This window comes from Cyclopterus lumpus, chromosome 6 (genome assembly GCF_009769545.1).
Source record: "Cyclopterus lumpus isolate fCycLum1 chromosome 6, fCycLum1.pri, whole genome shotgun sequence".
Lineage (NCBI taxonomy): Eukaryota > Metazoa > Chordata > Actinopteri > Perciformes > Cyclopteridae > Cyclopterus > Cyclopterus lumpus.
In genome coordinates this window covers 16,682,634-16,741,199 of record NC_046971.1, presented here as the reverse complement: position 1 = coordinate 16,741,199, position 58,566 = coordinate 16,682,634, and the positions used below count along the sequence as shown (strand labels likewise).

At 43.2% G+C, this 58,566-nt stretch overlaps 1 protein-coding gene across 2 annotated transcripts; it reads right to left on the bottom strand.

Annotated features, from left to right (window-relative positions):
- Positions 1 to 5,649: 5,649 nt before the first annotated feature.
- Positions 5,650 to 47,444, bottom strand: trim44 (tripartite motif containing 44). 2 transcript variants are annotated; one of them, XM_034535330.1, is made up of 6 exons: positions 46,648 to 47,444; positions 44,923 to 45,575; positions 42,351 to 42,428; positions 34,204 to 34,488; positions 28,589 to 28,611; positions 5,650 to 8,498 (listed from the first exon to the last, which is right to left on the bottom strand). In XM_034535330.1, the coding sequence occupies exons 2-6, from the start codon at positions 45,556 to 45,558 to the stop codon at positions 8,414 to 8,416; spliced, it is 1,107 nt and encodes a 368-aa protein (XP_034391221.1). In that variant the 5' UTR covers positions 45,559 to 45,575; positions 46,648 to 47,444; the 3' UTR covers positions 5,650 to 8,413. The 2 variants fall into 2 exon arrangements, with proteins under 2 accessions (XP_034391221.1, XP_034391220.1); XM_034535329.1 differs by having other exon boundaries at positions 44,923 to 45,597; positions 46,648 to 47,441.
- Positions 47,445 to 58,566: the final 11,122 nt, after the last annotated feature.

Here is a 58,566-nt window from a genome sequence, read left to right as displayed (position 1 = left end):
CGGCAGTGGAAGGTTCCAAATCCAGAATGTAGACAGAAGGGGGCGTGTCGGTGCATGTTGTGTGTGCAACAGCTTAACTAGAACACACTTGAAATGATTATTTATGAGCTTGAAGTATTTGTGATGATGTATTTTGTTTTGGAAGTGGAGAGCGATCCACCCCATAACATTTGAGGGGGCGACTAACTGCCTTCTATTGCTAAAGCGCCTTCAGGCCCCAGCATGCTCTGTGAAGGTCAGGTGGGAGCAGAACGAGCTGGCCTCCGTCTTTGTCTCCCTGTGGATACTTTAATTGAGAAAGTCTCATTGAGTACCATTGTTGGTGGCGCCTGGGCTCAGACACATGCTGAGCCTGACCTTTCATCATGAGAACAATTAACATTAACGCCGGATGCTTATTCAATCAGACGTTTCTTCGTTATTATCTTAATGGCCACCTGGGTATCGTGGTCAAATTCAAACTGGGTTCACGCACGTTGTGGCCTTCGGTGTGGTGAGGTGGACACGGGGGTTAAATGAGCATCCTGATTCACAGGCTTTAACACGTCTCCTCAAAAGGAACCACAGATAGAAAGATGTTGAATACGAGCGAGGGAAGAACGTTTTATTACTCCCCTCAGTCACACACAAAGCTTCCATGAGGATTCAGTGGCACTATGACTCAAGCGCGGCGCGGCTCTCAGAGACAAACACGCTGGTTATTTATTTTCCTCTGAGTTATCAAGGAGGGCTCAGTGCCACTGGTGCCATCTTTCTGCCCATTACCTGCCACGCAGACATGTTCATGGAGATGGAGTGGTCACGTTTCAAGTGATTACATACATTTTGTCAGAGGCTGACCTTTGGAGGTGCAGTGTTCTCAAGTGATATAGTGTGTGCGCACAAGAGAGAGGAAGCGCTGCGGGTGCTAAGATGTATGTGAAATGGTAGCAGCACATTCATAAGTTTATGTGTTTGGTATTCCGCCCACAGAGATCACAAGGCCCCTCTGAAACAGTCCCAGCTACCTTGGGACAGCTCCAGCTCTTACTTCACAGTCCCCCGGTACGCTGCGAGACCCTGCAGGGCACTCAGAAGGGTGGTTAAAATTGGAACACATTCATCTCAATCCCCTGCCTGCCAGCACTAATGGATGTTGGCCTGTTTTGGAGAGACAATGAAATCGAAGAGAGAGACAGGGTTGCAGGCTCCTGTGGCGTATATGTGGTGGACATGGGTGAAAAATGCAAACACATTTAATCCCTTTGTGCTACCGTGTGTATTATTCATGATACGATTTCAACAGCAGCCTTCTCTTAGCCTTGAAAGCAAAGCTCACTTCCCACCGTTGTTTCTCAGTAGCCCTGATGTGTCAGTTTACTGCAGAACAGAATTACTTTTCATTCCGCTCCATCTCCTCATTGTCTGCCCTTTATTATAAACCCCATGTAGGATTTCCTCTACAAATAAAAGATGCATCAATAATGCTAAAGGATGATTGAATACGGACTCCTCGGCTACAGAAACGTGGCTGCCTAGCTGGAAATTGAATAAAAGTGATTAAAAAAGCTCCTTGAATGCAATAACACCTGCATTTATGCTATAGGAGCTCTAGCTACACATCATACAACATGTTCTATCTGCAATAGAATCGTGAACCAGGTGAAGAACCTGACTTGTTTACAGTTTTTTTTTATTTGTGTACGTGTGTATGCTTTCCAAACCGCACCCCCGTTCACACTCTGCTTGTGATGCTTCTCTCCGCCTACTGTCTTTTTCTGCAGAAGAATATCACCTCTCGAGACCACATGTTTATTCTCCGCCATAAAAAAAAGAAGGTAAATCAAACACAATAACCGACTGAAACATCTGCCGTTCCAGTTTCGGATAAATCCATAAAAAATCGCAAGCCCCAAACAAAACAACCTTTAAAATGTATCTTTTTTTTTTTTTCTTCTCGTGTCTTATACTTTTAACAAGGAAGCACTGTCGCCTCGCAGCAAGAGGGGCTGGGGGTTCGGATCCCGGTCTGGGCGGTCCTTCTGTGTGGAGTTTGCATGTTCTACCAGTGTCAGCGTGGGTTCCCTCCGGGTTCTCCGGCTTCCTCTCACAGTCCAAAGACATGCAGCTTAGGTTAATTGGACTCTAAATTGCCCGTAGGTGTGAATGGTTTTCTGTCTCTATATGTGTCTTTTGATGGACTGGCGACCTGTCCAGGGCGAACTCCGCCTTCGCCCAATGTCAGCTGGGATAGGCTCCAGCGCCGTGCGACCGTAAATAGGAGCAGGTCGGATAATGGAATGTCAATAGGGAGTTTGTTGGCTACGGTACATCCAGACATACTATCTGACACTGTGGGGTATTGATTGTAATCAGTATCAGGAGCAAACTCTAGGTTTCTATGCAGAGGAAGAAGTACATTCAGTGTTTCCCCTTGAACAGAGGGCATCAGCACATCTGCTATAGATGCAACTGTTGGTTCTATATGTGTCTGAGAGTACAAGTGCAGCAGCACCAAAGAGGTCACTGAACAGGAAACGGAGAGGAGGACCAACAGTTTGACAGAAATGACTGAAAATCTTGTTCTTGAATCAGTTCAAAACAACATCTACAACAACTCTTATTGAGGGAGAGAATATTTGGGAAATACTAGACGTTCAGTTCACTGCATCCCATCAGGATCTGATGGTTTTCAAATGCGTGTCATCATGATTAAGCAGTCACCGCGGGGAGTCTGCTGAAGAAACACTTTGTGGAGGCGGGGAAGAACTAAATGGATAAAATCATGTTCACTGTACAAACTCTTAAGGATATTGACATTCCTGCATCAATATCTTCTTACGTTTTTTTTTTTTCTTCTCCATTTCCCTGTCTAAACTGTGAATCAGTCCCCTGTTTGTGCTGTATCTGTTTTGATCATAACAATCAAAGTGGCAGGACGACTTTGTGAGAGGGATTCACGTACACACGTGATCGTTTGTTGGGTTTAGATGTTATGCTTGTAATTGCATCGTAGCTGTTGTTAGTATATAATAGTATTGACTTGATCAGTATCGTTAAAAGTAAATAACCTGCGTCATAATTTAAGGAGCAGTTTTCTGTGATTATTTTGCGGATGTGTATTGTGACAATAGCTGTATATTGTGACCTGAATTCAAAAACACACATTTTGAGACTTCATTTATAGTTTAGTTCATTATTATTAATATATGTTAATTTGGTTTTCATACTTGCAAACATAAACAAACACAAGTAAATGTACATTTGAATGTGCTGTTTAACCAGAGAGGCAAAAGTGTACTGTACAATGTCTTTCTGTTCTGAGAATGGTTTGAATAGGGAAAGATACTCCAACACAATCGTCCTACATAACTTTCCAAAGTTTATTGCTATGACATCCTTTGGGCCCACCAAAAAAAAAACTCTACTTCTGGCAGCAACTTGTGCAACCTTGAAATAGAAAACTCGAGCAACACCTGCCATGTTATACTTCATTAGTCACTGCATTTGACCCATTTAGCAACAGTGTACAGCCTCAAGGAACCAAGTCAAGGTCTCAGGCCAGGTTGTTAGTCAAGTGAACATATGCTTTCATCAGATGAAGCCAAAACACCAACGCCTGACACACACACACACACACACACACACACACACACACACACACACACAGGTACATTTCACCAAGGTGTGTCACGCATTCCTTTTTATGACTCAAGTCTGCATCATTTTGAGCGTCTTAAGTATAAATGGTCAACTGATTTCCCTGGTTTCCTTCCAAATGCCGCCTTTGATTTATTTCGGATCATTTCATGCTAAACTCTCCCGTCTCCATCTAGAACAGCTTGATGAATGGGGGCCACCGACACTAAGCTTCTAACTGAAAGAAAGACATTTGTATAACAGCAGGCGTTTAAGCCGTCCACTCTGGTGTATGCGAGTCTACACATTATGCAAAGCGATGGCATTTGAGCTCCCTGTATTAGAGGGGAGGGATCACAATATTGTATAAACAGTTTTCCAACTACTTGTGAGCTATACAGCAAAGTATATATATATATATATTTTTAAAAGCATGTATACTGAATTTACTGTATAATCTGGCAAACCCAATGAGCGCAGTACACGTTTGATGTTCGACAATGTCCCTGATAAAACTGCTTATGCCATCCATCTCATCAAACATGGAAGTGTGTATCTAATCTCGTAGCCTCGGGGTGGACCTGGAGGCCAGACGGCTGCACCCTTCCTCACCTCGGACCAGGCCAGAGCAATTACTACTACTGCTTCATACACAGATCGGTGTCACCAACGCAATTAACAAGCTCCGGAGGAGCCCGGGCAGCGAGGAAGGGACAGACTGTGTACACAGCATGAATGATGAGAGGCATGAGCAAGGATGGGGAGCGGGGGGGAAGCAATGGAGGGGGAACCATGAGTGGAGCAAGCCAAGCTGACAGGTTTCTGTGAACAGTTAGTGGAGGCGGACGGCAAACTCAATCTCCGGGATTTTAATACAACATATCGTTTTTTAGATGTCGTACGCATGCAGACATATTTGTGTCAACAGAGAAATGTGATATGCCCTTTTGATATTACAATGTAGACATATTGTTTTCTATTCCACGTACCTTTGGGCAGAGATTTTATTTTTTTTTTAAGAGCGAGCATGCAAAGGCTATATTTTGCCTCCCGCTCCTTTATATTCCACATTCATCCTTTTTTTGTGAGGATGATTCATCACAGCTGTGACAGAGAGTATAATGTGTTACAGCTCCCAGGAGGAACAGCCGTAGGTGTTATCTAGGCGGGATGTTCCTTTTATTCAGAGGCGCGTTCAATTATCAGCTGGAGGAAACCGAGCGCCCCGCTTCCTTCCCACTGCATCCACGCCATCATGATTGTTATCACCTTGCATGTGACCAGCTGCATGTCTCCCCATTGCACGCTTAAGTCTAAACTCTAATCGTTATTCGAAAACCTGGTACGAGCGTGCTCATCTGCGGCTCTTTTCATCACAGTATGCCCTCAGTCTTCGTTTTCCCCTTCCTTCTCCTACGATTCTTTTACTTGTCGGAGTAGGATGCTCAGACAGGAGGCGATTGCACAGAAATTAGAGACAGGAGCCCGAAGGTGTCTTTGCTGACTCGGGGATGTGAGAGTGATGGGAGCTGTCTGGTGGAAAGATGGATTCCTTGGCCATCTCGTCTCCACCCAGTCATTGTTCATAAGTCTGGGCTGCCAGACAGCTGTCTGTACCTGTCGAGTCTGACAGATGCCTGCTGTCAGTCACTCTGAAATGGTCCACAATCTGTGGCACCTTCTCGCTGGCTGGATCTTACGTGAGCCAAAACTCGACGACTGGGAAAAGATTGATTTATTTCCCATTAGCCTCAGGAGGTGCTACAGCCAATTGTGGAACACAATAACTAAAATGGAGACAAGCTTGAGCTGTAAGGGAGAGTTGGGATTCAAAATGCAAACAAAAACACAAAGAGAACTTCCATACGAGTGAAGTCCTTTTTTTTGTAGTTATGTGGTCCCAAAATGCAATAGAAACCCACAAAAGGAAGCACAATGTAAAACTCAAAAAGATATGACATGAGTGATAATAGTAATAGTCATCCCCGTTTGGGTGGATGGTTGAACTCAAAGCAAAAAGTGGAACATGAAAAAAGCCGGGCGAGCATCTCTTGACTGATGCCCATTTATTTTGCTTTTGTATGTGCGTGAGTAAAGAGGCCGAGGGGAAAGATGAATAAGAAAGTGCATTTACTGCTAGACAAGCAATGCATAATCTTGAGTGGTACAAGAGGTGTGGGCCTATGCAAATAAACTGTCTTTTTTTTTTACAGGCTAAAGCACAGCTGCTCCATTACTGTGAAACCAGACACCAACTGTCTTTTAGATGATGGCAGCAAGAAACAGGCTCCATTAAAAAGGCGGGCAATCAAAGATGCATCACCACTAGCAAGCATGTCACGTAGCTAATTCAATCTCACAACCCATGAAGCAATTAATTCATGTCAATACAAATACACAAATAGTTTTCTTTTTTTGCCCGCCAGAAAATTGCAGGCCTTACAACTGTGCTTTGTGTTCATTGTGCCTCTGAGTGAACATGCTCAGTGAAGTGGACCTGGAAGAACAGGTGTAATTGGGTGTGGAAAAAAGGGAACCTTGTGGTCTCCCCAGCTAAATTAGATCAGACAATCTTCTTCTATCCATTTCCTCCCCAGACAACAGGCACATTGTCCCCCATCGGGTTTGTTATTATCTCTATGATCATGCCAGAGTACAGGTCGATGACGGCATAATAATAATAATAATAATAATAATTATTATTATTATTATTATAATAAGAAGAAGAAGAAGAAGGATTATTCTCCGAAACCAGCCTGGGGGACACACACCAAAATATACACATGAAAAAAGAATCTCTCAAAGGGTTTGAGTGCTCTGGTTCCTGGTCAGTCAGCAGTGGCTTAGCGAATGCTGGGGATCAATGCCTCATGCGCTACATCATTAAGCCCCATTATTTCTGTACAGGGAAACTCACCAGGGAATGCCAACCCAGATAGCAGCCAGATAGCAATGACCACCGGCTAAATGACTTTCTCAGAGTCAATATCTCAACGTGGAGAGCTCAGACGTGCTGAAGAAGCATGAAGCGGCTCTGGTAGAACGCGGGAGTGAAGATGGAGTGAGCCACATAGTTCTGCTTTGAGAGAAGTAAAGTGAGAAAGAATAATTAGCAGAGTAAAGACAAAGGCTTTCTGATTGAGGCCGCAAGTTGATGAAAGTGGGTTGTGGTTTTTCTGGCTCCGGAGGAATAAAAGCAGTCTGCATTTAAAAAGACCCAAAGAGCTCTCCTGCTCCATCAACCCCTCTTTGTTTCCAAAGCTACTCTTCCCAGTCCTATCGGGACGGGTTCCTGATTTGCATTTTGATGAAGGAGAACTAGAAGTCCTCCCCTTCCCCAATCCCGTCTTTACAGCACTTCATCTCTCTTCCTGTCTCCATCCATCCTTGCATGCCTGCGAGGTTTTTTGATATTAGTGTCTTGGGTGACTGATGATATTCAGGTGCTTGCAATATATAATAATGCAGGAATTGAAAATATGAATGTCATGTTCAACATCCAATCTAAGAAACTGCCTTTTATTTTTAGATTGAAGACAAAAAGAGACAAATAAAAACAAGAAGAAATATTAGACAGTCAGGAGTCTGTTACACGAGAATAAAGACTGAGCCTTTTGGAGTCATTTCAATCGGCTGTTGACACAGACATTTCCCTTGGGTGCGTGTACAACTCTCAGTGCTTTTTAGTACAACGCTACAGCACAGTGGAGTCATGTTGTTGTCGAACATGTCCCACATATGATGAGTGACACCACTTTCAATTTGGAATTAAAGGCAACACAATCAATCCCGTTAAAAACAAAGTGCTGACACAGACGGACTTGCGGCGGCACATCGTGAATGAAAGCCACGGCCGAGTGGGTCAAGGTAGAAAGTGCGCACACACTCGTCTGGATCGCAATCTGTCATAACCCGCAGATTGGCCCGGAGTAATGAGCCTTTACATTACAGTGCGTAGGAAGCTGATACTGCTGGAGTGATATTTTGCACAGTCAAATTATAGTTTGATTTTCACCTAACAAAGACTCAGCAACATTCGCCAATCAATAGGTGTCAAAATGTCCCCCCACGACCGATAATGGATCCGACAAGCACAAGGAAGTCCACTCAAATATCCACGCATAAAGAATCAGTGGGTAGGGCAGAGGGTGAAGGGAAAGGAGGGGTGAAGGCAACAGGATGATGGAAAGTACACCATTATAAAACATAAGCACACTTAGGTTTCCTCTTTTTTCTTTTTTTTTTCAACAATCAGAACATAACAACGAGTACAACTTTGTAATAATTTCTCGATGACGTAAGGCATTGTGGCATCTGACAAAAGTTTACTTTTTCATGTCCCAGGAAGGTCTGAATGTTTCTTAAAAAAAACGACAGAAACAAAATGACATTGTGCACACAAAGTGTGAAGAGAACCGCGATACATAATTCCCCATTTCTGACATCTGTCGGGCTTAACAGATGCTCACCAGTAAGCCAAGGAGCGGACTGATTGAGCCTGATGGTAATTCATAGCACAAACGTGTGTGCTTCAATCAAAGAAAGTTAGTAGCTAGTGAGAAAAAAAAAAGAAAAAAAGTACAAAAGTTGGGAGCACAGAAAGGACGTGGCCATCCATATTTGTCACATCAACTCCCTTGAAGGTCAGCTCACTGCCAGCAGGCACCGCGAGGGGAGGGGAAAGGAGACGGCTGACAGAAGGAGAGGGCCAGTCTGACAGCTCAACGGGGCCGACGGCTGGCCGAAGTAGACGTTGAAGGACAGGGGAATGTAGGCGGAGTCTGGTCTGCTGGTATCAGGGGGCGTGGCCCATCGAAGGTCCCGAATCATTGTCGTCAAAGTCCCGGGGGTCCATGGGGTCTGCCCTCGGCTCTGGTAGCCTGAAGAGAAAAAAGGAGCAAAAAAAGAACAAAGACAAATTATACCCAGAGTAAGTGTGTGTATGTGGTTTTGGTACGCGTGGGACAACCCTCAAAGTCTTCAGTCTACCTTTCAAACTCTCAAATTAGAGTGGGTGATTGTTGAGGAAAGACTACCGAAGAAGGTTTTAATGAGTTTGACCTTGTTTCTGTCAAGTTGAAAGTGTGTTTTTCAAAGCCCAGAGAGGTAACGTCACTGATGTCTAACAGGAGTCGGATGGCTTTGAGTAGAGTATATTAACTGTATGTTTAGTATGTTAAGAAATTAGATTATGTGTAACACGTGTCCACCTGGGTGTCATGTTTCCATCAATCCCAGCTGCAGAAGATAAATACCTGCTAATACCAACTGCTGTAGAGTAATTTGTCCTGGGAATGAATGTCGACTGTAACCTTTCCCACTAAAGATAAAATCCAGATGTTCATGGGTGTTAGTGTGTTTTTTTGGGGTCCAGTGGGAAAGGAGCTTTGGATGACTTTCCAACTCTTCTCTCTTTCACAAACACACACATATTGTGGAAATATAATACTAAACCTTTGTGAAATGTAATCAGTTTCAATCAAGCTACGCCTTAAGTAGAAATCATCCATTATGTCGGTTTTATATGAGCAGCTCTGCGGTGACAGAGACTAAATTGCAGGGACCTGTAGCAATCAGAGCCTGGCTGATAGATTCAATTTCACTGGAGACAGTCTGCGCTAATCATATGCTCTAATTGGACAATGTCGTAAGGGTGATGGAGCTCTCCTCCTCCCTGAGATGTACCTCTCCTCTCCTTCTCATCCCACCCTCCCTCTATCCTTCTTACTACAATTCTTCCCCATAACTCTATGGTACCTCCCTTTTCAAAACACTACGCGTCAGCGCGTTTTGCTAAACACACACTTACCGTGCAGGGATGCTGTTTAAGTCAATGGAATTCAATTCACTTTAGAGCTATGTCGTCTAATTTCACCTTTAAATGTTTCTTCTAAAACAATCACTTCCTATGACCTTAGACAGCTTGTTTGCATTTATATTTGTGAATTTACTGTCATCCATCGCAGCAAGAATCAACAAACATTACTCCATTCAAATCTGGGATGTCATACTGATGCAGAGTTTTAAAATGGGCACAAACTGTAGTAGAAGTTAAAGTGAATCGCTGTGGCAGCTTGATATAAAACATTTGTGTTTCGAATCCTTTACATAAGGAAGCGGTTCATTGATAGACTCCATACTAACTTGATTGACTGTAATATTATATCACTCCCTGAAGCACACGTATCTGTCCATCTCCACTGCTCTAACTCACTTGCTCATCACTGTGCTGCTTCTTGCTGCACAATATCAGAAAGAATATTCCTGTGGGTTTAACAGGCTGCGATATCTCTCAGAGTGCTGCTCCTCGAGTATTCCTGTCTGACACACTTCTGTTGGCAAAAACAAAGAGCTGCTTCCGTTCCCTTCCTGCATCCCCTTGAGGAGCACACCATCACAGCACAAGCTCGCAACAAGACATCTCATCAAAGAGCAGCCACTAATAAGTGCACGCTTGCACACGTAAGCAGTCGTAAAACATTTTGTTGGCCCGCTCAATACCAGATGGATGGATTCCAAAGTGCCTGGTGGTGAAGTTATAGACAACTCTTTCAGGTTCTAACAAAGCGGGCGGGCGGACACACACACACACACGCACACGCACACGCACACGCACACGCACACGCACACAAAAGTGCTGTTCCCAACTATTTTTAGCACAGTTACCACTTGTACTTTCTGTAACACACACACACACTTTATTGCGAGCACAAGGCATGAACGTGTGCATTGAGCTAAGCCCCGCCTGTCGGACATGGTGTTTAGGGCAAAACATTATATTCGAGTAAGGCAATTTCATCTTGCCTCTCCAGTCAACCAAAACAGTCAACCCCTGCTCTTCGTAAAAAATAATTACAAATATATTTTATATGTCACAAACCAAGGCCTCCACTATGGAGGCAAATGAACTATGTATATTCAAACAGTCCTTGCTAAGCCTTAGGACAAATGGATATAACAACTTGTTTATTCCGCCTGCAAAAAAAAAAAAGGCCATTGAGAGAGAGAGAAGAGAAAGAGACAGAGAAAGAGAAAGAGAGAAAGGCAGCGATTGGGGTTGTTGGGGGCGAAAGACAGAGTGGAGCTTCAACATGCAACAAAATGTCAGTGGGTGGGTGATAAATTCCCTACAAGTTAGAGCCCTTGCTTTGTTCTCTTTTTCTGTCTGTTCATCTTCTCTGGCCTAAGTAGAAGATCACTTTGCTCTGTGTGTGTGTATGTGTGTGTGTGTGTGTGTGACTGGGTTCTTTCCGCCCATGACTTATTCATACGCTTAAATGCAGTCGATGTATTATTGATTATGGCCGATCGTTGCCTCCTACCCTTGCTGTGACCATGTCCTGCGGACAGGGGGGAGCTGAGGGGCCGGGATGCCTGGTCCAGAGCTCACTGTCTGGGCTTCAGTAGCACATCCTGGCTGCCCCTTCGTGTTGATGGATGGATAACAGCCCTGGAAATTTGGAAGACTGCATATGTGTGCGTGTGTGTGTGCACGCTTGTGTGTGTGTGTGTGAGAGAGATAAGATTGTAGATGGGACTGATAGACTAGAACAAAGCTAATCTTACTAATGTCCCCTTTCAGAGTGAAAGAGAAACGTTTCTCGATTCGCCCTATGATGAACCCATCAATCATGGGAGAAAACCTCTGGCTCACTATGAGGAAAACAGAGCGCGGGAGCGTGCAGCATGCTGCCGAGACTTTGACTTTTGTCTCTCTCACTCTATTCCTGTTTTGGCCTCAACCTGTGCAGCCCTCTGGGAGATAGGAGGAGGGAAGGGGTCCTTGCCCTCAATACGTTTGAATTCCCTGCTCTTGGCAGAGAAGCTGCAAGACTCCTAAGTCATCATCCGGAAACACTCCCATTGCGCCGTGGCAGCCTTGCCAGTTTGATCCAGCCTCATTGCCATATGAATAATCATGCTGCGGTAGCTCGGATATGCTGAATGAGTTTGAGGTGTGTGTTTGAAAAAAAAAATGGAGAGAGGCGAAAAGCGAAGAGCAAACTGGGGGTTTCTGCAAAGAGAGTGAGATTCTTCTTACTTAAGCAAATAAGTTGCATTTACAAACAGAGGTGATGTCATCGAAGCATAATCCATCACATAAGGCGGCAGGGCACACTGTAAGCCCTGGAGACCTATGAGGTTTGGTCTAATGAGAGAGGATACTTGATACTGATGGAGCCCACGAGGACAGACTCTTCAGAGAAGCAGTGCACTCTGCCACTACTTTACTTGCAGGATGATTTAACACTATAAACAGTTTGCGACAAGAGATGACTGTGATATAGAAAAAATTATGAAATTAAAAAAAGAGTAAAAGAGAGAGTAAAATGACCGTAGAGCAAGAATGACGTGAGAGAGTGAAAGTGAAGATTACAACAAAAAAAAACTACCAGGGTCGGCAATCTAATGTAAAAAAAAAAAAAGGAGAAAAAAGAAGAAAATACATACTGCTATTATGGAGTACTTTACCGTTGCTGCGCTAATGCTCTGCTGAATCTAACCGGCCATTGTCCTGGAAAGGTTTACGTCTGCCAACTCCCCCCCACCCTCTCTCTATGGATTTATGCCCTTTCATCTGACAGCCCTCTCTAGGGGTGTGTAATTTAGAAATAGCCCATGTACACACACCTTTCATTAGGAGCCGCCCTGTGATCTTCCTAACACTTTGCACTGCGATGATCCTGTCAGCTAGGATTTGAGATACGGATGTATCCTAATAAGAGGAAATGTGATGGGAAAACCGAAGAGGGCAAAGGAGTGGCATGGAGACGTGGGGTAAGACTTTAGGAAGGAAAAGGACATTTATGAGAGCTTCCAGGAAGGTAAAGATCAGAGAACAAAGGGAAGGGGAGCCAACGTGTTCACAGGAAATGGCAAAGAAAAAAAAAGACTGATGTGCAAGTGTGGGACCCATGACTAATGCATTTGTCAGGACTTTCTATTAAAGCTCCATTGTCCCAGATTACCCGGGCCATGATCATTATGAGGTGCTCTAATACAAAGAGCATGATGAGAGCGCTGCAGGGACGCAATCAACAGTCTTGTTAATATGCGGCTCCAAGTGCAAGAACTTTCAACTCCTGAAATGAGTTGTTGCTACTTCACAAAGGAGACAATGTTGGGCTGTCACCAGCTACTGCAACTCGGAATTACAATGTATAACAAAAACGCATCAATTTACAAACCAATTTCCTTTGTGAATATATTTGCACAAAAAGCCAATCAAAAAAGCTATTGTTCATTATTGATAATTGAATCCTCTATAAAAAAAAAAAACATTTTACTTCAAGTCAAATAAAAGCATTTTACAGTTAATCACTTTTATACAAACAAATTGGCTATTTTAGACATTTCAATTGGGTTTAATAAGTATGCGTGCTGCTGAAACTCTGCCTCAAATAATAAAAATGTGGTTAATTTAGCAACTGATACAATAAAAATGAAATTCCTCCAGGGACTATCACCAAGTCTGAGAAAGAGCGTTAGCTTGAAGCCTCACATGTGGATGTGCTAATATATTACACTTAGTCTTTATTTCTATTTTCATTGAAGTCTTTTTTTGGTCCAGCACCTGCCAACAATGGCTTTAAGATGTGTGCGACCACTCGACACTGGTTGTAATTCAAACATTTGCTGGGTCTGTGTCTCCACTGGTTTTAATCTCGTCTTAAAGACAGCACTTACTCAGAGATGCCTCCTGCGGTACCCCGGAGGTTTGTGCTAGATCCATTCCCCAGTTTTCACAGTTATACACACACATGCAGTTTATAGATAACACATGACCTGAATATGATGCCTTCTATCATTTTCATTTACCCTAAAAATGCATCTCAAAATGTTTCACAGCTAAATGACAATAATTCAAGACATTCTAATTGTAGCTTTTTTTCACAGTATGGCTTTTCAAAGCAGCACTGATCGCTGCTCCTTACCTCATAATTCACGTTTGTCTGAGCTCCGTACCACTACAAAGCGTCCTTGGCTAACAACACATTGCGAGTGTAATTCACACCGGCATCTTCTCTTGATTAGACGGCTGTAGCTCTTTATTCTCTCCTGGAGAACCATTATCAAGCGTCACTGCAGCACATTCAAAATGCAGCTGCTCAGGTTTTCACTGCAGAAAAATAAATGAAAAAAAAGCATCTTGCCCTGAATTTTCTGTTGCTTACTGTACCTGCTATTTTTAGAATTGGCCATTTCAAAATGTATGTGATTACTTTAAAAGCATGACTGGGGCACAGACCTGCAGACTACATCTGAGATGCACACGCTCAGAGTTTTACAAAGTAAACTGCAGACTAAAAGTGACCATGATCTGCAATCAAGGCTTTGATACTTTAGAATAACATGCCTGAAGAAATCAGGCTCGAGAGTTGAGTAAAATGTTTCAAGTCACTTCTATAATATGCATATTTATTATGTAAATTGTTAGTAAGGACTATTTTTTTTCCATTTCTTTGTCTTTAATAATTCATCTTACGTGCAGCTCTGGTTTATTCATATTTTAAAACTTCTTTATAATACACCATCTTCTTCCTCTGGTAACGGAAGGCAGAAAAAGAAAACCTCAGCGAGTGTGACAGCGTATCGAGGAGCGAGGACTCTAGGTGGTCCCAGCTCTGCAGGTGTTGGAGGAGGATGGCAGAAGCATGGTTCACAGCTTGGATTCTATGACTCACAAGAGGATGAACTGCTGCACAGGAATATATACCGAGAGGCGTAAATATGCCTTTCAAATGGATTATGTGACAGTCGGGGTCACAAATAGGTGACATGCGGAACTGATTTTGGATTAACTTTTTTGTTTGCCATAAAAAACAATAACAGTTTTGGTTTGCCCAGACTTATCAACTAGAAAGCTGTTTGGAAACTTTCCTCCTTAAGCAAAAATTGTAGCCGTGTCTAATGTTCTCAGATGCAGAAATACACCCCCCCATATACTGCGCAAACCAGACACACACACACACACACACACACACACACACAGGATTCAGAATGTTAGCAAATTGCCTTGAGACAAAGAAAACAACCACCATGAGATGGGCCTAGAATCTACACGGGTGTCGAAACTCCCGGGAAATTTTAATGATGAATCCGTAAAAAATGTCTTTATAGCTCGCATCTCTATAACAACCCCCATTGAGCCACGGTCGCAGCAGTATTGTCTTTGTTTACATGATTATATTTCCTGAGGAGAAGAATCTCCTCAGCCCAATAAATTACCATCTCCACACTGACCCCAGCCAACTGCATACACTGAAGAAGAAATAGTGTCATAATTGAATCTCTAAAAAGCCAAAGCTCACCTGACCAAACCGGGGAAAGTGTTTAATCTCGTCAGTTTTGAAGCAAGTCTTTTTGTTACTTCATTTCCATTTGGGATGGAACTGTTCAAATCCACACAAATGTAGAATTTACACCTGCATTTACATGAATGTAATTATTGACTTCATCTGAAGGCCTGAAGGTGTACGGTAGAGAGCGAACCAGACTGCCGGACCAAACCGAGAGCCTCCCATCATATGAGGCACGTTCTGAGCCGACTGAATAAACCCTACAAACAGTGAATGTCTGCCTCTTTCAGAGTCACTGGTCTATTCATACTGTTCAGTGGAATCGTCTTTACACTGAAAAACAATGCAACACCCTGTGGTGTTTCCATGCTGTTCCACAGAGTTAATCAGTTCACGGAGGAAGTGAAGAGACAAGGCACAGCAACAGACAATGCATCACGGTACAGGGGACAGAGAGCTACAGGGGCTTTAATGTGAGTGCAAAGCAGCTTATTCATCAGTGCAAAATTGGAAAAGCAACGATAAATCCATTTTATCGTCCACCATGATGCATCGCCTCAAATAGACCCCATTCAAACTCATGTTCATGCATGCCATTATTCTGAAATGTGCATCAGAAAGTGCGGCGCATACCACTCCAACCGAGGATTGCGTGCAGTCAACTCACTAGATGGTGCCTGTATTATGCCAAGAATGCCTTCTCCTGCATACAGACGGCGGACAGTGAGGCGGAAAGGTCGCTGGAGCAGAATAAAATACTGTGGCTGGTGTTCAGCCAATCAGAATGATCACACAGGTTCATCTGCGCTGCAGCAGGTGAGAGGAGTTGAATGAATACTGTATCCCTCCATGAACTAATTTCCCACTCCCTTTGACACAGGTACCTGCCGTTAATCATACAGAGTAATTAATGCACAGCCATTCGAACGAGAGCATTAAACCACTGTAAAGACTCAATCTTACATCGGCTCATTTAGAGATTTTTATATATTTGTGGCCAAGAGGCCGATAGAGGAATTAATTGAGAAGAATTACAGCAATCCCATCCACGTAGCCCACAGAAATAGAAGTGCTCATTAGAATGTGAAATTATAATTGACCATGTATGGACCATACCTCCTTTAAATCCCCCTCTCGCTGAGATGCAGCTGGACAATAAACAATTATCCTGATATCCCATGTGTGTAGGCGCAGCACAGTCCCTTCCATTTCCAGGGCCATTATACTCTTGGTCACAAATTAAACGCCAATGAATGACGTTAGGAACATTCCTTAGAGGAGAGCCAGGAGGAGATAATAAAATCACCTTAATGGTTCCCCCCTGTATAACAAAGAGAGATGGGTGAGAGGACCGACATGTCGCATGTAGTCTGCTAACAAGAGGTTTAATTTTCCTGAGAATATACGGTTTCATTATCTGGTATTATTCATTCGACTAACAAATATGCGGCTATTCATTTTTAAAACAGTCAAAGCCAGATCCATAAAGAAACCCAAGGGGTTTGAGGATGAATGGCTCACTGTGGTCTACGTCTATTGCGACGCTGGTGATACAAAGTAAATGTTCCCCCTTGATGTCAAACTGAGCACCGTTTAAAGACTGCAGATGAAATAGGATGCAGTGTGTTAAAAGCTCGGACAAAAGACTGGTTGCTACAACACTGCTAAAAGCTTAACTGATGGTTTAATAACTTAAATGGAGCTAAACAAAAAAACTGGAACCATTTTGCAAAAAAAGAAATACAAATCTAAAAAAAATTAAATAAAAATGAATAAAATCAGTGAAGCATTATTAAACACTGAATCGCAAGCTGCACATCTGGCCAGATGCCAATCACTGATAAGAGAAGCTACTGCTGTACACTTAGCCATGGTAACCTACGTCCCACATGTCAATGGAGTCACTATTTTGGCTTCAGGCCAAAAACTATGTGAAATACCACCATACATAAACTCTTGCGAAGCATATTCATGTTCGCCAGGAGATAAACCCTTTGCATAGTTAGCAATGAGGCCTTTCTTTTAGCGCCACTCTCAGGCCAAAATTCTTGTCATTTTCGTGGTAAAAATCTAATAATAGCGATAGATGTCTCTGCACGTTGCCTCCAAGCAACACATTTGTTTTCTGGACTGTAAAGAGCATTCCAGCCTCACAAGGCGGTTTAAGTCTTGGTTATAATGTCCATTAAACATAAAAGCACAACTTTTAATAATGCAGCTCCTATTGCCCAATTAAAAATGTTTTGTTGCAACGACCATTTCTCCATGCAGAGTAATCTTATCTCCAATTAAATGCCAGTCTTTATCTCTTCCTCTTGCATGCGATAAGGGATTTCATTCCCACATCTTAAATGTGTAAATGACCATTGCTGGATAAGAAAATCCTCTGAGATGAATGCTGATAACCTGCTTTGTCACACCAGTTATCTAAGACTACTAATATTAGGCCTACTGAACCTCCATATCTCAGACACAGCTAGGATGGGTCTGAGGATATTTTATACTTGCCAAGCAGAGCAAAACTTCTTTTTCCTGCACGTTTTGAAAACATGCCAACTTTAAATGCAGACTATGTCTTTGGCTTAAATTGAAATTTTCTAGTTTGTAATACCCCTTTGAAGTTTGAATCTCAAGCCCACAAGAGTGAGAAAAACACATTTGAGAGATAAACTTGTATCTGTCCTTCGGAAAGCACACAGCATCAGCTTATAGGTAAAGAATAGTGAGCATCTATGCTGTCCCTAGTCTCCCTTTTACTTAAGATTTGCTTTCCCATATTCCTCTTTTGTGACTAACTTAGTTTCACGGTCTGTCCTTTATTATGCCCCGTTTCTACTTTTTCTTCCCTTCATTTGCCCACACCAATAAGGCCGTGCCCCCCTCTGCCCTTTGTTGCCTCCTTAGTCTCCATTGATTCAGGGTTACCGAGTGACGTTCTTCTGATCCCCACAGTCTGTCATGTGACCACTGAGCTGGCTACGTCCAACGACCAGACAGCCATTATGAAGACTGACTGGCCACAGCAGCGCCCACACACTTGGCAGGCTGGCAAAGCTGCCCCCTGTTGCCTCTTTCAAACTACCCCCTCCTCTAACAGCAGAATGCCGGCGCCACCTTAATCAGGGAACTGCCCAGGTGCCCAGACCGCCCGTCCCAGAATCCGGATCGCTCTGGAGAGATTTTAAAATTAAAAGCTTGTTTATGCCACACTTGAGGCAATGAAACTGACTCCTCCTCTGTCTGTACTCTCTTCTATTAGAGATGGAGAAATGCGAGACACACATATGGCCAGAGCAGAGGAGGAGAGAGAAAATGAGAGTGCGTGTATGAGAGTTGGAGAACAGACTGGCTATTAGGCCAAGCCTTCTGTCACATGAAAAGTACCCGACCCTGCATCCAAGCCCTCAGTGTGAAGGACATCCTGACAGGCGGCCCAGAAAACCTGTCACAACTTTCATCTCGGCTGATAAAAGTCTCACATGCCTCACCCACCACCCCTGCCTTCTTTTTCCTCTGCAGAATGTTAAACTCACTGTGGAATAAAGGACTTCCTTTTCGGGTGCAGCACAAACATCTTCCTCTTGCAACAAACACAAAAATGAACGGTTATGATATCTACCACTAAATCTGCTTTACAGAAAAGCTTCAAAATGCAAATGTTATGCTTCAATGCAAATATATAAGCATTGCACTTTACAGTACTGCACAAACTGAAATGGGTTTGGGCATTATTAGCCAGTGAAATGTGTTGTTTCTGTAGATGCAGCTCAGCATTGTGAAATAGTCAGTCAGGGCTTTGACAGCTCCCCAGTGCTGCCTAATACACTTTTTATGTGCACTAATGCATTCTGTAAAGCATCAGACATAAAAGGCTGCCTTCTCCTGAAGGTGGCATACCCCTATTGGATTTCATTTCTTCATTAATGCCCAACCTTGGGAATTGGATTTTCATCTGTTATCATAGGTGAATACGAGACATCATTTATATTTAAAACATGCACATGTCTATCCATATGTGGACACAATTCACAAAACTCAAAAGCAATGCTCTTTAATGATAAAAAGCAACAACCAGTGAGCAATTGTCTGGTCCAAAAGAGAAACTCAGACGTGCAGAAAAAAGCAATTAATTTTCCGTTCACATCCCTCCCGTCACAGAACAACGCTGGATTAAGGTGATTTTGTAAAGTGCATGCTAAATCTCCCATTAGAATCCTGGGGTAGTTAAACCATCCCAACCATCTCCTCATTCCTCTCTCTCGCCAATATAAATCTACATGGTGACGGGGCTCGTCGTCAAGCTGCTGAATTAAACATGCCAGCCTTTGCTCACTCCCCCTTCCCCTCTCTGGGAGAATAACTGAGCAGAGGGACAGACTGTGGACGGGGAGAGAGGAGAGTGCCCTGGCAACCGCTCCCCTGAGCCACGAGACACGTGCTGGGACGTTGCTGCTGTGTCCAACTGCAGAAAGGTGATGTTTGCCAATGGTGTGTGTGTGTGTGTGTTTTCTAAATTGACAGTTCACACCTAGGGCCAGAGGTTTGATAAAGGCACTGATTCATTGGCCCTTGGTTTAGCCTGCCACTATCATTCTCCTACATCTCCTCCAAGATGAAATCAAACCGGTAATTCCAGCCGAAGGCTAACACACTGTGCGTGTCTGTTTTTGTGGTTAAAGGGGACATAGTAGGTGAGCCAGTGTGAGGAAGGGGTCTGTGTATAAAAGCGTCCTGTCTATGTGGAGAGACGGTTCCCTTCTTCTTTCCATCTTTCCACTAATTACCCTAATCATGCAAGCGTGTGTTTGTTTACACACAGTGGGACATCTTCAGAGTGCTTTTACTTGTGTGTGTGTGTGTGTGTGAGCATTTCATGCATGATAGGGTGGAAGGTAAAGTTTCTACATATCAAGTATGACAATCTGCCTAGTGGATAAAACACAGAGCCTGTGGGTGCGAGGGAGCAAGCGATTTCATGAATTGTACCTTGTTCTTGTTCTTTGTAATCTCATTATGATTTGATGCTTTGGCCTTATTGTTCTTTTAACATTCAAACCAATAAAGCATATTGAGATTGAGAGAGAGAGAGAGAGAGAGAGAGAGAGAGAGCGGCAATGGGAGAGTTTAAAAAAAGAACCTATTTTCCCCGTTTAAAAATGGGTATAATTTCCTGACAAGATAGAGGGGGGCCTAATTGCAAACTATCCTTCTTGTACAGTATGTCATCAGCCAAATAAAGTTATTTTAAAATGCAAAAAAACTAAATCGCACAAGCACCCGCACATAGCCTACAGCGCACAACATGACCATCATCCCAATGAGTAAGAGGCTGATGGTCCGTTTCCAGAGGCGGTTATTCTGATTGACAACATTAACATGTGCTGATCATTACAGTCCAGCTGTTAAATGCTCAGATGGTATCATCTTTTCCAAGCTACCCAATGAAATGCTGGCCTGAGACTGCATACATTTGTTGAAATGAGAACGAGGCAGTCCCAAAACACCAACAACACCGCTGGTCCCGCTATTTTTAGTCATGCTAGACGTGTGGCTCCAGAGATGTTGGTCTGACCGTCACGCCGTTCGGTCCAGACTGAACTACTGGAGGATTTGTTGTGTACGGACATTCGTGGTCTCAAGCCGATGAATCCTGACTTTGCTGATCCTCGGACTTTTCCACTCGTGCCACCATGTTGGGGGGTTTGAAGTGTTAACGTTCAGAACACCTATTGCCGAGAGTCTAATGAGATACAGACATTTATGAACCACCTATGATGCCATATTAAATGTCATGACTTCTCTCAAGCAATTATCAGTCAAGATTGACATTTTTCAATATTTACCTGCTAATATTAGAACAAGTATCGTCATTGAGAGCATGTTAACATTATGATTTTAGCATTTAGCTCAGTGCAGCCTCACAGAGCCGCCAGCATGTCTACAGACTGAGTGTTGTTGTCAAAAGAACTTTTAATTAATATCTAATCAAAATTCAAGCATTGAACATGTCTTTTATTTTACAATTGTGTGTTACTGCGGTTACACATGATATATCAAGCAAATAGTCCTTCAGCATAGTTTGTGACTGTGGCTATAAAAATACTGCTCATGAATCACATCATTGAAACTAGAAGGTCATTTCAGTACCGCGACAGCACAGCTGTATCTCGCCAGATGTGCTTTGACATGTGATTGAGATAATTAAAAAAAGAAAATCGCAACATCTGCACCTTCGATAGAGCGATCCAATATCTGCCATCTGCCAACTCTCTTCATCACTGCACTTCCTCGATCACTTTCTTTTTTTCTTTGACGCTTTCTTTTTTTAGAATAATTGGAGCAACCGACACCCACACACACACAAACACCCACGCGCTCACACCAGAAGTATTACATTTGGATATATTTATATTTCTGCTACTGAATCTTCACTGCTTGCTTTTAACAGAACACACAACGCGATTATTGGATGGGACAGCTCGAGAAGTCTGAGCAGGTGCAGGAGGAAAATATAATAATGAAAAGGGGTGCAGCACATAGAAACTGTTATGTATTCATGAATAATGAAGTAGATAAGAACACAAACACATTTTACGATGAGACACAAGTCTGACATGTTCCTTCCTGAATTTACAATCAAACGGACTGTAAATTAATGCAAGACATGGGAAGAGAAAACCAAAAGCGTGGTTTCTCCTCAGTCTTAGCGACTCAGTCGGGTGTTCAACACTGGGCTACATATTAGATAGCGCAAGGTTATCAGGTAGGGTATTTGTTGAAGACGATATATCAAAACATAGACAGCTGGAGGATTTAGAACGCGCATACCAGGAAGCCTTGTGAGGTTTACCATCAGAGACTAACCTATTGTTGCACTGGAGCTTTCTGAAATATTATTTGGCACACCCTTTAATTTTCCCCTTCTGTATTACCAACCTACCCAGAAAGCTCACTGTAGTTTTGCTGTTTTCACCTCTGCCTTTTTTCCCTTATTTCATCACCTCGTATGTCAGCCTGCTTACACCATACCTGCAATCAATTTCAGTTCATTGTTTTAACTGGATCCTCAATTTAAAATGTCATGTACACATCTAGCATGTGCTTCTTGCATGTCTTTAAAAACGAGCATAAAATGATTTCAACATACAAATGTATTCTATTTAACTTGCGCAAAGTCACTCTGGATAAGAGCATCAGCCTGATATGTAAACTATGGACCACAAAAGGTACTCAACTCATTACCTTGTGTTAAACTCCACCTTTTTTCCCACCCCCTATACTTTAAAAAGGCAAAGTTCATCAAATATGAATATTTAAAGTCCCATGGTGCTCCTTGTTAAATTGTTATATCCTTCCGTCTTATCAGATTTACAATGACAGCAGAGTAAAACAAGACGGTCATTCCTTTTCTCAAGGTAAAGGGTCGCTACGCTGACACTGAAGCACAACTTTGCACACATACAACTACAACGACAGCAGTGGGAAGGCAAGGAAAGGTGGGTGAGAAATGTATTTTACACACACACATGGATTAACAATCCATTCATCCTAGGCACAAGAGACTCAAAGCATCAACACGAACACAGCAGTAATCCGATTCTGTCTCTCTATAGCCTCGGATGCATCACAGAAACCTGCCTCCGACTATTTGCTCTCTGGGATTACACACAGGACATACAGCACCTGCCAGAGTTCTCATATCTATCGACACAGAAGATCAATAATGTGAAGCCCTCCTAAAGCTCTGTCCACCGTGTCCCTGGCTCTCTCAGACGATACTGGAGGAAATCAACAACAACAACAAAAAAAGCCAGCAGTGCCACGAGTGAAATTCTGGTCTTTAAAATCCTGAAGCACATACAACTTATGAGGTGTCAGTGAAATAAAAAATCAAAAGAAGCCATTTGTGTTTGAAAATACATTCATACCTTTCATAAAAAAAATTAAAAAAACTGTCTGATGTCGGTTGCATTTTGACATGTGGTTCAACAGTCATGTGACATACGTGCACCTTTAACATGATATCTTCCATTCCCCAACTTGCTCTTGGAACTGGAAGGTTTGGATGGAAACCTTTGGCTCACATGCAAAACTGAGAAAGAGGGGTGTTACTACTGTGTGAACTACCTCATTTGTATTTCAGAACTGTTGCAGCAGAAACAAATAACTGCCATTAGTCATCACAAGTGACACAAACACCAACACACCAATTTCTCTTATTTATTCCCATCAACACCTCTGCACACACGCCTCTGTTTCCAAGTACTTTGATGTGTCATGCTAGTGCCGGCAGTATCCATGAAACACATGAGAGCACCCACACAAAAGCATTATACAAACACAAAGTAAAGACTGGAGGAAATTGTGCATGTGGCATGAATTATGTATGCTTATAGTCCTTTTATCATCTAAATGCATGTCTGTATTTGGTTTGCGTGTGCTTTGCATTCATTTGGGAGCTCAGATCCACTCCTGTAGAATGGTGATGGCCGGGGGGGTGAGGAGAGAGAGAATGTATAAATGAAGCTGTTTTAGTACAGCCATATTTATCACACACACACACACACACACTTTTAAATTATTAAATGAGTGCATGTTGAGACACAAACATACACAAATAGAATGGGATAAAGGCAGCGGGTCTGTCGTAGCTCCTTTTGTAGAAGGCGATGTACATTTTTCATTAGAAGAAATGCAGCTCTCCCCCTCCATTCCCTTATCTCTGAGCTCTGTCCCGTGTCCTCTAGCCATGCTCCCCTGACACCTCCCAGCTTCACTCAACCCATCTATTTGACCCGCCGAAGGGCAGGCAGCTCAGACTGACAGTTAAGATGTGTCCCAAAGTGCCCGGCTCGACTCCCCGTCAGACCCTTTTCCTATTGCGCGCGCGTGTGTGTGTGTGTGTGTGTGTGTTCATGTGAACGCACACCATGATTGAGGGTGGTATACAGCCTTCACTCAGGGAGAGCGAAAGAGCAATTTACCCCATTGCTCTCCTCCGTCGGCGAGCATTCGATGACGGAAGATTACAACGAGGGATTGGAGAAAACTTCTCAACGGAGATCATAGAGAGCAAGTAAAAATGTATAGAATTACGACAGAGAGGGTGAAGAAAGTGGAGAGCACATTAGTCATGTGTGGATGTAAATGAATGTAGGCCATATGGAGTGTATGTGAGTGCATGTTGGAGATAATCTGTGAATTCAAAAGACAAGAGTCTGCCCACTTTGCACCTGTGTGTGCCCATCTGTGCGATAAAGTGAGTGAAGCGCGGGGGGGGGGGGGGGGACGACAGGATCCTGAGATACAGCGTGTCGTGAGTAATTGATTAGAGCAATGGATGGGGGGGGGCCTCGCATTGTAATTAGAAGTGCTAGGCTTCCCTGCAGGCTTTACCATTTTAGTGTGATTACACGATGTGCTAAAAAGACCTCCATCACTCTTGCTAAGCAAACTTTCCACGAAGCTTTACCTTTTCTTAATTCAGATGGTTCTTCTCGCAGATTTACTGATCTTGAGACAAATTTAAACTCAGAAACAAACCGCGTTATCAGCGGAAGCCATTGAGTTTCATGCAGCTTCTTTGTTTTGTTTCGCTTCGGAGTTCAGATACAGTGACTGTTAAACAAAGCTCTCACATCCCTTGCATCCCGGTTATTTATGCCGGTTTGTTCCCCTTCATTTGATATGTGTGTATTTTGATGATTTTTAATGATTCTCCCCTAGTCCTTGTATCATTTTCTCTTTCTTCTTTCGGGGTGGCATGTTTTTATACAGTAAGCTCTGGGGGTTTCACAGACATGTAGCTCTTGTTTCTTCCGTTTGAATACGTTCCCTCTGCAAATAAAATGAGCCTGACGCAGATAAAAAGGCAGATTTGGGAAACAAAATCAACAGGGAACCGGGTGCAAAATACACTCAAACAGATGTGCCCCTTACATTCCACATTCGCTCCACTCTCATCATTTAATTCCCGTGCATTAATACAGTACTTTCACCTGCACTGACTACAAGTACATTTTAAAAAAAAAAATGTAATGCAATACCTTTTTTGTTAAATGTCTTTTTTGGAAGAGACGGACGGGGTACTAATGGGTGCAAGAAGAGCTTGTGGCATAGATGGACGAAGTCACATCAAGTAAAGATTTATCTGGCACAACCAGGGTCAGGTTTGAAGGTTTTGACTGTTCCTGTGGTGCTGAACTAGCATTCAGAGCTATAGCTCTGCCCCAATTTAGCTCCACCAGGCTAATATTCCAACATTTGTGTTGGAGCAAGCATTCAGTTGTGCGTTTTACATGATGCACAACAACCAAACTATGGATCATTTCATGTGCTATTTGAAAGGGTCATGACAATGAACAATTTCATATTCATGCTGATCAGTCACCTTCTGTCTGGCGAGCGCATCATTGTTCGTTCTGTGTTGATATTATATTGTTAAAAAATGGAGGGAGAGTCATAGGTAATCAGAGTTATTGTCACGGCTTGGCCGTGACTCTCGTCCCTTTCTCTCTTTTCCTTGTTTGTCCCCTGTTACGTGTGTGTGTGTGTGTGTGTGTGCGTGTGTCTCGTGGCGTGGCTTCCGGCAACTGGCAATCATCTCCACACCTGCACGTCATCTCCGGCACCTGTCTCCAATCACATCATCAAGTCCTCCCTGTTAAAACACCCTGGCTTCCCTCTCTCCAGTTGCCAGATTATTGCACCATTTACAGTGGTACCTCGACTCTCGGCTTCACTAAGAAATGTACTTTGCTTGTTACTTGTGATTTCCTGCTAACCCCTGTTCTCAGGAATCCCGTACCTGCACTTCCGCTCAGCCGCTGCTCACGCCACCCCATCTACGCTCTCCCGGTTCTCTACAATAAACTATTTACCTCCACCCAACCTTGCCTCCCCGTGTCTGCGCTTGGGTCCAGCACAACCAAACCCTCACAGTTATCTTTATTTTGACTTTGCCTGTGTAAAGGCATATAGAAGAACTGCTAAAAATATTTGCACAAATATGTCACTTACAAGTTTGAGGTGATCTGTATTTGCTGACTTGGTGAATCAGAGAACAGACTGACTGAAACATAATTGGTTGTTACTTTTTCTTTTGCAGTTTCCCAATGAGTCCTTCTTGGTGGCTAAACGTCCAACATTTCTGAGCTAAAAACTCTTAAGTCGTAGAAGCCAAAGAAATGATTCTACATATTTATTAAAAAAAATATTCTGAAGTCCCAACGGAACAGTAAATACAAGTCTAACAAGCAGATTTCCTTGGAGTACTTCTCTTTTTGTCTCATTGACTGTCCCGCTGTCTTTGCTCCTATATTCTCTCTTAGGCATGATATAATAATAATAATAACAACTTTATTTATATGATGAGATATATATATATATATATATATATATATATATATATATATATATATATATATATATATATATATATATATATATGATGTCCCCCGAGATATCATCTCAGGGGACAACATAAAAGTGCAGAAATAAGCCTTTCCTTTGTGTGTGTGTGTGTGTGTCTGTGTCAGAGACACGCTCCTCTTTTAATCAGTAGTATGATGACTCCTGATGTAGCACCGCTCTATGATCAGTGAGGGCTGGGAAGACAACATGTCAAAGCAAATGAAGAGTGTGCTTTCAGAAAGACAGTAAGTAGGCAAGGGTAGACTTTGAGAGAGACATAGAATTGTAGTCATGAGTTTAAGTGCAACCTTTAATTATTTCTCGAATTAAATTGACCCAACAGACACACTAAATGGTTTAATACAGCACGATAGCTGATACAACCTACATCGTCACCCCTTAGGGCACATTAATACATGCATTAATAGACGCACAAAAATGAGACCGCAACAGCTAGATGAGATCCAGATGATATTGTTCTGATTTTTAAAGTTAATGCATACAAATACACACTCACACACGCAAATAAAGAGACACACACAGACCGTGTACACATGCACACAAGACAACACGCATGTATAAAAGGGGAAAGTCAAGGACAGGGGTTGCAAAGGGAGGTGAGAGGGTTTAAGCCGAGCAAAGCAAGCACAGTTTGCAATGTATCACATTAGTGGCAGCAGTGAGAAGGTTGGGCTGAGGGGAGTGAAGCAAGATTTATATTCAGAGGACGACAAATCTTGGCAGGCATGGAGTACCAATGTTAAGGGATTGGGGAGAGGCGGGGGATCGTATTGATGAGGAAGTCCGGGAAAGATGCGTGTGGGTGCAGGATTGTCGTCCTATGGGGATGCTCTGTCTACAGCAGCGATATGGGGCTCAGACACCGGCTTAGTGTTTCTGCTTCATAATCAATTTGCTGTCTGGATCCCATTGCATACAACCCTAAACAACCACTCCTCATCCTGAATGTCTATCCTTCTGCTCCATCTTTCTTCATTTTCACCCTTTGTTTGCTTCCCCTTCAAGCCTTAAGATGTCCAATCTCTATTGCTCAACCACTGTAATAAACTCGCACATGAAACTGTGCAGAATTTATGAATACATGTTTCCTCCAACCACCAACTCTTATCTTCTTGTGCATTTCTCTACAAAATGAGTCGTCTTCCACTAGCCAAAGTGGATTCTGCATTTTAGGGCACTTTGGGAGTAATTATTAAAGTGTTAGTGAGTGAGTGAGAGAGAGAGGAGAGATGTAGAGGTTAACCTTGACCAAGGGCAAACTATTAGCTCCATCTCACCCTTGGGTCCAAGCTCGCTGCCATCTGCTCCAGAGTGGGGTCATAATACTGTCTGACCAATCAATAACATTTCACATGTTAGCACTGTGTTTGGAAATACAGTACATTTCCCACATGCAGGCAAGTGAAATAAATATGGTTATTGTCTCTGAGGACAGATGTGAAGGCATTTGCTGAAGGTGTATACGTGTCTGTATCAGGGAGGAGTACTTTGAGATGAAAGCCCACAGAGACAGCCAGGAGGAGAGGCAGAAACAGCAGGCGGTGCTAGTAATCGGCTGAAGGAGGCAGAGAGGTTTTCAGTGTCAACAGATCAATAAGTGTGAGACTGGGAGAGGACTATCCATTTCAGATTGTCCGACATAGACAGAGATAAAGGTTAAGGATGTAGTCCAGGCAAAATAAAAAAAGACCCAAACAAACTGTAAAATGCGGCTGGAAAATAATATGGCTGCGTCTGTCCTGTCCCTCCACGTGTAGGCACACATAACCAGCTTTGGCATAGTACGAATGTAAATACTAAGAGGGATCAGAGGGCGCGACTTGACCCGACTAATGACACAACAGCTTGTCTTATTACAGTGCTGACGTACTGTATGCATGTGCATGTACACACACACACACACACACACACACACACACACACACTCTTATTGGAGCAGGCAGACTGTCGCCTCTTCCGATTCCAGCAGAAACACACACACACACACCCCCACGCACACAGATGAGCGCTACTAATTGCCTTGCTGGGGCACTGACGTGACTCGCATGTGACCGGATAGCTTTGGAGGCATGGGAGGCTTGATGTGCATAGGTGACTTTGTGTCTGTGGTGAGCTTGTGAGTTGCTTTAATGAGTCACTATAAGATGGGAAAAGACTTGGCGGGTGTGCGTTTGTATGTGCGTGTCAAACGCTCCTGTTGTGAAAAGGGTGAAAAGGAATCATTCTGGCAGTCTTACCTTGGCCTGGCTTCAATGTCGCGCTGTAAACAAGGGAAAAGAGAGAGATCATTTAACACATTTAAAATCTTCGTGTGGATAACAAATAAACAGGTCAATTAAAAAAATTTAATTTAAGATAATTTACATCAACTAGGTTCTGCATCTGGTGTGGCTCTTAATCCGACCAATTCATTTTTACTTTCATCCACCACTTGTGCTCATGTATATTCATTAGCTTTTAAAAAGGTGCAGTCTGGAACAAAGCACCAAATGAGCCTCCTTAATTGTGATTGGAGCTTCAAAGATTGTTCCATGTCAAAATGATGGACGCGATTTGTTTACTGCCAGAATGTGACGGTTACACGAACATTGCACGTGTAGGTGTTTCATTTGCACAAAATGTAAAATCACATTTCAGATTGTGTTAATCTCTAGAAGATGTTAATGCATTATTTCACAAGGCCTTCCAGTAACACCGATTTGTTCAGTATTCAGCTTGCCAAACATACATAGTATCCATGCACCACACTTGAATCATGTACAACAGTATAAGTACTTGTTATACCATTCATAATCTCAAATGGTGTATTTTCAGTCAAGAGGACCTTGAACACAAGACAGTGTCTTTTGTCATCTTTAATAATTTGACCAGCACTGACTGTACTGTAGCCCTGGACCTTGACTACCGAGGCTAAGATGGTTGCGCCAGAAAGGGATTTTGACACTGTATAATTTACAGCGTCTTGAAGGCAGTGGCTTCTTGGCAGCACAGTAGATGAGAGCAGAACTGATGAGCGGTGGCTGCAGAGCATCGACTGGCTGTCTGCCTCACTGACTAAGATCTGGCTCTAAATTTAATTAGCTTCCGATCTGGACAAATACGGTACTTTCAAATATTGGAACTCAGTGAGATTCTTCTTGGTTTACCTTGTCAAACACTTCAATAGACTCAAAAGCCAATTTGTGAAATCAGGAATGCAAAGCTGACATTATCAGAGAAGATCGTGACCGGTTGCTGAAATGCTGCCTGTTTGCTTGGTAGATTAACTGTCCCATCATTAGTAGACTGCCAACAGTAGCCGGTTTTAAGACATTAAAAGAGAAGACGTATATAAATGCCATAGTGTTATTAAAAATAATGATGTTGCTGGGTAAAAATACTTTTTGTAGATAGATTTTAGTGTACCACCTTCAGCCGGAGAGGCAATAAAGCGGACTGCACATGGGATAGCATGCATCACAAGTTTCAAACCATTCTTAAGAGAGTACATGCTCTCGTATTAAAGTGTAACACTTACAATCTATAATCTTTCAATTCAAAAATCAATTCCCTGGAAAAAAACTATATCCTACTTAGTTATCCTACTACAGAGTTGACGTCCTAATAATGTCTTGATATCTGCTCTGACATCATTAATACTGACAGGGCAATCATTCGGTGATCAGATGGTGTTCTTAATGATTAAAGCAGAATAAACTTTGTTACTATTTGTTTGGTTTGAAATCGTTTGATCCCTGATGCTCTGCAAGTAAATGCTGAATTAGTATTGAAAACTGTATTTCCTTTATATTTGCTTATAGTGTATTATATCACAACATAATAAATGGAATGTCATTATAGTCCCAGTTGTGTGCTTTGTTTTCATTTGGGCCAATTAAAGAGTTTTTCAGAGCCACTGCCCACGAAATTGGAAGCAATATGCTGTTAGAAAGAAAGTGACGTCGATGAAGCTTTGTTTTCACTGTTATTACCGCAGTTACCTTTCCAGCAGTATAGCTGGTAAATCATACCTTCACAGTTGAATAATATAATTATAATAGCATTATTTACATGGCCTGGGGAAGTTCAGTCTATATTGTGCACATCAAAATTCTCAAGCTCGCAAAGCCTCTGTAAAGCTGCTCTCTTCATAATTTAAAAACAATATTCATGGATCAACTTCATGGAATGATGCGCCCTTGATCTCTTTGAATAAAGCTCAGCTTTATTTCAAAAGTGCACTAACTCCCCATACAAAATATTGGTTAGGGCAGAGCTAAATAAAACTGATGTTTATCATGAAATTAGGGTAAATTGGTATATGTAATAAGCCCACCTAATTTGTTTTTAGTATATACAGCAATGATTTATAATAAATACCTTGAAAAATTACTTACACATAAAAAGAAAGTCAGTATATCATGAAATTAGTATCAAGTTAGAGGGCTTCATATGGTGCACCTTTAAAGCCATGATGAATTATTGATAAAACATCCATTTTTATTTGTATGTTTTAACAATACTTCAAAACTAATTCTCAAACATGCATTATATATCAAAATTGAACCAAACTGCATGGGAATAAGAGTCTTAACAATTAACTTCATATTATTGTAATGTCAAGCGAAAGGCTGCATTGTTTCAAATCAGCCTTCAAGGACTTCACTGTGACCTGGGTCAGGACTGAGACCGGGTCAAAGCTGCAGGTCTGCTGAAACCCTCGGCTCCTTTAAATCCAGATTAAAGACTTTCCTGTTTGCTGTTGCCTTTAATTGAACCAGATTCAAGGATATCAATAACGATCTGCATCTGACGACTGCATTTTATTTCTTTAACTGCACTGCAACTTGTATTATATTTCTTGCTGTTTGACTGTTTTTAATGTTTTAATGAATGTTCTTAATTGTTTTTAAATCTTGTTTTCTTTTCCATTATGCTTTTAATGATTTCATGTGAAGCACTTTGAATTGCCTTGTTGAAATGTGCTCTACAAATAAACTTGCCTGGCTCATGAGCTTGGCTTGGTTTGTTTTTTTATGCGCTGGCTCTGTCCCAGTCAGGAAGAAAGATCATTTCCTATCCGGCAACATATACTGTACATGTTCTTTTACACTTTTAAACTGCATGGCTGTACAAACGAGTACCTACTGGCACTTTTTACTGAAACTTGGACACCCGAGGATTTTGATAATAAATGGACTCAGGCTGAGAAGGTTGCTTAATATATTCTCCCTCTGCCTCCCACTGATTGGGCAATTTTGTGAATGTTTTTCTTATTCCCGTTGACCCTCTTTATGGTGTTTGTGTTTGTGTGTGTGTGTGTGTGTGTGTGTGTGTGTGTGTGTGTGTGTGTGTGTGTGTGTGTTTCTGTGCCTGATTTAAAAGAAGGATGAGTGATTATTAAACGGAACCAGCAGTAATGTGTTTGTTTGACCTCAAGCCAAAAGACTCTCATCAATTATGTGCTATATTCTTTGGGGAGCAGTTTAAAAAGGAAGGGGCTTATGAAGGTGAGACACAATTGACATCATCGTTGCCCCATTCCACAGGCTTGTCGTTACACGGCTGCGGTGGGTGAGCTCGCAGCTGCAATTGCTTTTCTGACTTGGCTCAGAAGCTGCTGGTCTTTTCTTATCTTGGAAAAAGTTGGAATGAAGGCACCGACTTCGAAAAAACTTCCAATTTGAAATGTTTTAATTTTGAACTATGACTAATTAATCAAAACAATTATTAGTGGAACGACTGTATCATCTCCAGTGTCATAGACATGGAGTACCCTGGAAAGTTAATCAGAACTGCAGTAAAGAGGGAAGTGAATGATTGTAGTTCAGCGTACCATCTGTAGACACTGCCACTATGACTCAGACAGACTAACGGTGATATAGTGAGGGAGCAAGTGGGAGGATTAATGTCTGAGCCAGGTGTCCTACGATACAAGAAACTCTCTACACATCACAAATGTTTTACTGAGGACTAAACGGCTGCAGGTGTTGGCGAGTTCAGGGGTACTTGATGCAACGACTGTTTTGGTACCCCCAGATCCATTCACTTCACATCTCAGACTACGCATACAACTCAGCCCAATTCACTTGGAACTTATCCAGCGATGCGAGACGGCATCGCTGGATAAGTACTGCATAAGCCCCCTCTCTACACCTCACATACCTCTCCTGTGACCATGCATTTCCAAGTTACACTGCCCACTTCAGCCATGACTAACACACAAGAACAAACAGGGTCACAATCATCATTCAATTAGGGCCCTAATGAACTTGGCCCACCATGGATTCATTTCTCAGTGAGAAAAGCAATCTGCACAGCACCATTACTGAAGCCTCCCTGGTCCTGTATAGCACCACCAGGGAACACTCAAGCCTCCTTTTCCTGAATGTAGTGGCTTCAGTGTAGAGAGTGACAAATGGACTGATGGGATATTTTTAATTTGGGAGGTATAAGCAGTAAAGGCCTCCACTTCAATGTTCAAGCAAGAGATGAGAGCGTGAGGTGCTCTATATATGCGAATGGCATTGCTTGCACCTCTGGCTGTGTTAACCAGCGTGTAAATATATGAATGATACAAGAACCTTTCTTTGACTAAGGGGCAGGTATTCACAAAGGACAGTGTGCCCAGCTGCTGTGTATATAGCCGTACTATTCTGTAGCCAAAAGGACAAACACGGTTACATTTATACCGCATTAGTCTACAGCGCAGGATTTATTTTCATCCAACTATCTGCATTGCACTGACACAGCCATGAAAGGAAAACTGCATTTCATCACATGAACATAATGCTCGCCTGGATAAATACAGCCGGTCTCTCCTTTCATTTGGAACAAAACTGTGTATAGTGACACCTGTTTACCATATTCATTTTTGTCATAATTACAGTGCAGCAGATGCCAGTCATTAGAAAGATAATCCTTTAAATTGAAGGCCTGGGATCAAACCTCTATGGCTGCAAGCAACCATCCTGCTCAGGTGTCTTTAAACAAGGCACCAAGTCATTACCAAAAATAACATTCGTAAGTTAGGCCACACCACAAGCAGACATAGAAATGATATATATATAATAATAAATATACATGATGAGCAACAGAACAACTTTCTGCTGGCTGGCAAACTGTTTGTAATTGTTTATTGACAAGGCAATAGTGCCCTCTTTTACGAGGCTGCCCTTAGTTACAATGTTGGCAGCGGACCTCCGTGTTTAAAGTGTGCGTTAATTAATCATTGACCCCGTTTGCTTGTGCTCTCAGCAAACTCATGCGACTTGATTTAGGGTGCCAGCTTTGCTCAGATACTGCCCTGCGGATCTAATGCACTGGGTTTTTAGTCATTTCGGTAACCGCTTTCAAGACCAGCCAAAGATGTTGTACACAAGAGTTTTAAAATCTTAAATGATTTAAATTGCCCCAAAACTCCTGTAGTTGGCGCCCAAAGCATAAGACTGCCGTTGCTTGCTGCCCAGTTCTAAACCGACTTCCACCTCTGAATCAAGTGGATACGGTTTAAAAAGCAAACATTAAATACAGATTGTAACTCGGCTGAAAAACCACATCGATTACCTTTCAGATTCAGGGGGCCATATTTGAGCAATGCCGACACTCTTAACTACAGACGTGTGTACTGTCTGAGACTGTAGTTATGTAAAACAACAGTCTGAAGATATGAAGGTAAACGCTGTGTTTTGCAGTAGCTGAAGCATCCAACCCACCCATACATACATACATACATACATACATACATACATACTGCTAAATGCTAGTCACACTGGGCTTCTGGGACATTATTTGCTAAACTTACTGTCACTGTGCACACTGCCGATTGCACAAAAGCAGTTTTTAATTACGAAAGAAGGAAGGCCCTTCTCACCTGCACTCGGTGGGCTGGTCCTGCTCCGAGGGCCACTGCTGCCATCGCAGGACCCATCGCCTCAGCCTGTTCCAGCAGGCACAGCTGGTGCGTGATGTTGGCCATCTCTTCCTGCAGGCGCTCTGTTTGGAGGGAGATCTCTGCGATTTTCTCAGCAGCGGATGCCGTCAGGAACGCCTCTTTGAGGTCTACCAGGTGGAGGGTCCTCTTCTCCTCCAGACGCACCAGTTTGCGGAGCTCGTCAAACTGAATGTTCACATAGGCCTCGAGCTCCTCTGTTGACATCTAAGACATGTAGATGAAGTACAGGAGAAGGCGAGCGTGAGTGAAAGTGAAGGATTGAACTGGGCACATTTAAGTAGAGGAAATCCACAAGTAACCAAGACCGAAAAGAGATAGTGGGCTGCAGTTTCGGAGCGGAGAAAAACAATACACTCAAAAACAAGTGAGATGAGGTGACAGTAAAATTGCATGGCTATGAATTGGACATCCAGATGCAAAAATAGAGAAATACATAGTGATTGATATTTTACTTTGACATGTGAATAATACTTTAATAAGCCTGCTGGTCTCTGTCAGGCCGTAGCTAATTGATAGCATGAAGCAGATCACCTCGAGGTAAACTCATGTAACCCATCTGTAGATGGAGACCTCAGAGGCTCCTTCTACCACGGCAAGCCATCTGTTTAGCTTTCAGGGCCAAACTGCTCAGTGAGATACCCTGTTCAATCCATTTCCCTGTTCCGACAGAGGGCTCTTTAGCTATGACTCATTACGTTAAAACACCTCAATAAACCATACGCCTTCCTACAATCATTGCCACCGAGATGGCCCCACCTCCAACAAAGATGCTGCCATGAGGTAAAACACCCCGAAGCCTCTTGTCATGATCTCCGCTCCTGAATATGTTACAACCGCTTCAATCTATGAACATCAGCTGCTAGGTCTCTCTCCTTCCCTTGAGCAGAACTTCACTCTCTTCCGTTCCATCTATTTTATCTTGTTTCCCCTCAGCCTCCCTCTCTCTCTCTTTCCAGTGAAGCATGGAATCATCTGTCTTTACTGAGGTTGGCAGAGCCACGGACCCTAGGGGCCCACAGTTTTCTCATGTACATGCTATTTCTGCACAAGCAATCAGATTCTCCAAATTGCCGATTAAACAAAGTGCAAGAGGTAACATTTTTTTTATTTACTTTCTTTATATAAAAACAGAGAAAAACAAGCACATTGTTCATTTAAATGAGACAAAGAGACTTAGTTAACATCTAATAGGAAAGCAAGAGCTGTTTTTTTTGTCCCAAATCAATACCCTAAATACATCTCTGATGAATTAGAAACAATGGACTAGCAACATGTTCCATTCCTTGTATAGATACTTAAGTTGTGAATGTGAAATTTTGGAGCAAATGAAGCTTTGTTTTTGTCAAATCTATTCTCCTGTTCCGGAAGTTCTTTACTTTAACACAAAACAATAGTAGGAAGAGCCCAAACGTCATAAACTCAAATGAATAACTATATAGGCCGATTCAATCTTTTAGAAGAGTCATCAATTCAAACGTACGCAGCTAACACTAAAAATAAAAACACATTTAGAAATGACAAGGCATATTTACTACCTCATTTCATAGGGAGATAATAATTCAAAGCTTGAGCTGTTGCTCATGTTTTGATGTGGCAGACATCTTGCTCTAAGTTGGCTCTGATTGAGGTGTCATTGACACCGTGATGGATCAACATATTCAATATTCAAGTCCAACTCCTCTGCAAATCTAAATTTTCCTTTCAAATATTCATTTTTAAAAGGCTTTACTATCTGCAAGGCATTTTCATTTATATTCAGTTGGCCACATGTAATGAGCCTGTCACTTGTTTTGTATTATAGTATGAATTGAATAACAGCTAGCAGTGATTGCTTCATTAGTTAATTCCATGTCAAGCGTAGCTTTAGCATTCAGCTACCTTTGTGAATACTAATGAAGTTACATTTGAGCAATTAAAAAAAAAAAATGGAGAGTCTCTGACTTACAGAGAGACAACATATGCAATTATACACTATCAAATAAAAGGTTGAAGTAGCTTATGGCTAATATTAGCTTATGTTACATACCATGTTTTCTAATGTTTGAACAAGTTAAATGCGGTAAATATTGCATTGTAGCTGATAATGCTGACTCTTCTCCACTTACGCTGCAAAAATGAAAAAGTGGGCAGACATTTGCGACAACTCATCTTCACTCATTAATGTCTCCAGTTTCATTTCACATAACATAATTCTACCACCATAAATAAGTCATACATACATAAGTATGTATCACTTTATAAAATCTGCATACGCGGTCCCACCGGGTTTCCAAGAATGGAGAGAAAGCAGCGACAATGAATCATAAAGAATAATGCTAGCCAAGAACAGAGCTACAACATGAATAGGGCGGACAGCACCGTAACATAAAACTTAATCGTAATTTAGCATCTCATCAAACGGACACATTCCATCATCACATCTTCCTCTACCGAGGGCCTCCAATGGGCCCCCTGCCCTACCATAGAGTCCCTGTGGCAGATGGGAGGCGTGATCCTGGATCAGTGCTCTTTGTCTATCTGGAGCAGGAGCCCTCTGCTCTTGGACCTTTCACCCAGTGAATGTGATGGAGTTTCTCTGAGAATGTGTCCAGCTAGTAAGGAAGCAGCATTCATGCGTGCTAATCTTCATTTGCATAGCTGCAAGCTGAGGCCACAAAATGAGGCATAGGGAGAGACAGCGGCACGCTGCTTACAAGGGCAGAGTTAGAGTAAGGACAGTGGCTATGAAAGAGATAGAGAGAGAGAGCGAGCAGGCAGAGGTACGACATCAGGCTAGCAGATTAAGAAAGCTCATTTATTTTTCAAGCAAAGGTACGACGTTCGGCAAGCAGATTAGGGAAGCCAAATTCATTTTCAGTCATGTTTCTAACATGCCTTGTATTATCACTGTCAAACCATTTTCAGAGAAATTCAGGAATTATGGTATTGCAGGCAGTTGCTAAAAAAGGCCTATGTCGGGTTTATACAAGGGACTGTAAGCTCCCTGTCAACCACCATGGACAATTTAATTACTTTATGAACAATACGTGGGAGATGTGAAAGGTGGGCTGAAAGTTGAAATTCCCACACAAAAGTGTAGTCCGTTACTGGCTCTAACAAAAACATCATCAAGGCTGACAAAAAAACAAAACTGCAAAAAAAATAACTAAAGCTCTTGAGAATAGAAATATAACAGTGTTGGAAACAACTGTGTTGCATTACTTTGGTGAGCCATCAGGACACGTTAAAGTGGAAAACAAAAAAGGTAAACTGAAAAGCGCTCACAACAAATATCAAAGTAGCATCAGGCTTTTCATCTCAACCTGACACATTAGAGGGCTCATCACTACAAATGCATTTTTGTGGACAAAGACAATTACATTTTTTATTTAATTCCCAAAGTTTCGACACCAAATGGGTTATACAGAACTAAACGATAATGTGATGCCCGAGACATCTAGAATTTACTGTTTGATACAATGGTGCAGACCAAATAGTGTCATCTTATTTCCCTAAATGTCAGCATCCTGCAGCTTCAATGAAGTAATGAAAAAGGCAACTGTAGCGTATGTTCTTTGAAATTGCCATGGAGACTTTGATGCTCCTTAAGGGGAATTTTGGGAGCACGACAGTTCAAATAGTTAACTTTCTTTGAAATTAGTGCCAGTTCTGGTGCTTACTGGAGTCTGTTTTGTGTGATGCTTTTTTTAAAAAGGCTTAAAAAGCATTAATAGAGCATTAGGAGTAAATGGATTTGAACTGCCCTTGCCCTTGGCAATAGTGGCCCTGTTCCAAGTGAACACTACTCTCTCAAGCTCTCTTTTATCTCTTCCAGGAATTAGATTCTCCAATTAAACCTCTAACACAACACAGCAATACAAGTTCATTTGAAAAACATCAGATCTTCAAAAGTCCTATGAAGAAATATGAATTGGGGATGTAAGAGAAGTTAAAAGAGGGAGGGGGAAAAATGAGACAGAAGGCCTTTGGTTTTATAATAGTAGAGTTTCAATACCCAGCGCCTTTTTATTAGTTTTGAGTGAGGCAATGTCAGCCAAGCAACTTTCTGGGGAATGATTCAGGGTAATTCAATTAAAATGCTGTGAGTGGAGATAGAAGGGGCATGGCAGTCTTAAAAAGCAGTGGGAGAGGGTGTAAAGAGAGGAAGAGTGGGAGGAGGAAGATAACAGGATGAGGTAGAAATGAACAAGAAAAAGCAGGATGAAAATAACCGAAAGCAGCAAAGTCTTTTCATGCCGCTGCCGTCTGTTCCTCGGCCTCGGCTCCCTAAGACAGCTTTAATGTGTCTGCTGCTCTTGTAAATTATGTGAGGCAGGGAAAAATGGATGTAGCTACCACACACATATCATTTGCGACTGGGCTGATGTTGCCGTGCTGACTCCAGATAGCAGACTCCTCTCTCTGTAGCTGCAGAGAGCGGCACAACGGGCGGCTTCTGTCCTATAGGCGACACTCTGCCCAGCAGTAAGTGGGTAAATAAAACACGGGAGCGAGAAAGATATGATGACAACCCGCTGTCCTGGACTGAAAACCCCAACATGTTTCATAAATCATTTCCAGCTCTTTGACGATAAGTAACGACCGAGCGACTGACAGCAATCTAGGCCCCTCATGTTAGGTTACACCTCTGGTACCACTTTAATATGTAGATTAGGGTTGCACGGTGTACCGATACTAAAAAGGTACCGCGGTACCAGTACGTTCAAAACGATACGGTTTTGCATATTTTTAGTATGGATACTTTATTAAAATAGCGCATGATCAGAGCGCACTCACTGCCCCGTTAATGCGGCCCAGCGCGTTGACTGCAAGGGGGCGGGGCTGTGCAGCGCTCACTCAGTGATCGCTGGGGAGACAACATGGCATCACGTGCAGGCGCTTTTTGCGACTTTTTGTAAAAAAAATAAAGATGCGGAAAGCGCACTGACATACAGACAGTGAAGGAAGGCCGACTGACATAAAGCAAAACGTGTTTTAAAGCCACTCAGACCAAGGAGCAACACGTCAAACATTAAAGCACCTTTCAGACAGACACCCCGAACTTTTCAAAGAGTTCAAAGAACGACAGGTAATCAAATGTGATTATAAACATGATGCACACCTTAAGCTCACCCACATACAGCCTAACACTGTAGCCTTAGCCTAGTTTAACGACCAGTCTATATGATCATGAGGTCACAATGCACACACGTGTACTAAATGAAACACAATTGATGCAAAATGGCTACATGAGGGTGGATCTTCAGCTAAGTCTTTTTTATTTTAGTTAAGGAAAAATAATTATTCCATGAATTAAGATAAAATACGAAATCTACAATTGACGTACTTATGGAAGGAACTATGTAGTCATCTAGTCAGATACGGACAAAAGGCCTACATAGCCGTGTATAATCAATGCTGTGATGGCACCATGAAGTTTTCATTAATATCTTGCTGTAGGCTAATACTAATAATACCATTTGTTAAGTGTTGAAAAAGCTGGGAAGGAACAAGCTGGTAAAAAAGGGAACCATACAGATGTTTTATTTATTACTATTATAGATAAATATACCAGTATCATATCGCATTTGTGGTATCGTATCGAATTCTGGTATCGTAAGTATCGGTATCGTGATATTTATGGCAGGTATCGTATCGAAGTTAGAATTTGGTATTGTGACAACCCTAATGTAGATGCAGCCTCATCACTGTTTTTTGCATTATATTCCACTTCCCTGTGGAGAACGGAGCTGTGAGCTTAGAAAGAGAACAAACCCCACACCTGCAGCAAAGTACATCATTACACATTAGTTTTAATGAGCAAACACCAGCTCAGGGTTAAATTCCCCATTTACCTTTTCACAGACAGCAGCTTTCCTCATTGACACCTATTATTGTATTAGATTATTACATTTCTGTATGATCATCTTAGTAATGTACTGTATGTGCCAGTGTCCTAAATGAACCAATGAAGTGTGCATGCCCTCCAGACAGTCTCACACTAGCTGGTTAGTTATTTACACACATGTACCACTCCTTGCTATGTTGTGTTTCTCGCTCACTGCTGCCTGGCTAACTGGCAATTATTTGCTCATATGCCAGATTTATCGCGCTCGCAACATACAATGTAAATCGGACGACATAGATAGCGCGGCAGCTTAACCTCCTCCAACTCCGTCTCATCTGGTTCTCTTTATTGTCTCTCTCACTCGCACACAGACAGAACTTTCCTCACCAGCTGCAGTCGCTCTGATGGTCGTCTGTCGTGCAGAATGAGAAACGTTGACATTTGAGTGTGCAGAGAGGACACACTGACAAATCCACATAATGGTCTCTCACACAATGGCCCGTGAGTGAGCAGGTAAGTGTTTCACTGAGTGCACTGCACCTCTACAGTGGAATGGCACAAGACTAAATGTCAAGGAAGTCCTTGGGGCAGCATTGATATTTCAGTATGATAATAGACCTGAACTTGGATTGGGTGGCGGCTGCCAGTAAAAGTGTTGCCTCTTGCAGGCCAGTTAAATTAACCTTCTACATTAAGCCTTGTGTGCTTCGGTCACATCTCTGCAGCTACTGAGCAATGCTCCTGGGTGCCACTACTCTCCAGTGCATTCAGACAGTTTTAGAAGCAGAGCATGGCGGAAGAACAGGCGTTGCAGGGCTGGTTGAGAGAGCAGGAGCAGTCACTGTCGACGTAAGTAGCTGAGACCCGATCCTGTCGCTCGCGGTTACCTCTCTCACTGCACAACATGAACCGTCTGCGGTCAGGTTTTATTTTTCGGTGGCAGAACATGCCCCCGCAATTGCATCCGTAATGGAAATACAGCCCAGGTTTTCAAGGTTGACTTGACAGTTTGCCGCTTTTGTATTGTTGATATTAAGAGAAAGGTGACTGTGCAAAATGCACACTACTTTTTTTTTTTTTTTTTTTTAGACTGCAGCCTGTGAAGGTTAAATAAAAATGTTGAAACTCATTATTTCTAGCTTGTCTTTGGGTGTAATGATTATTTGTGTTATATTGGGCTACATTGTAGTGAAAGGTGTCTTTAATATCTTATCCATGTCATTTATTTATCTATTGAGAGGGATAAAAAAAAACATCAGAACCACCTTACTATTTAACGCAGTGTATAATACATTCACTTTCTAAGTCCTTATTTCTGTCAACTTAACAAGTCCAACAGGGTTATAAAAACCGCTACAGGGTATTCCTCTCCATGTTATACATGACTATGAGTAAATAGAGTTGAAAACACGCCCTCTGACTTGGCCAGAAGTGCGGAGTGAAAAAAGGTGACATCAGCTGAAGCCTGACTGACATGACTCAGTGATCTCACAATGATGCATGAGGCATCACTTGTACACCTCGAGTACAACTGTAGGAGTCAGAAACCCGAAGTCCGTTATCCGTCAATGGGGCAGCATTAGAACTATATGGATTGAAATAATTGGCTCTCATGTTAACTAACCAATGACTTTCTCTTCTTCTTCTAATCCCCCTTTATCATATTCTTCTGCTGTGTTTCCCCAGCTACAGTCTATATTGGTCTGCAGTGTTTACTGCTGTACCCACTGAATTAGAAATGAGTAATGGCTTATTTTTTCTCTCTCTCTTTATGGCTTCCCATGCCTTAAAACCAGGCTCAACAAAAAAAAAACAAAAAAAAAAAAGATTCTATAGACATAACCTATTTGATAAAAAGAAAAGAAATAAATACTAATTTAGCCATTTTGAGACAAAACATCATAATAATCACACCTTCAAATCAGATTGTCATTGATCCAAATTGGAATTTGGAGTTATGGAAGTCGTTGACTGGGAAACACTGAAATATATAACATTGCATTGAAATGTACAAATGGACCTGCGGGGTCTGCAGTGTTAATTTGTCAGGCTTTTTTTGCAAGGTCAAGTGCACTTTTATTGCCGCAGATAAAATCTCATTTCATTTGATAAGAGCTCATTTCTAAATGAGAACAGTTGAGTGCAAATCCTTTTGGGAGGGAGTTTCTAAAAATGGCCCTTCCTGGCTAACTCGCATGAGGATCGACTCGGTGTGATGTGTGCAGGAGTTTGCACTCACCTCGGGGTTGGTCCACTTGTTCTTGATCTTCTCAGACATCTGTTGTGTACAGCCCAGCAGGTCATAACCTTGCCTGCCCTTAAGGTGGAAAACAAAAACACATCGTAAAGACAATGCCACTACATAAAAACACAACACATAACTACAAAGAGATCATCTGCTATTAGTTCATAATGGCACTGCTAATCATTCAAAAGAGCATCCAATTAACGTGTTTTTTAATATCTCGATACAAAAGAAAGACAAAAAACAAATATGACCATATTTGTAATTGAACATCTCAATATTGAAAGAAAATACATGGTACCTCCTTGACAGCTCACCAGTCAATGGCAGGCTAATAATGCATATCAAGTTTGACATGCTATATGCTTAAGGCCATGTACAGCAACAGGAAATCATATCACCACCGGAGATTAAGAGATCTTTCACATGAATACACTGACACATTGAGCCTGATGAAAGCCAGAGTCGGTTTAGTGTAAATAATGTAGCCGTAGGCTGTGTGTAAGTGTGTGACCCCTTTTGTCTTTCATCAATCCATATGTGACCATGATGTAAGAGTAAGCCAGTGAAGTGCGCTGTTCTACTTTTGTTTTGTGCGGCCACAGGGTAGAGGAGGACAACACTTGTGCTCTTTAAAAAAAAACATTCAACACACCATGTTACTACTAAAGCTAAATTACATTACATTAAGCTGGCGCTTTTATCCAAAGCGACTTACAATCATGTTACATTCATACACTGTAGACACAGCTACAGGGAACAATTCAGGGTTAAGTGTCTTGCTCAAGGACACATCGACTAGGGCGGGGATTGAACCGCCAACCCCCTAATTGAAAGATGGACCTGCTAACCACTGACCCACAGTCACACTGGCTTTGTGATTCAGTTTATTTCAGTGTTCACAAGCAAAACCATTGACTGTTCAAAATATGAATCCAAAACTAAGCCCTGTTTTCTGATATTATTGAACCCCCTCAACCCCCATCCTTGTTAATTGGTCCACTGTGCAATAACAGTCCAAATGTGTTCAGTGTGCTGATACCATCTGACTCTAAATCAGTGGTCACCAACCTTTCTAAGCCCAAGTTCCCTGACCTCTGCCTTGGTGACAGGCAAGATCTCCCCATTGAGAGAAAAACACTGTCCAGACTGGACTTACAACGTGAGGCTTTTTATTTGGCCTAATTGTAATCTGTGTCCCATCACAATGCCATCAGAAGTCATGTGACTCAAGTCAGTGTGATGGCTGTGACTGAACACTGTCTGTGAGCTTGTAGTTGGGCTCATAAGCACAGGCAGCCAGTCTGAGGCAGTCTGTGACTGGACTTTGATTTGGTGGTTTTCTGAACTCCACTTACGCATTTTTCGGGACAAATTTGGCATTCATGAAAGTTTTCTCATATGGGATAATTATAATAATAATAATAATAATAATAATGTTATAATTATAACACAAATGTACATTGTGCAACAGTATCTGCACCGGTGAAGTTAAGTCGCACTCAGTTTACTCGACCGATGCTCACTTTCTGCTTTGAGTCAGTCTGAAGTTGCTTTCGCATTGCCTGTGGAGTCTGTTCACACGTCTCTTCAGTTGCATGCCCTTATAAGGAGCTGGCGGGGCGTTTCTGGATGCAAATCCAGGTGCACGAGGACGCGCGTTCACTTTAAGAATCCTCAGTCGGGGGAGCACATGTGAGAACACTTCGGCTGTGTAAGAACCCATTTGCAGGCGTTCATGAGATCTTTTCTGACGTTGTCTTCCGAAGTCCGCAAGAAAACATTTCAGAAGACACTTCAGACAATGTTCGAGAATGAGGCCCAATGTGTTTCTGAATTTATTTTTATTTTATTTTGGAGAGCGACAGAGAACGTCTCCGAGATCGACCGGTCGATCGCGATCGACGGGTTGGCGACCACTGCTCTAAATGGTTCTATAAGCATCACAAACACTATGCTCTGCAGAACTGAGCCCACAGTGATGATGGGTTAGTCTCTAAAGCCAGATCAGCATTAGCCCGGCTAACTGGACTAACCACCTGCATTGCTGCACTGAATGAGTGGTGACTCCCATGACCTAGTAAATACGCCTTAAAATATCACTTGCAGAGCCCTAGTGAGTTTGACTTAAAGACTACAGGGCCTACAGCTATGTGTTTTTAGTTTGCCGGGGAAGATGTAGAAACTTTCTGCTGTCCTGATGTCAGTGGGGAGCTTGTTCCACCATTGAGGAGCCAGGACAGCAAACAGTCGTGACTTTGTTGAGTGTCTAGCTCGCAGTGATGGCGCTACAAGCCAAGTGAACGGGCTGGGATGTACGGTTTTACCATGTCCTGGATGTAGACTGGACCCGATCTGTTCGCAGCACGGTAGACAAGTACCAATGTTTTGAAGCAGATGGGGGCGGCCACCGGGTAACCAGTGAAGGGAGCGAAGTAGTGCGAGTGAATTTCGGGGAGGTAAAGGTCAGTTATACATCCAAGTGATTAACTACAGTAGAGAGCATACAGTAAATCACACAGTGCGGTTCTATATAAACCTATCGTGTTCTGGGTGTGTAACTCACCTTCTGCCACACGTAGGCCTCATGCAGGGTGATTATCTCATGCTCACGGTGCTCACCCTGCACGGCACACACCACACAGATGATCTTCTCATCGGGTTTACAGTAGAGGGAGCCTTCCTGTTTATGTTCCTTGCAGCGCAATCTCTCGACTGTCACGGTGTCCCTCTTCCCAGCCTCTCCAGCGGCCAGGGCCTCCTGCCCTGCTTCTGCACCCTCAGCTCCATCACCCAGCTCAGCCTCCAGGTGCAGACCACTCTTGGCTCCTTCTCTTTCGCCAACATCATCACTCTCGTCGCCATTAGCCATCGCCAAGCCGACCTGCGCCATCTGATTCGCGCAAATTCTAGCTGCCCTCTCCACACGAGGTTCATCCTCAGCTCCATCTCCAACTCTGGAGTCTCTGTCAGTACCAAGTACATTAGCTGGTGTCCCCTCGTGGATGTAAGGCATTATGGGGTGATGTGTGCTGCTGGCATGTCTGTCAGCATGGACAAGGCAGAAGGCAAAACTGCAGGTGTGGCACACTTGTGTGGCCGGTTGGGCCTCGTCAGGCTCGCACGCATCACATGATCCGTCCATCTGTGGCAGCTCCTCCAGGCACATGACTCCTTCTTGGGGTTCCCCCTTGTGGTCCATGGTGGCCGATAATAATTCTGGGGATAAGAGGAATAAGTCCTAAAGGAGACACACAGAGTAGGGGACAGCTTATTAATAGCTGCGACCTTCTGTGAACAGCTCTCATATTTGCACAGGGGAAAGTCCAAGATCCTCAGGACTAATCCCCTCTGATATAATACTCCCACAACAGATGATGTACAGAGGGAGGCAAAGTCCACCGGAAACAGCATGCAGAGCAACACTATCACACAACCTACACAAAAAAGGTTGTGCCCTTTTGCAAGGACAATAAACAAGAAGCAGTCACGGAACTGTCTGTGTGTGCAAACAGACTCACTTTTGTTTACTGACTCACAAACGGATAGTGCAGTCTGCCAGTACCTTCAGCATGACCCAAACACCCACAACTCTTATTTTATCTCCCACCTCCCTCTGAAAGTCATCAGGCTTTGACCTTTACATGTTTTATTTTGTGTTTTTGTCTTCATGCCCTCTCGCCCACCTTTCACTTCACTCTGAAGAGAGACCATGATGCATGGCCTGTACACACACACACACACACACACACACACACACACACACACACACACACACACACACACACACACACACACACACACACACACACACACACACACACACACACACACACACACACACACACACACACACACACACACACACACACACACACACACACACACACACACACACACACACACACACACACACACACACACACACACACACACACACACACACACACACACACCTCCTCGGAGCCTTCCTCTCCTGAGCTCCTGTCTGTGTACTCTTTCCGTACTGCTGACACAAACAACCGGTGGAAAAAGTGCTGTAATGCAGCCCCCCCCCCCCCCTCATCCCCCGTGTGAGTGAGTGAGTGCGTGCGTGCGTGTCTCTCTCTCTCTCTCTCTCTCTCTCTCTCTCTCTCTCTCTCTCTCTCTCTCTCTCTCTCTCTCTCTCTCTCTCTCTCTCTCTCTCTCTCTCTCTCTCTCTCTCTCTCTCTCTCTCTCTCTCTCTCTCTCTCTCTCTCTCTCTCTCTCTCTCTCTCTCACACGCACACAGTGGGGCTTGCAATGTACTTACTTGTCTGTGTCTTCCTCCCCCTCTGTTTTTCTGTCTCGGGCTTGTTTTGAGATGGAGTCGGTGGAGGAACTAGCTTGACGGCTAACTTCCCTAGCACAGCCGTTGAGCCCTGAATGTTGTTACTCGAGCTGTCGACGGCTCTACTTTCACTTTACAGCAGAACAAGGTGCTCCAACTTCGATCCGACAGCGTTTACTTTCTGCTTTTCATGAGCTGCTGTCTCCTTTTTTTTCCTTTTACTTCCTGCTTGTTACGCCAGTCTCCTGCGTGTGACAGAGACACGCAGAGGCTGGAGAGAGAAACCCCGTTTGACGAGCGTTACAAAGACGGTGCAACTCCTCACCGGAGGCAGGTGGACGGAAACGACTCGCACTGTCGTAACGTGAAGCTAGTGAGTTGTGTCACGAGCGAATAAACTACCCATAAAGTGAATGTCATTTTAACTGGTGCGCACGTGAACCTAATTAACAACGCTCACGATTGAAATAATCACCTTTAGGAGCTCCAACATGACCTATTTTAATTTAACCTAAGTGATATAATATTCCACAATTGTAAGGCTATGTTTGTTTGGCTTCCCCCCTCGCTGTTAATTGATTCCACCAGTCAGGGTTCAGGTGAGTATAGGGTTAACATGAGCTAATGTTAGATAACGTATAATAATAATACGTTATGATGGTGTCTCGTATAGCTAGCGGTTAACACCAACCGTACAAAAGAACATGACGCCCAACATTAACATTAACATGCTAGTGCCGCTTTATTTGTGCCACTATATGTTAACGAAGTCACAATGAACGTTAATTATAGAAATAGAAACATGCAGGAACCACGTGGGAAACGAGTTCCTGCCTGTCACTCGTGATTGCATATCTCATTTCACGTTGGAGTGGAGGCTGAGTCGCTGTTGTCATCACAAATAAGAAAGAGGAAACATCCCAAAACCGTGTCAAGTTGTTTGACAACACTTCAGACTTCTTCAATATCCCTCATAAGCTACTTGGCCAATGATTTACAGTTCATTGATTCATTTTTGTATGTTGTTTGTTTTGACATTGTATTTGCTTTTCCCTGACAAACTCATTTATTCGTTTCGTTTTTTTCTTCTTTATTGAATAGATTAAAAATGCATTGATGATAACACAAATGTGGAAATCTACAATATGAAAATAATAGTAATAGAAAAAAAATATTTGCTTGTTATTGTAAATATTTGCACCAACATTTGTAGCCAAAAACAGGCTGTGGGTAATATGATTACATCCTTGTCTTGATGTTGTGTACTACGTCATACAGTGCTTTTTGTGTTCCATAACCGCTTTATTTGATTTGTATTATTGTATCTAATATTTATGTATATTCTTTTTTATTCAACCATTATTTTTCCAGGATTTTCCCATTGAGATTTAAAATCATATTTTTGAGGGTGTCAAGACAGTAACATAAAATGTGTCAAATAGAAGTACAAACAACAGGAACATTTAGAGGTTAATAGTCCTTAATCCTGTTTTTTAAGTTGTCCATGCTTCTAAAATAATCTAGTTTAAAGTGAGTCACACCAAGATGATGGAGCAAAAACGTTCCCATTAATGAAAGACTACAAATTCAAGGAATGACATGAATGATGCATGATCAAAGGCTACTGGTGGTAATATTTATAATAGATTGAATGAACTGGATCAAACAATGAAATATCATGAAGATCGCTTTAGAAGAAAGAGCATAGGGATTGTGACCAGTGCTCAGAGACCTGCAATACTTGTGTTGTGACTAACTTGCTCATTAGACTTTCAACTTTAATTTAGATTTTAAACTTTGAAGCCCCTAAATTAAACATTTCTAAAATAGTAATTTGTTCAAAAACACTGATTCATTGCTGTGACTCAAATATAATCATCAGTGCAAAAGTTGTAATAACAGTAATGGCAATAACCGGGGGCCTGAGAATGAGAAGAACTGAAACCCCTGGCAAAGTCAGTGAAAGCAATATTATATCACAGAATTGAATCCTGTTTTCCCAGTGAGCATTAAAAAATGGTTTAAATAAGTGCATGTTATTGGTCATGCATACATTTATAAGAATTTACAGCAAACAAGGGACAGCCACAAGGCCAAACAAAGACAAATGTTTTATTTGGGTTCAACTGGAAGAGTAAACAAATTGTCAATTTTAACACTGGTGGTTAATGGAGAGTTTCTAATTTTGATGTATGCTTTCCAATTCTGTACACATCCTTAAAAAAACATCTCTGAGAGACAATGGAGCAGGATTAGAGATCTGGAGAGAAAACAGAGAGAAAAAACAATCTGTTCTCTGTTGAGAGATCTAAAGAGGCTATTGAGCTGGGCTTCAGACAAGCCGTATTTGGCATACAATGTTTACTGTTAATGCTATTTGAATGGCACACCATAAATAACCACATATCACATTCCAAGTATTGTGAGGCTCCAACATCCACTTTATATGGATGATATGGATGTTTTTGCAAAAGTGTTTGAGCTGTTTCGAAAAGTATTACTCTCATAGCAAGGTTGCCACTAGACGTAATTTAGTATAAGTCTATGAACAGAAAGCATGACTGAATGAAAACATATTTCACCGGAAAAATCAAATTTGAGACTTGCTCAAGCCATACTGATGTAACGATCAAAACCAAAACGGCATTTAACCACATTTAATCGTATCAAATATGTAACTATGTTTGGAGCCGCAGCTGAAATTGAGAGCACAAGTTGTTTCGCACGAATCATAGCAAAATCACATCCAACCATAAATTAGTGTACGCTAATACATCACACATGGTCAGTGTGTTTTTCAAAAGTCTTTTACTGCATTAAACTCTGAACAGTAAGAGACAACATCATCTTGCATTTTGCATAACACTATAAACAATTAAAGGGCTCCTTGACTAGCAATTCACAAGTAAAACCATCCATCCATCCATTATCACCCACTTATCCGGGGTCGGGTCGCGGTGGCAGCAGGTTCAGCAGGCCGACCCAGGCTTCCCTCTCACCCGCAACACTTTCCAGCTCATTCTGGGGGATCCCGAGGCGTTCCAAGGCCATCCGGGAGATATAATCCCTCCAGCGTGTCCTCGGTCTTCCCCGGGGCCTCCTACCAGTTGGACGTGCCCGGAAAACCTCTAATGGGAGGCGTCCAGGAGGCATCCTGACTAGATGCCCGAACCACCTCAGCTGACTCCTTTCGACACGAAGGAGCAGCGACTCGACTCCAAGCTCCCCCCGGATGTCCGAGCTCCTTACCCTATCTCTAAGGCTGAGCCCGGCCACCCTACGGAGGAAGCTCATTTCGGCCGCTTGTATCCGAGATCTCGTTCTTTCTGTCACGACCCAGAGTTCGTGACCATAGGTGAGGGTTGGAACGTAGACCGACCAGTAAATGGAGAGCTTTGCCTTCCGGCTCAGTTCCCTCTTCACCAAGACGGACCGGTACAGCGCCTGTTTTACTGCTGCAGACGCACCGATCCACCTGTCGATCTCCCGCTCCACCTTACCCTCACTCGTGAACAAGACCCCGAGATACTTGAACTCCTTCGCTTGGGGTAGGCAGTTTGCCCCCACCTGGAGGGAGCAATCCGCCGGTTTCCGGCAGAGCACCATGGCCTCAGATTTGGAGGTGCTAACTCTCATCCCTGCCGCTTCGCACTCGGCTGCAAAACGCCCCAGTGAATACTGGAGGTCACTGTCCGAGGAGGCAAACAGGACCACATCATCCGCAAACAGCAGAGAGGCGATCCCGAGACTCCCGAACCGGATCCTCTCCGCCCCCTGGCTGCGCCTAGATATCCTGTCCATGAAGGTCACGAACAGGACCGGTGATAAAGGGCAGCCCTGGCGGAGGCCAACACCCACCGGGAACGTGACTTACTACCGAGGAGACAAACACAGCTCCTACTGCAGGCGTACAGAGACCGGATGGCCCGTGCCAACGGGTCCGGCACCCCATACTCCCGCAGCACCCCCCACAAAAACCCCTGAGGGACCCAGTCGAAAGCCTTCTCCAGGTCTACAAAGCACATGTAAACTGGTTGGGCAAACTCCCAGGACCCCTCCAGTAATCTTGCAAAGGTAAAGAGCTGGTCCACTGTTCCACAACCGGGACGGAATCCGCACTGTTCATCTTGAATCCGAGGTTCGACAAGCGGTCGGAGCCTCCTCTCCAGCACCCTGGCATAAGCTTTTCCCGGGAGGCTGAGCAGTGTGATACCACGATAGTTTGAGCACACTCTCCGGTCCCCCTTCTTGAAGATGGGAACCACCACCCCGGTCTGCCAGTCCATGGGCACTGTTCCCGACCCCCATGCGACACTGAAAAGGCGTGTCAACCAAGACAGCCCAACAATGCCCAGCGCTTTCAGCATCTCAGGGCGGATCTCATCCACCCCTGGCGCCTTGCCACCAATGAGCTTTTTGACTACCTTAGCGACCTCTGCCAGGGATATGGGTGAAACCACCCCAAAGTCTTCCGGCGCTGCCCCCTCTCCGGGGAACATGTTGGCCGGGTTTAGGAGTTTCTCAAAGTGCTCTTTCCACCGCCCGACGATGTCCCCAGTCCGGGTCAGCAGTCCCCCCCCCCCTGCTGAGAACAGCCTGGGGTAGACCCTGCTTTCCCTTCCTGAGCCGTCGGATGGTTTGCCAGAACTTCCTTGAGGCCAACCGAAAGTCCTTCTCCATGGCCTCTCCGAACTCCTCCCATGCCCGAGTTTTAGCCTCCGCGACCATCGCCGCTGCAGCCCTTCTGGCCCGCCGGTACCCATCAGCTGCTTCAGGAGACCCCTGGGCCAGCCAGGCCCGAAAGCCCTCCTTCTATAGTTTGACGGCTTCCCTCACCCCCGGTGTCCACCACCGGGTTCTCGGGTTGCAGGCACCGATGACCTTCCGGCCACAGCCCCGAGCAGCCGCGTCCACAATAGAGGCTTTGAACAAGGTCCACTCGGATTCCATCTCCCCAGCCTCCCTCGGGATTTGTGAGAAGTTCTTCTGGAGGTGGGAGTTGAAGACCTCCCGGACAGGATCCTCTGCCAGACGTTCCCAGTTCACCCTCACTACACGTTTGGGCTTGCCAGGTCTTTCTAGCCGAGTCCCCCGTCATCTGATCCAACTCACCACCAGGTGGTGATCAGTTGACAGCTCTGCTCCTCTCTTTACCCGAGTGTCCAAGACATACGGCCGCAGATCAGATGATACAATTACAAAGTCGATCATTGATCTCCGGCCTAAGGTGTTCTGGTACCAGGTACACTTATGAGCCACCTTATGTTCGAACATGGTGTTCGTTATGGACAAACTGTGGCTAGCACAGAAGTCCAACAACAAAACACCATTCGGAACATGCTGTTCGGTGCATAAGCACAAACAACAGTCAGAGCCTTACTCCCCGCAACCCGTAGGCGCAGGGAGGCGACTCTCTCGTTCCCCGGGGAAAACTCCAACACAGCGGCGCTCAGCCGGGGGCTTGTGAGTATCCCCACTCCCACCCGGCGCCTCTCACCCTGGGCAACTCCAGAAAAGGACAAAGTCCAACCCTTCTCCAGGAGCTTGGTTCCAGAGCCCATGCTGTGCGTGGAGGTGAGCCCAACTATATCTAGCTGGTACCGCTCCACCTCCTGCACCAGATCCGGCTCTTTCCCCGCTAGTGAGGTGACGTTCCACGGCCCTAGAGCTAGTTTATGCCGCCGGCGATCGGCCCGCCCAGGTCTCCCGCCTGGCCCGCCGCCCGGTCTACATAGCACCCAACCCCGATAATTCTCCCTGCGGGTGGTGGGTCCACAGGGTGACTGCTGCTCCATGATGTTTTTTCGCCCGGCCACCAGACGCTCGCCGACGAGCTCCCCTCCTGGGTCTGGCTCCGGGAGGGTGCCCCGGTTTCCCTTGTCCGGGCAAGGTAGCTTCAGTCCGTGGGCTGCTTATCATCAGGATAACAGGCATAACAAGTAAAACCACTCATTATAAATACGATATGTGGCTACTGATGGGAACCTTTTCTGTTTTTCTTTCTCTCCCCTAGGAGTGTTGTGAAACAAAATGGGAACCACAATAGGCGCTAGACTGTTTACCTAAATTGTGTCTCTACAGCTTATAAAAGCTTGCTCTTGGAAGTTGGCAACAGAAAGAACAGCAAGCTCTCAAAAATGGCATCCAAGAGTAAAGGAGGACGCTTTGGCAGACAGAAATTAGGATGAGGTCAGTTGTTGCTTTCAAGATGAAATGTCTCATTGCAACATGAAGCAGACTCAAACAGTCTAAGCTCAATATGCTGTTTTACAAAGTCGTTAGTGGAGTCCTGAGACCACTCATACAGCAGAATAACTAAACGTTGCTGAATTAAACCTTTCAACGCTTCAAATCAGATCTGGAACACGGGCTGAAGTAAAGAGAGATGCATTGGGTGTTACTCAGATGCAGTTCACCAGCTACGTTCGTAAAAACCTGCTTGGTGAGGTCAGCCCTGTGGTGCTGCACTTGCTCAGCAATGTGTGTGTGTGTGTGTGTGTGTGTGTCAGGCAAGGTTGGAGAAGGACAGCTGTCAGGACTGATCAGAGGCAGTGAGCAGTGAGATACAGGTGAGGGAAGCAGAACAAGACGCACAGAGCCGCTCTAAACATGTCATCTAAGGCGATGTAGAATCAAGGTCCAAGAACACAGCTTGCTGTGGTGTTGATTCAACTTCATGGTTATCTGTGGAGCGGTTGCAATTTAAGATTCACCCTCACTGATAGAGATTTCCTCTTTTATATACTCGTTAGTTTCAAGGACTTAAATTACCGCCCTTCATATAAGGTATTGCTTGTGTCTAGAATATAGTTTTCAAGAATGTTACTTACATTTCAAATACCTCTCATCATGAAGTCAAGACCTATTATCAAATGTGTTGTTGCCAGACAAAGTATCTGTTTTTTTACCTCAGCTACTTTCTAATGAGGTAATATGACTGGAATGAATCCAAGCATGCTTTCCAACTCCCTTGATCGATAATAGGACCAAAAATTAGACTTTCTTTATAATATGCAGTATGTATTAATTTCTTCATTTTAGTTCAGACTGCATTATCATGTGTGTCAAGCAAAGCAGCAACTCAGTGGCGTCTACTCTCTCTCTCTCTCTCTCTCTCTCTCTCTATCTCTCTCTCTCTCTCTGTCTTTCCTGCTTGTCTCTGTCGTAAAGTAAAAGAAAAACATATTTTGAGTTGCTTCCTCGTTAAAACAGAAATTCTTAAGTTTGCGAGAGCGGGCTGAGGCTGAGAAGAATGCCACATCTCACCATGTTGGTGAATCCGAGTTTAGATTTGAAAAATGTAAACGCGTTTTTACAAGTGTGTGTGTGTGTGGCTCCACACTTCTCGTATTGTTAAAATGACCTTTTTTTCTGGTCATTGCTTCTCGTAGGGGTTACAGATGAGATTGTTAGCCCATAACAGAGTATACCATACTATTCTAAATCTTGTTTTGACCTCTGCAAGGCTATTATGAGTTACAAAATATCCCTATGGAATATCTTCTACCTAGAAACAAAATCAATTTCCAGCTTTGGGCCTTCCGTCAATAATAATCAATAATCCCCAGAGAGTACTGCATCACGTCTGTTTTTGTAAGTCCAGGTTCTACCTTGGACTGCATATATGAAAGCAAATGCACAGAATTAGAAGTCAGAGAATGGCTGTACGATATGTAATCAGATATTTCTTCTAATATCTCTATGGAAATCTCAGGGGAAATGATCTTGCAGACCTGAAAGTAGGTTACATTTCACATAATTAGTTTTCACTGTCCCTCTATCTCCGTGAAGAGGAACTCTCTCACGGCTATAAGGGTGAATGAATGAAGCATGATGCCAGACGGACAGACAGACAGACAGGAAGGGGACCGAAGCCACGAGGAACATGAACCAAGTGACTCATCATCTCTGCCTGGACATATATTCCTTAACTGTACCCCATCTCTGCCTACCTCTGTTTGATCCAAACCCTGCTCTTATCAGCCTTTTACACACAGTCTGTAACCACGGTAACTGTCTTTCATCGCTAGTCGTAGTGCAGCGATGTGCAACCAGCAGCTTCCTGCAGGGTTCACGGCACACTTTTGCTCAGAGCTGCAGAAATAAGGTGTCGGGGGACGACGGTAATAACGTTGTTCAGAATCGGACATCCAGCGCGGCTAATATAATGACTTTGAATTCTCACTGCACAGTTGAGTGTGTGGAAGCAATTAAGCTTAGGCTTGTACCCCTGAAGCAAATTGAAATGTATCATACATTAGCAGTCCTTTGATTCATTGGCTACACATGGGAGAGAATTTCAGGCAGTATAGACAGATTACTTTTTTGAATTTCTATTGAACATATAGCTCAGCTTGGAGGTCTAGGAGGTAGAATTCGTTTTTATTATTTTTCTCATACAGTTTAAATTGTATATGCCATCATGATTGAAAGCATAGTTCTAGCATACCCAACACATTTCCAGTCAAAATAAAAAAATGTCTGCCTAATACCAAGCGTCAAAAGTATTGATTTTTAATGAGAAACAAAAAATTGCCTTTTCATTATTTGACAATCTTGTTATTTCCAATTCCTATACAATTCCTCACATTATGCTTAAAATTACAAAATAAGCAGAAAGTGCATCTTATTTTCATTTGCTCAAACAACATATTTGGCAACAAAGGTCCTCGCCAGCAATACCAGCATAACATCTAGTTTCCAAATGACGTGGCGTTACAACAGCTTGACACATGGATGTTTTCATCTTATCATAGTATTCCTTTCTTAATTTGCTCTTTCATCATTCTTCTTGCGATTGGAACACTCTGTGTTCCAGTCTTCATCGGGAGACATATGTTGGCTGAAGATGAGGAATTTAATTAAATCTGCAAGCTTGGAGACAGAATTGGTGTATAGGCGGTTGCTTTTATATATATTATATTATATATTTACTGTTGGATGTATGCCAAAGATAATTGTTTTGGTAATGGACTGTTGAGTACAGAGCTGCATGTAATAGGAAAGCATTCTTGTCAAAGAGTCAGTGTTAATATACAGTACAACGGTCTAGATATGAATATATATGGTAGCACAAATGAACTGCCAGGTCGTGTCTCTGTTGAAGAAGGTTTGTGTGAAATTGTAATAGTTATCATGGTTGGTCAGGTTTCCTGTGCACTATTTGGCCTCCACCAACTGTCCCCAAAATAGCACGGAGCACAGGTGGGTATGGGGTAAACAGGCCGACTATGCAAAACATTGTGAAGCTTGACACCGAAGTTGTGGTGCACTTCTTGATTGCAAGTGAGACTGCATACTGTGCATGTCAAGTCCCGTGAATACCAAATCAACTATTATATGGCAGAGGTGTGTGTGTGTGTGTGTGTCTGTGTGTGTCTGTGTGTGAGTGTGTGTCTGTCTGTGTGTGTGTGTGGTGGCGGTGGGGGGGGGGGGTTACCACTTTAAGAAACTTTTCTGCACACGTTGTGCTGTCATGTTTAGTGACTATTTAGTCACTAAACAAAGAACAACAGGCAACAACATAATTAACTTAACCGGTCACACGTGAACGTTCCCTCAAATAGATAATCTAATATGTATGTCAGAAGTTAACAGAAGATGTTCTGTCACATGAAGTAGTCCAGTGCTGAATCTGGTTAAGATCTGTTTGACATAGATTAATTCTTCTCATAGAGGGAGAACAAGCGAGTGAATCACAACAGGCGGTTTGTCTGGAGTTTTTATGACTTGGCTTTCCTCGTGACATGCTCATTTTCCTCCTACGTCTGCGCTGCATCATGAGAAAACAAGTGTGTACTCGCAGCTGACCCACACTGCAGAGTAGAGAGCACTTCATTTAAATGTCTAGCATCCAAAACTCATACTGAAGAATAGGTTGTGTACATGAAAATATAGCTGCGAGGTGAAAATTAACGTCAAGTATAGCTTGCCTGTAGGAATACTCGCACAATGCTGTGATCGACGGCCTCGTTCAACAGACATGCGTGCTTTGCCACAGCTGGACAATTGTCTGCCATGACATCATAGCAGAGGACACGGAGCAGATCATTGGCGCGACATAACAATGACATTCAGTGTTTTCCTCTTTGGTAGCTCTCGGCAGGCCCCTTGACGTGGGTGCCGGGTCACAATGCTCCTCTGTGCCCTCTCACGTATATATGGCATCCTGGCACTGATGTGGCCCTGCAAAATTCTCAGGATGAATGTCCGTGCCAAAAGCCTTCGAACCTTCCAAATCTTGCTTTTCAATCCCCCGGGTCTCACGCTTGATAGTCTTGGACTGAGCTTGCAACACACTGAAAGAGAGACGGCACGAAGGTGAGTGTGTGAGAGAGATAGGCAGAGCACGTGAAAAAAAAGTAAAAGACACCTTTGAAAAATGAAAAATACTTGCCAAGAAATGCCCTTTTTGACTGCCAAACCAATCAGGCTTTTCACAATTTTGAGTGTGCTGATGATGATTTAAGAGGTTTCACACACTTCCTGTTTGGATAAGAAATGCGAAACACATTTCCCACAGAAACCTCTGTGTTTCTAGAGTCACAAGTCGCTCACTATCTTCTCATGTTGACGCTGACCTTCTCATTCATTTCATTAGTGTCTAGCATTGGTCTCAAGGTAACGCAGCACCAGTCAGTCAAAAGGTAGCAACATAAACCTCCTTTCCTTGAGAGTGGAGAGTGGAGGAGGAGGGTGGTGCGGTAGTGAGACTGCATTTTTCACACTAGCTGAGGTAATTACAGGTTTAAAGACGAGAGAGAGAGAGAGATTCACACAAAGCTCACTCAAACAACTGCGCCCCGAGGCCAACAAAATGGCAGAGAGTCTTTTGTGTGTGTGCGTTGCCGATGTGACTGACAGAGTCGTGAGAAAGAAGAAGGCACGGAGAAAGAGTGAGAAAAAGGGAAGAGGAGGTTAGAGGGACGATAGAAGCAAGAGAATAGTTTTGCCGAACAAAGGGCGAGGCGAGGTGGAGGGGAGAGAAACGCAGTGAGTGAAAGGATAAAGATTGAATTTTCGTCTTCACTGGCGAGAGAACACTGCCTGCGAGCAAACAAAAGGATGAAAAGATGTCCTGCTGCTTTTCCCTGACTGACGGTCGGACAGTTTCCCCGTCTTCCTGATGGCCGCCCCTCCCTCTAACTTCCTCCCTTGCTGCAAGTCTCCAACTGCCAGTGTCCAATATCAACTCCTAAAACAAGTATTGGACTGCCCGAGGGTGGACACAGCGCTGTGTCAGCAAACAAACACAGAAGGCTACCTGTCACAGAGCGTTGAAGCAGATGAGGAGAAGGATGTAGGAGGAGACGAAAAAGGTTGAGGGAAGCATAAAGAATGGATGAATCGTTTTAAAAATGGAAATCTAATGACAGCTAAGCTGCTTATTAATTTGGCTGACACTGGGATTCTGTGTGCGCGCGCGCGTGCGTGTGTGTGTGTGTGCGTGCATGTGTGCACGCGGTCTGTTTGTCCCCTGTCTTTGAGGGGATCCAACACTTGTCTCAGCAAAAGCAGATTATGAGATTAAGTGCTTCTGGGAAATAAATTTTAAAAAGTGGTAGATGAATGAAAACATTTAAGTACGGTGATGCTAGAAGGAAATCATTCTTAATTTAATTTGTCTGTGGTATGTATAGAGGGAGTGGCGGGAGAAATATGAATGAGTCATGTTGTTGGGATATGCAGTCCTGTATAATATTTTACAATACGCGGTGTTATGTCACAAAAAGGGGGCACGGGGGTTACCGTCACTTTGTAATGGCTTTCCGAGAGCAGGGAAATGAATCTAAATCTGTAGGATTGATAATCTGCTTTGGGTGGGAAATAACCTGCAGAGAGTCACAATGACTTTGCTTTAGTCTCCTGCGCTTACAGAGTTTCTCGTCCTACTCGAGATTA

What these genes read in the sequence shown, in the direction of transcription:
- trim44 (XM_034535330.1), bottom strand. Translation starts at nt 45,558, where the DNA reads ATGGACCACAAGGGGGAACCCCAAGAAGGAGTCATGTGCCTGGAGGAG. An exon ending in GACCAGCCCACCGAGTGCAG is followed by an intron (nt 28,612 to 34,203) that starts GTGAGAAGGGCC and finishes CCTTGTTTACAG; the next exon opens with CGCGACATTGAAGCCAGGCC. An exon ending in GACATTGAAGCCAGGCCAAG is followed by an intron (nt 8,499 to 28,588) that starts GTAAGACTGCCA and finishes TTTTCTCTTCAG; the next exon opens with GCTACCAGAGCCGAGGGCAG.